This window comes from Erinaceus europaeus, chromosome 8 (genome assembly GCF_950295315.1).
Source record: "Erinaceus europaeus chromosome 8, mEriEur2.1, whole genome shotgun sequence".
Lineage (NCBI taxonomy): Eukaryota > Metazoa > Chordata > Mammalia > Eulipotyphla > Erinaceidae > Erinaceus > Erinaceus europaeus.
This window is the reverse complement of record NC_080169.1, coordinates 44,490,922-44,563,010: the sequence shown is the minus strand read 5'-3', so window position 1 is coordinate 44,563,010 and position 72,089 is coordinate 44,490,922.

Sequence of the window (72,089 nt, the reverse complement as noted above, 5' to 3'; positions counted from 1 at the left end):
AGTAGACTAGACAGGTGACATGGGGACTACAAGTTTTAACTTTTATCAATGAAATGTCTGAATTTATTCTCCCTTGTATGTAAGAAGAGCCTTATACAGAGAATTTGACTCTTATCTCTCAGATCCCTGCAAAAGTCACACATATCAAATAAAATATGTATAACTTCTCTTTCTTTATATGTCAGGAAAACCAAGCTGGACCTCATAGTCATTTCTATTTTATTTTATTTTACTTTATTTTATTTATTTATTTGCCTCATTGGGGTGTGGTGCAGGCACTGTGATTCCACTGATCCTTGCAGCCATTGTTCCCATTTTATTGAATAGGAAAGAGAGAGATTGAGAGAGGAGGGAGAGATTGAGAGGGAGAGAGAAAGACATCTGCAGCCCTGTTTTACCACTTGTGAAGTGACCCTCCTGCAAGAAGGAAGAGGGGTGGTGGGGTGTGCTACCACAGGCCCCCTGGTCAATCCTCTTAACACAAGACAATATATATATGTCCATTGGTCTCTGCCTCCTACAGGACCCAGGGCAACTCAATTGTAAATGAGTTTCACTGATTTCCATTTCTGCAGTAGTATACAAAAGCTGTAGAGTGGCAAATTTTTCCCTCACTATTAACTAAAACAGTTGCTGCCTAGACTCTGATCTATTCCAGCATTATGTGATCTACTGTTGCCAAAATGAATGGATAAAAGAAACATTCATCAATTGTATTCTGCATTTCCACTTAATACAAATCAAGAGTTCTTATTCTCTGTCTGGCTAGAAGAACAGTTTTCAGAAATTAGCATTGCTAAAACTTTCATGCCTGAGGCTCTGAGGCCTGAGGCTCTGAGGTCCCAGGTTCAATTGCTGGTTCTGGCACTACCATAAACCAGAGCTGAGCAGTACTCTGGTAAATAATTAGTTATATATATCCCCTTCTTTATTCAGTCTTATACCACACAACACTGAGCACTAAATGCCCAAGGAAAAAGCTTTTTTAAAAGGTATTCTTGCTCAAGAATTTTACATGAGAAGTGTTAAATTTGATCAATTTCATCTCTCACTGAATTTTGTGTATCTCTGTTTCCCAACAGAAACATAGTATGAATAACATAGTTTACATTCTTAGCCATAATATGTATAAAGCTATTTTCCTAAAATTAGTATTAATAATTTACTTATCCAACTGTACCTAAAATAGTAACATCTCAATATCTCTTTGTTAGCGAGTGAAATCAAACCACCATCCACTGCAAGGAAGCAAAAGATGTTTATTCACGAATTGCAATCCGGGCCGAGATGGTGACTGGTGTTAGTCTACCAAGCTCGACCCTGAACAAAGCTCAAACCATACAATTTATAGGAATTCAGACTACACTCAGGGAGGGGGAACACATCACCTTATCTGCCTATATCCAATCATTTCAAACTTAGCAAAAGCCTGATCCATTCAGAGCAAAGCATGGGCTATTTCTAAACATCACACCAGACCAATAGGTCATTGCCAAAGTGGGGGTCACCACATTCTTTAGTTCTTTGTTGGGACCACCGACCATCTGTTTGCAATCTATCGGGCCATCATTTGTCAGGCCATTTTTAACTGTCTGGTAACAGTATTCTGTTGCAGAGGTCATGAGGAGTCCTGCTTGCTGCAGGGTCTGTCAAAATAATTGATGGCCTCTCAGGTTCTGTCGAGGGGAAAAGGGCAAGGAATTTTCCACCTCACTGGTCAGGAAGGCAAAAAGCAACTATATTTAAACTATTCTTAAAACTCAAACTTAAAAAGCAACTATAACTATTTTAGAGTTACTGCCTCTAACACTCTTCAGTTAAGTCATAGGTTTTTCACACTCTCTCCAGAATTTCGTAGTTATTTTTTACTGACAATGAAGTTCAATTTAGAGTAGTCACATTTCCTATATTCAGCAGTTACTCCCAGATTGGACAGTGTGCCTGTTGGTCTATCTACCTGTCTGTCTACCTATGTGTCTATATTCTATCATCTTAAATCCTCTGAAATATGACAAATGATTTTTTTAGTAAACATTGGCTAATATTTTTTGTGGCAGGTTAATAGTTGGCTAAGTACTTTAACATGAACACTTACATTTGACTTGCAATTTGGTACTTTTTTTAGAGTAATCCCTAAAAACAGACAGTATAATATAAATGTAAGAGAAAAAGTTAAACTTCACATACTAAAAATGACAGTAGCTAGTTCTATATTCAAGAATGAACAATATACACTGCTTCACTGCTTGTGAAACTTTCCCCTTGCAGATGGTGACTGGAGGCATGAGCCCAGAATTTGTTAAGGTAACATGCACCCTCCACTGGGTGCATTACCACTCAACCCCAATTTCAACTTTTCTTATACCTCAGAAATACTCTGTTGTGTATATGCACCACATCTTTATCCATTCAGCTCTCTTTCAGATTGGAGTTGTTTCCCTATCTTGGCTATTTAAACAAAGTTTCAATAAACATAGAAAAAGAGAGAGAGAGAGAGAATAAAGAAAAGAAAATCAATTGCTTAATGTATGAACCACACAAGTAGAAAATCCATAAATCTTTATACTAGGCTTGCCCCTTAGGAAGCCTTATTAGGGAGACATAAAATTGTGCTAAACCAAGGTGATGATTTCTGAAGAACAGCAGTTGATTAACTTACTCTCTGAAAAAGTCCTACAACTAAGAACAAATCTTATAACTTCAGACAAGAAAGAGCAATTCTTGCAGTTTAGAGAATGACACAGACTGCAATGAAATCAAGGAGGAAATTCACACTTCACTGGACAGAAAATGAGTAGACTACATTTCCCTTCTAGCACCCATTTGACTGGTACTGACCTCATGAGTGCACTGACAGTGGATAGATTGATAAGTTTCGTATCAGGGCTTCTAGAGAGAAGGGTTACTATTTGTGTCACAAACACCCCTGGAAGGTACAACTGCTGTATCCCTTAGTGTGCTTCTCCCATTCTGTTCACACATCATCAGCAAATGCAAAACAACGTTTTTAAAAAGTCACCAGAGACCAAAAAATTCAAGTTAAATCAAATCAAATCATAGTAACAGCTTCTGGAGAAGTAAAAAATAGGTATATCAACAGAGGAAAAGAGAATTAATTTATAAATGTTCTCCAGTCAGGTTTTTATCATACTTCTTAGCAGAACATCTACATACCAGAGAATGGACTTATAAATTCAAGATACTCAAAGATAAAAACATCTAGCCAGGACTTGGAAGATGGCGGACTGAGAAACTGTCAACAGCGTGTTCTCTAATCACATCTTCGAGAAACGGTAGGATTTTCTGCCTTTAGCAGGCCTGTCAATAAGGGGTGTCACCAAATAGGTGATTATAATTTAATTTGGGTTAAGAATTAGAGTAAAGGTGACACGGACTAGCGGGGCTCCAGACTTCCCAGGCGGCGCCGGGCAAGGGGAGTGCGCCGGGCATTGTCCTCCGCCTGGGAAGGCGGCTCCTCTGCCGGTTGCAGAGTGCTGCGGGCAGAGGACCCAGAGAGAGCACTTTAGCTCGGGGGCTTTCTCTTGGGAGTCTCCAGGGTCCACCGCGACCATAAGGGCGGATCCAAAGACTTCTTAAGTATAGCTCTCATTGGCTCAAAGGACTTGGAGCTAGTTTTCATTTTCGAGAAATCCTTTAAAAAAGTCTGGAGGGGGGGGGTTTCCCGGAAGATGGCGGACGGAGAAGCTGCTAGCCTCTGAGCTCCGAACGAACTCCCCTAGAGACAATAGGATTTTCTGCCTTTAGCAGGCCAGCCAATAAGGTGTCCTTAGACACCAAGGAGGTGACTATAACTTAATTTGGGTTAAGAATTAGAGTAGGGAAAAAAAATTTTTTTCTTCCTTTTAATTTTCAAGCATACATCCTTCCCATCGCCCCCCCTCCCCCATAAGCAGTCCCTGGGACCAGCTCCTAGCAGGATACCCCATACCACCAAACAGGGTGTTTTTTTTTTTTTTTTTTTGGATTCACTGATACACATTTGGGAAGTTCCTTGCACTGCTCTTTAATTACAACTCTTCTTATCTTCTCCCTTTTCTCTCTCTTATCTCTCTCTCTCTCTCTTTTTTTTTTTTAATCTTGTCATACACTTCTTCATTCTTCTTTGCCTTTCTGAATTTGTGAATTACTTTGGGGAAGAAATCTGACTCAGAGTGGACTCTCTATGTGTGTATCTCTGCTCTAGTTCCCTTTCCCCTCTTGTTACCCCTAGAATATACACTGGATAGTAGACTTGCATAACTGTATATTCTTGCTATCCTCTCTTTTCTCTTTCTTCACTGGGATTTGGTTACTATTTTTTCATGGACAGGAGAAATTGTTTGGCTAACTGGTAATGATTAAACTACTTCAATACTTACTTCAGTTGCTACTGTAATTCCGGAGATTGGTGAGTGCAATTGTCACAAAGGTATTTAGTACAGTGTTACTTGTACTCAAGACACAACAACAGAGGAACAACAGAGCATAGCATAAAAAAAAGAGAAAAACACATAAATTAAAAAAATGGGTAGGTTAAAAACAAATAAAACTGCTACCCCAATGAATGAAGACAAGAGCCCAGAAGAAACTACAAATCAGCCAGAAGTAACCATAGATAAGAAAAGTATGCAAGCAATAATAAACTTATTAATCACAGAAATGAAAACAACATTGGAGGAAAGGAATGGCAGTATTAGGGAAACAAAAGTTGAGACCCCCAAGGAAAATACTGATTATCTTGAGGCAATTAGAGAAGTGAAAGCTGAAATAGCTGTAATGAAGAAAGAAGCTGAGGCAAGGGAAAGCAGACTAACAGAAGCAGAAAACAGAATTAATCAGACAGAGGATGAGTTAGAGAAAACAAAGAAAGAGGTGAAAGAGCTTAAAAAGAGATTGAGAGACACTGAAAACAACAACAGAGACATATGTGATGATCTCAAAAGAAGTAACATTCGTATAATTGGCCTGCCAGAGGAAGAAAGAGAGGAAGGGGAAGCAAACATTCTAGAGGAAATAATACAAGAAAACTTCCCAGACCTGAATAACAGAAAGGATATCAAGGTTCAAGAGGCCCAGAGAGTACCAAACAGAATCAACCCAGACCTGAAGACACCAAGACACATCATAGTAACAGTGAGAAGAAGTAAGGATAAAGAAAGGATCCTAAAGGCTGCAAGAGAGAAACAAAAAGTCACATAGAAGGGAAAACCCATAAGATTATCTGCAGATTTCTCCACTCAAACTCTAAAAGCCAGACGGGAGTGGCAAGATATCTATCGAGCCCTGAATGAGAAAGGGTTTCAACCAAGGATAATATATCGTGCTAGACTTTTATTCAAGCTAGATGGAGGGATCAAAACCATCTTAGACAAACAACAGTTAAAGGAGGCAACTATCACCAAGCCGGCCCTGAAAGAGGTACTAAAAGACCTCTTATAAACAAGAACATCACTATAATACTTGCAATATGTCAGAGTAAACAAATTGTTTTTTAGAACAATGGCACTACAATACATTAAATCCATAATATCAATAAATGTCAATGGCTTAAACTCACCCATCAAAAGGCACAGGGTGGGGGGATGGATCAGAAAACATAACCCAACCATATGCTACTTGCAAGAATCCCATCTGTCACAACAAGATAAACACAGACTTAAAGTGAAAGGATGGAAAACTATCATACAGGCTAACGGTCCACAACAAAGGGCAGGAACAGCCATTCTCATCTCAGACACGATAGATTTTAAATTAAATAAAGTAATAAAAGAAAGGCAAGGACATTACATAATGATTAGAGGATTAATCAGCCAAGAAGACTTAACTATTATTAACATCTATGCACCCAACGAGGGACCATCTAAATACATTAAACATCTACTGAAAGAATTTCAAAAATACATCAATAGTAATACAATAATAGTGGGAGACTTCAATACCCCACTCTCACACTTAGACAGATCAACAAAGCAGAGAACCAATAAAGATACAAGAGAATTGAATGAAGAGATTGACAGACTAGACCTCTTGGACATTTTCAGACTCCTCAACCACAAAAAACTGGAATACACCTTCTTTTCAAATCCACATAACACATACTCAAGGATAGACTACATGTTAGGCAACAAAGACAGCATCAATAAATTCAAGAGCATTGAAATCATCCCAAGTATCTTCTCAGACCACAGTGGAGTAAAACTAACATTTAACAACAAATGGAAAATTATTAAAAGACATAGAATTTGGAAACTAAACAACATGCTCGTTAAAAACCACTGGGTCAGAGACTCACTCAAACAGGAAATTCAAATGTTCCTGGAAACTAATGAAAATGAAGACACAACCTATCAAAATATTTGGGACACAGCTAAAGCAGTATTGAGAGGGAAACTTATAGCCATACAATCACATATTAAACACCAAGAAGAAGCCCAAATGAACAACCTTACTGCATACTTCAAGGACTTAGAGGAAGAGGAACAAAGGAAACCTAAAGCAACCAGAAGGACAGAAATCACTAAAGTTAGAGCAGAAATAAACAACATCGAAAAGAAAAGAACCATACAAAAGATCAATGAAGCCAAATGTTGGTTCTTTGAAAGATTAAACAAAATTGACAAACCCCTAGCCAGACTCACCAAACAAAAAAGAGAGAAGACTCAAATTAATAGAATTGTAAATGATGCAGGAGATATCACAACTGACACCACTGAAATCCAGAGAATCCTGTGACTTCTATAAAGAACAATATGCCACCAAGCTAGAGAATCAGGAAGAAATGGAACAATTCCTAGAAACCTATGCACTTCCAAAACTGAACCAAGAAGAACTACAAAATCTAAATGCACCAATCACAGACAAAGAAATTGAAACCATTATTAAGAATCTCCCCAACAAAAAAAGTCCTGGACCAGATGGCTTCACAAACGAATTCTACAAAACTTTCAGGAAACAGTTAATACCCATACTTCTTAAGCTATTCCATAAGATTGAAGAGAAAGGAATACTCCCTTCCACCTTTTATGAAGCCAACATCACCCTGATACCAAAAGCTGATAGGGACAGAACAAAAAAGGAAAACTACAGACCAATATCTCTGATGAACATAGATGCCAAAATACTAAACAAGATCTTGGCCAAGCAGATAAGGCAACACATCAAAAAGATTGTTCATCATGACCAAGTAGGATTCATCCCAGGAATGCAAGGCTGGTTCAACATCCATAAGTCAATCAATGTCATTCACCACATCAATAAAAGCAAAGCCAAAAACCACATGATTATCTCAATAGATGCAGAGAAAGCCTTTGACAAAATCCAACACCCATTCATGCTCAAAACTCTACAAAAAATGGGAATAGATGGGAAATTCCTCAAGAGAGTGGAGTCTATATATAGCAAACCTACAGCCAACATCATACTCAATGGACAGAAGCTGAAAGCATTCCCCCTCAGAATGGGAACTGGACAGGACTGTCCACTGTCACTGTTACTCTTCAAAATAGTATTGGAAGTTCTTGCCATAGCAATCAGGCAAGAGAAAGAAATCAAAGGCATACAGATTGGAAGGGAAGAAGTCAAGCTCTCACTATTTTCAGATGATATGATAGTATACATAGAAATACCTAAAGAATCCAGCAGAAAACTACTGGAAGTTATTAGGCAATATAGCAAGGTATCAGGCTACAAAATCAATGTACAAAAATCAGTGGCATTTCTTTATGCAAACACTAAATCTGAAGAAGAAGACATCCAGAAATCACTCCCATTTACTGGTTCAGCAAAATCAATCAAATACCTAGGAATAAAGTTGACCAAAGAAGTGAAAGACTTGTATGCTGAAAACTATGAGTCGCTACTCAAGGAAATAGAAACTGATACCAAGAAATGGAAAGATAGCCAATGCTCATGGATTGGAAGAATAAATATCATCAAAATGAATATTCTCCACAGAGCCATATAAAAATTTAATGCAATACCCATCAAAGTTCCACCAAGCTTCTTTAAGAGAATAGAACAAACACTATAATCATTTATCTGGAACCTGAAAACACCTAGAATTGCCAAAACCATCTTAAGGAAAAGAAACAGAAATGGAGGCATCACACTCCCAGACCTTAAACAATATTATAAAGCCATCATCATCAAAACAGCATGGTACTGGAACAAAAATAGGCACACAGACCAGTGGAACAGAATTGAAAGCCCAGAAGTAAATCCCAACACCTATGGGCATCAGTCTTTGATAAGGGGGCCCAAATGATTAAATCGAAAAAGGAGGCTCTCTTCAGTAAATGGTGCTGGGAACACTGGGTTGAAACATGCAGAAGAATGAAATTGAACCACTTTATCTCACCAGAAAAAAAAATCAACTCCAAATGGATCAAAGACCTAGATGTCAGACCAGAAACAATCAAATACTTAGAGGAAAACATTGGTAAAACACTTTCCCACATACACCTCAAGGAGATCTTTGACGAATCAAACCCAATTGCAAGGAAGACTAAAGCAGAAACAAACCAATGGGACTACATCAAATTGAAAAGCTTCTGCATATCCAAAGAAACTATTAAACAAACAGAGAGACCCCTCACAGAATGGAGAAGATCTTCACATGCCAGACATCAGACAAGAAACTAATCACCAAAATATATAAAGAGCTCAGCAAACTTAGCACCAAAAAAGCAAATGACCATATCCAAAAATGGGCAGAGGATATGAACAAAACATTCACCTCAGAGGAGATCCAAAAGGCTAACAAACATATGAAAAACTGCTCTATGTCACTGATTGTCAGAGAAATTCAAATTAAGACAACACTAAGATACCACCTCACTCCTGTAGGAATGGCATACATCAAAAAGGACAGCAGCAACAAATGCTGGAGACGATGTGGGGACAGAGGAACCCTTTTACATTGCTGGTGGGAATGTAAATTGGTACAGCCACTGTGGAGAGCAGTCTGGAAAACTCTCAGAAGGCTAGACATGGACCTTCCATATGACCCAGTAATTCCTCTCCTGGGCTTATACCCCAAGGACTCCATAACACCCAACCAAAAAGAGGTGTGTACTCCTATGTTCATAGCAGCACAATTCATAATAGCTAAAACCTGGAAGCAACCCAGTGCCCAACAACAGATGAGTGGCTGTGAAAGCTGTGGTATATATACACAATGGAATACTATGCAGCTATCAAAAACAATGAACCCACCTTCTCTGACTCATCTTGGACAGAGCTAGAAGGAATTATGTTAAGTGAACTAAGTCAGAAAGATAAAGATAAGTATGGGTGATCCCACTCATCACCAGAAGCTGATTAAGAAGATCTGAAAGGGAAACTAAAAGCAGGACCTGATCAAATTGTAAGTAGGGCACCAAAGTAAAAACCCAGTGGTGAGGGGTAGACATGTAGCTTCCTGGGCCAGTGGGGGGTGGGAGTGGGCAGGAGGGATGGGTCACAGTCCTTTGGTGGTGGGAATGGTGTTTATGTACACTCCTAGCAAAATGTAGACATATAAATCAGTAGTTAATTTATATGAGAGGGGGAAATCAATTGTATGTCTCAAAGTTTCTCCAAAGACAAACTGAATCTTTTTAATATATAGGCTATGTATTTGATATGCAGACTCTCTCAAAAGCCTAGACCAAGTAGATTAGAAGCATCCAATAGCACAGCTATATACAAGATACTGGATACTGTACAGCAAACCATAACAAAGTGACTTTTCAAAGTTAACCCAATTAACAAATAATGTGATGATAATATTAACTATTGATTCTCTTTTTTAACCCTAAGACAGCAGGAACCTCACATCTTCACTATAGAGCCCCTACTTCCCCCAGTCCTGGAACCCTTGGATAGGGCCCACTTTCCCATATGCATCTCCCAATCCATACCAAATAATATTGCATCCGCCGATCAAAACCTAACCAAAGCAACGATTGCCACCTCAACATGCTTCACCTCAGGCTGTATCCAGAGATTTCACGTGTGGAATGACAACCCTTCAGCTTCATTACTCAGGTGAGATCATTCCTTTTATAGTACACTCTAATTTCATCTTAGGTAGTTCACTTTCTAACAAAGTCCCATAACCTAGATATACACCAGTTTCTGTGAGAGAGAGCTTATGTGCACACGTATCCATAAACTACTGCCAAATATATACCTGAAAGCAGAAGTACACTAGAGTTTGCAGTGAGTACCTCCCTAACCCTTCCTCTCCACTATTCCAAGCTTGGGATCCATGATTGCTCAACAAATTGTTTGACTTCATATGTTAAGTCTCTTTTCAATCACCAGGTTCCAGATGCCACCAGGATGCTTGCCAGGCTTCCCTGGATTGAAGACCCCACCAATGTGTCCTGGAGCTCAGCTTCCCCAGAGACACACCTTACTAGGGAAAGAGACAGGCAGACTGGGAGTATGGACCGACCAGTCAACGCCCATGTTCAGTGGGGAAGCAATTACAGAAGCCAGACCTTCTACCTTCTGCAACCCTCAACGACCCTGGGTCCATGCTCCCAGAGGGCTAGAGAATGGGAAAGCTATCATGGGAGGGGGTGGGTTATGGGGATTGGGTGGTGGGAATTGTGTGGAGTTGTACCCCTCCTACCTTATGTTTTTGTTCATTCATCCTTTCTTAAATAAAAAATTAAAAAAAAATCTAGCCAAGAATACTGTATTTTGCAAAACTTGCTTTCAGATAGGATATATATAATTTTCAGTCAAACATATGCTGAAGTCCACCTGTATATTGTGCCTGCTATGTCATACACATGATCCAAATTTAAGCTTGGCCCACACACTACAATAATGTAAGAACCTTCAAACTATCATTCTTTCTCCTTCTGATTACTATTATTGTTTTTATTTTACTTGATAGGACAGAGAGAAATTGAGATGAGATGAGAAATAGAGATGGAGAAAAGAAAGACATCTGCAACACTCCTCCACCATTCATGAAGATGGATATGTAGATGGACAACAGGTACTTGAGCCTGGGTCCTTGTACATAGTAGCATGTATGCTTAATCAGGTGTGTCACCACCTCGCCCTACCTTCTGTCTTTCTTTATCTGAAATATCAGCCTGGTGTGCTTAAAACCTGGGAAAATAATTAATAATAATAATAATAATAATAATAATAAAGATTTCAAATACTGAAGCCATCAAAATATAATTTTCTCTAATTTTATGTTATCCTGTTATAAATATGTTTGTGTAATTGTCATAGTATCATGTTCTTTCTACTTTATAATTTATCAAATATATTAATATATAATATATGACATTATATTAATTCTTCTGATTCTTTAATTCACTAACTAGGGACTTTTTTTTTCTCTGAAGATTATCTTGAGTATTACTGATCTTCCTTGGATACTCATAGGTCTTAATTTTCCTTCATATTCAAGATAAAATATCTGGATTTCCAGTACTGGTGATGAGCCTTATGTTAAGTATATAAGTATTTTCCCAGCTAACTATGGCGAGTTATCATTTGGATTTGTGTATTATTTATCTAGGGTGAATCTCAATTACTAGCAATTTTCATGTTAGTGTTAATAGCCACGAAATTATCTGTTGTCTGCAAGTGTGTGTGTGTGTGTGTGTGTGTGTGTGTGTGTGTCTGTGTGTGTACCTGTGCACATACACAAAAATAGAAGTATGGCACTATTAACTTCTGATATTATCATATATAAATCTATTTACCTTGAGTCTTCACTAAATCAATGATTGTAGATATAGGGATAGTTCAATTATGGCTAAGAGTTAATTAAGCCAGAGTTTTCTTAATAACTTATCATCTGGGCTGGGGAAATAGTATTATGGTTATGCAAATAATTTTCATGCTTGAAATTTGGGGGTGCAAGTTTCAATCCCCAGCACCACCATAAGCCAGAGCTAAACAGTGCTCTGGTTTGTTTCTTTATGTGTTGTCTTTCCTGTCTCTCTTATTAAAATAAGTAAAATATACTTTCAATTACCATCTGTCACCATACAACTGACCAACTTATCTATTAAAAATTTTATGATAAGTAAAATGTACTAGAAAAAGATATGATAAATAAGTCTTTATATCTGAAATCTATGTGTTAATCAATAAACACTACTCCACTTAATTTTTCTTCTTTGTCATAGTAACCCCTAATCTAATATCTGTTATTTTCCAGAAAATTGTAAACATCATTGTTTTATCATTTTCCAATCCTGCAGATTCATTTACTTACTTAATATACATTTCATTATTTAAGCTTTAATTCAATAAAGGTATACACTTCATTCTCAAGTCTCATTTCTCATCACAAACTAGTTAACACAGTGGTTCTGCCATTTTACATACACTTTATCAATAGCTGATTAGCACATGATGGTGCTTGTTTAGAATGTGTACAGGAATGAGAAGTAATGCCATGAGGTATTAACTTACTCAAATAGCAAATAATAAGCATTTTGCCAAAACAGGTTGTGAAAGAGTACAACATAAGAAAGAGAACAGGGAGAAAATTAATGTCAGAGTTGTCAGCCTGAAAGGTATTTTCAGGATGGCTAATGCTACTAATGACTAAATAATTTTATTGCTGTAAAATGTAAGAACAACGTGAGGACTCTAAGGTGATGTTGTCCCGGTATTTTGATCTGAGAGATCCTCTTATGGAAGTTGTGTGGGTTCTTGCTTGTCCATGTAACACCCTCTACCTCTTCTCTGTTAACTCAAGTTCAACATTTCTCAGTATGTCCGATATCTATTTCAAGTCTAAATTGTAAATAAAGACTATTTTAATCAATTATTTGTAATTTTATATTCAAACACTTTACTTCTTCAATATCATTTCTTTCCACTTATTTTGTGATAGTTCCATAAATTTTGCTGATCTTTGTCTTTTAGACCTTTTTTCAGATGAAAATAACAAACTAAGGGAGCTACCCCAATGTTATTTAAAATTCCATTGAACTAGGCATAATAGAATATAATTTTCTTCCAAATCTCAATTATAAATCCTCAGAATATCCTTCAATAATCAGCTCAAACCAAGATAAGAAAATGTTAAAAACATTCATTTCATAAATTTTAGCTTCAAAGGGTTATCTTGAACTCTTTCACTGTCACAGAAATATCTAAGCAAAGGTCAGGCTCTCATTAAAGCTTATCTGAAGCCAGAGTTATATGTTATGGTTTATTGCTTCAAGTACCAATTAACACAGAATTAAAGAAATGAAAAACCAGTGATTCATACCTTTGTAGGCAAGCCCTTATAATTAAGCATAATACTAAAAAATTATCATTTTAATCATGTATTATTTTTATTGGGTACTTAACTCTGTAGGCTTTATCAAAATATATATAGCATTCATTTTTAACAAATACAGAGAAGATTGGGAGAACATTTACTCAAGAGCTAACAAAGTAAAATCTTAGAGGTATTTTCTAACTAGTGACTTAAATGCATACACCAATTATTAATGAGATTGAAATACTTAATAATAAGTACTAGAAAGTGACTGTAAAGAATTACTGAAATATTACTGTGATATCAAGGGTGATTGTCTTCTTAGGAGGCACAGAGAAAACAATAAAAGGTATAGTTATAAACTACAGTACTAAGAATTGTTTCTAGCAAGACTGTTGATGGTGCGAAGGGGTACAAGAGAGGAAGGTTAAAGACCAGGGGAAGGTTCACACAGGTGTTCTTAATTCATTGCATTACTATTTTCTGTAAACATCTACCCACCCTGTTTTCTCCCTCACCTCTGGACAGTCTAATCTAATCCCTTCGGAATAAACTTCTTTTGCTTTACTAATTTGTACCCTCACATTCGCAAATTAATCCTTGTTGTTTACAACATTCTGTTTCTCTACTACAATCTTCGGAGGAAATAACTCTCTTGTCCTTATTCAGCTTTTGTAGACCTTCCTTTGTTAAGGTTAGCTTTGGAGTGATGAAGGGAAGTAGATGAGGAGGGTATCTAGGTATAAGGCAAAGCTATTTCATTAGGTACTTTAAGATGTCTTTTTAGGTCTTTCTACTTGCTTGCTTCATTTATTGAGTCACTGCTAACTATTGTGCACTTTTGCTTTAAGGCATATATATATTTGCCCATATTTATGGATACACATGTACATCTGCCCTGTCTCATGGGACCTGGTCTATATCAAGGTTTTGAGGCTTTGTTAGGAAGTGGACCACCTCAAATGGAATTAAGGAATCCTATGTGAAAGGAAAGGTCTTACCCAAGTAATGATGCTGAAGGGTTGACATTCCTCACCTGACTTCTCTGGACACATTCTGAAGTGAAGCATGCTGAGGTGGTACTCATTACATTGAAAAGGTTGGGGTCAGCAGATGAAGTATCAGTTAGTATGAACTGAGAGAAGCATGCTGGAAATTGAGCCCCAACCTAGAGGTCCAGGACTGGGGAAACTATGGGCTTTATAGAGGAAATGGGAGGTTCCTCCTGACTTAGGGTTTAAGAAGGCAACAGATAGTTATTGCTGTAACAATTTTTTTGGCAATTGGGTTGACTTTGGAAATATCATTGCTAAGATTTGTTGTATCATACATGACCTCACCATAATTTGTCCTTTGAATATATATATATATATCTGTATTTCATAAAATAATGCCACTGGTTGCTTCTGGTCTAAGCTTTTAGGAGAGTCAGCATTAGAAAGACTCAGCCTATAGTTTGTGCATTAAAATTTTTTAGATATTCAGTCAATTTTTCCCCTCTCATATTAATTAAATTGTGATTTATATGACTACAAGTTAATAGTAGTATACAAAAACACCATTGCCACCACCAAAAGACTGTGTCCATCCCATCCACCCTCCCACCGACCCCCACTCCCACCAATTGAAGCTGAGCATCCACCCTTAACTTCCACCCAGAGATTTTGACGTTGGTGCCCTATTCCAAACTCAGTCAGATCTTGCTTTGAGTTTCCCTTTCTGTTATTCTTTCTCAACTTCTGTTTATGAGTGGGATCATCCCATACTCATCTTTGACTTTCTGATATAGCTCACTTAACATAATTCCTTCTAGCTCCATCCAAGATGGGTCAGATAATATAGATTTATATTTATTCAGATTTATATTTACTGACATTTCATCTGTGAGAAAGGGGCTCAGAACATGAAATATTAAGGTGGGCTCATTGTTCTTAATAGCTGCATAGTATTCCATTGTGTATGTATACCACAATTTTCTCAGCCTCTTATCTGTTGTTGGGCTCCTGAGTTCCTTCTAGGTTTTAGCTATTATGAATTATTTACATTCCCACCAGCAGTGCACAAGGGTTCCTTTGTTCCCACAGACTCTCCAGAATTTGTTGCTGCTGACCTTTTTGATGTATGTCATTCTCATGGGGGTGAGGTGGTATCTCAATGTTTTCTTTATTTGCATTTCTCTGACAATCAGCTACCTGCAGCAATTTTTCATGTGTTTGTTAGCCTTTTGGATCTCTTCTGTAGTGAATGTTCTATTTATATCCTCTGGCCATTTTTGGATGGTGTCATTTGCTCTCTTGTTGCTAAGTTTGATGAGCTGTTTGTATATTTTGGTGATTAGACTTTTACCCGAAGTATGGCATATCAAGATCTCCCATTCTGTGAATGGTCTCTTTGTTTGGATGATGGTTTCTTTTGCTGTGTAGAAGCTTTTCAATTTGATGTAGTCTCATTGGTTTGTTGTTGTTTTAGTCTTCCATGCCATTGGGTTTGTTTCATCAAAGATATCCTTGAAGTTTAGGTGAGAAAGTGTTTGACCAATGTTTTCCTCTAAGTATTTGACAGTTTCTGGTCTAACATCCAGGTCTTTGATTTATTTGGACTTGACATTTGCTTCTGGTGAGATAAAGTGGTTCAGTTTCATTCTTTTGCATGTTTCAACCCAGTTTTCCAAGCACCATTTATCGAAGAGAGCCTTCTTCTTCCATTTAGTATTTTGGGCCCCTTTATCAAAAATTAGATATTCATAGGTGTGGGAGTTTAGTTCTGGGCTTTCAATTCTGTTCCATTGGTCTGTGTACCTATTTTTGTTCCAGTACCAGATTGTTTTGATGTTGATGGCCTTATAATATACTTTGAGATCTGGGGGTGTGATGCCTCTGTTTCTGTTTCTTTTCCTCAAAAATGTTTTGGTGATTCTAGGTGTTTTCTGGTTCTAGATAAATGATTGTAATCTTTGTTCTTTTCCCTTAATGTAGCTTGGTGGAACTTTGATGGACCTCTCAATTTCTGGCTGTCTCTATCCAATAAATAAATCAATATAACAAAAAATAGAAGAAGAAAAGAGAAAACAACACCTTACAATGTGTAGGAACTACTACTATAGAGAGCAAGAGTTTAAGAAGTTTAAAAAAAAAAAAAGATCAAGGAAAAGGCCATTTAATGTACCTAGTCTTTCATTCATCTGGTTTCTCATCTTTTTTTAATTTTTTTTTTTTAGTTTCCCTTTCTTGCCCTTTTTAAAAAATTTTTTTATTGTTGTTACAGTTATTATTATTGTTATTGATGTCAGATAGGACAGAGAGAAATGGAGAGAGGAGGGAAAGACAGAGGAGGAAGAGAAAGATAGATACCTGCAGACCTACTTCACCTCCTGTGAAGGGACTCCCCTTCAGGTGGGGAGCCGCGGGCTCCAAAGGGGATCCTTATGCAGGTCCTTGGGTTTTGTGCCACATGTGCTTAATCCACTGCACTACCGCCCGACTAACCTGGTTTCTCATCTTAATCTCTTACAACTCATTTAGTCCTTGGGTACACATTTCAGTCTCCTATCATACAGCAGTTACTACTTTTATAAAATTAGTTGATCCATGTTTTCTATACATCCATGATATTTCTATATTTACACTGCTCATAATCACCTGATATATTTTTTTTTCCTTTACACTACAGTGTCTGTCTCAATGCTGAAGGAAAGCGTATGGGCACACAGTTAAAAAATGTTATGATTATTTGATACCATTCTTTCCTTAGTTTGTTCTCTCTCCAGATGTGTTTTAAACCTTAAAGTGTAAGATGCTTAGATTCCATTGATTTTCATCCACTATACAACCATTACTCAATGATTTTACAGCTATTTTGTTATCATTTCCACATACCATTTAGTTTGGTATTTCTAAATTATAATATGAGCTGTAATAACTTGGGCTCCTATTTCAGTAAATGAAAGTTCAAATCAGCCTCTGGATTCAAATGCTAATTCCACATGTGAATTTTAGAAATTAAGCATTTTGAAATGAATAGTCTTTTCTTTGGATATCCATTGTACAGTATCTAGGCACTGAATATAATTCATTTTACTTTCAATGCACTACTTGTACTATATCTGGAAAATAAACTTTTCTACATTCTTATAAGCTTCTGGCAGATAGTCTTAGATATAATACACATTCAATAAATTCCTAATGAGCAGATGTTTAAAATTACATTTAGATGAAAAATAAAGCCTAGAAAGAGAATTTTTATTATAGGAAAATCTAGTATCTTTTTATTATGTATAAGGATGGAGATATATGAAACCTAAGTGGAAAACTGCCATAATTTTAAATTTCTTTTGAAAGCAGCCACAGTCTCATATTTATCAGTCCAATAAATTGTCATTTCTATTTACATATTTATTCATTTGCATTCAAAGGAGAGCAGTCTGAAAATGTCTCCTTCATCTTTTCCTTTCTATTTAGAGAATTCTAAAGTTTGGTAAATAGTTTTCAATAATGGTAAATTTTACTATTTCAGTTACTGGGAAATGTTTCCAAAGTGCCAGTATTATTCCTAGCACATATTATTTTGAGATACATTTGAATATTCATAAGAGATGTGAAAAAATTTAAAATATTGACTAACAAGACCCAATTTGAGTTCACTATAAATAGCATAAACATTATTTCAAGCCAGTTACAACAATTTGGGAAAGAATAAGTGTGATGTCTTAAAATATCAAAATGTACTAATGCATTAATTAATTTGTTATTAAATACATTTAATATATTATTAATTACATCATTTAACTCATTGAACAGTTAAATAATACATTGCCTATACCAATAGGATTAGTATCTTTTTCTTGTTATTTTTTTCTTTTAAGGTTGTGATAGAAAGTATACATAATTGTGTTATGGATGTTGGAGTCTCATATATTAAAAAAAAAACAAAAAACTAGCATGTCATGTAATGCCATACACCAAAATAAACTCATAAAGGGTTTAAAAAACATGAGTATTTAAACCTTAAACCATAAAATACATAGATAAAAACATAGATGATGTAGTCCAGATCTTTACTTCAGACTTGTACTTGGAGATTCAATCCTATTGGTATGAGAAACTAAAATAAGAATAGCAAATGGTATTGTGGTGGGAATTTTGCGAAGTTATACCCCTCTTATCCTATGGTTTTGACAGTGTTTCCTTTTTATAAATAAAAATTTAAAAAAAAAATGGAACTGCATCAAGTTACAAAGCACTTACACATTGGAGGACAACATGCACACACACGCACACACACAGTCTAGCAAGTGGGATAAAGTTTGCACATCACATGGTCTATTTATCTAATACATATACATATGTATATTATGACACAACAAAAAAAATCCAAGAACCCCCACTAAGGGTTAGTGGGGGGATATCTGAATAGGTACTTCTCCAAAGAAGACATGTAGAAGGCCCATAGACAGAAGAAAATGATTTATGTCACTTATTATTAGGGAAATATAAATTGAAACTACAATAAACTGTCAATTTACATTGTGTGAATGACCTACATCAAATATACTGGAAATAGCAAGTGCTGGGAGGATATGGAGAAAAAGAATGCTAATCTATTCTTAACAGAAATGTAGGCCCTGTGAAAAAGTATATGGAAATTCCATAAAAATGAAAATAGGTATATCTCTGACCTTGCAATATTACTAGGCATTTATCCAAAAGACAGGAAAACACTAATATGAAAGAAAATATGCACTCTGTGTTCATAATAGCAGCACTATTCACAAGGAAAATAATGAATAAATTTAAATGCTCATCAACAAATGACAATACATAATCTGTGGGGTACATATGTACTCGAAGAACTATTACTCTGTCATCAAGAAGACATTGAGGGAGTCAGGCAGTAGCACAGCAGGTTAAGCGCATGTGGTGCAAAACCCAAGGACCGGCATAAGGATCCCAGTTCCAACCCCAGGTTCCCCAGCAGCAGGGGAGTTGTTTCACAGGCGGTAAAGCAGGTCTTCAGGTGTCTCTCTATCTCTCTCCCTCTCTGTCCTCCCCTCTTCTCTCCATTTCTCTCTGTCGTATCCAACAACGTGACATCAATAACAACAATAATAACTACAACAACGATAAAAACAAAGGCAACAAAAAGGAAATACATAAATAAATATTAAAAAAGGAAGACATTGAACATTTTGAGGTGAAGTAAGTAAGTAAAAGACAAATACTTTGACTCCTGTACATACATGGTTATACATAACTATAACAATGAAATGTCACAAATTTAATAATCAAGCAAAGTACTCTGTGGAAGCAGGACAAGTGGCGATGATGGTGGTGGTGGGTGAGATGATGTCTTTCAGGTTTTAGTACATGATGATGGGAAAGGACCTACTTTAGGGGTGAGAGTGTTTTCCAGACACCAATCGTAGCAAGATGAAAAACTGCCCATCTATCAACAAGTGTACTATAAATCATTAACCTACCACCATAAACAACATAATAATCAAACTGACATTTTAGACTCTAAAAACTGATGAACGAAGGAGAAAGTGAGAAAAAGAAGAGCAGGGAATAGGCAGAGAAATCCTTTGGTGTAATGACACTAGAACTTTCAGGGTGGTGTGTGTGTGTGTGTGTGTGTGTGTGTATATAACTGCATTTCTAAAATCTTCTATCATAACTCAGTGTTAAATGATATTTTAAAGTGTACATTAATGCAGTTTCTCCTGATGTTTTAAATTTGATAGTCACAATCACTTATCTTTTCAGCAATACATAGAAGTTATTCCTATATGTAAGTGACTGTTTCTCTGTATGTTGGCAAACACTTTAATGTAAGGGAACTTTTTTTTTCCACAAAGTTTGATTAATGTTTGTTCATTATTTTATTATTTTGTAAAGTAGTCTGAAGACTCTTCCTTTCAACAGGAAGTGAAAGGATTATTTTAAGATTCAGTAATGGTGTGCCACTTTTTTTTTCCACAGAAAGAAAGAAAAAAAAAAAAAAAGACAAATTCTAGGTTCCTGAAAATGCTGTCTTGAAGAGTAGGCAAATCAGAGCTCTCAGAAACAGAAATGCAGCTGCAAGTATTATGTTTATCCAGCCCTTCTTTCTATAGCTCTTTCCTACATTCAGTTTCCTTCTGTGTAGTGCTGGTAAATTAGCATGAGAAGACCAAGTACAGGATTTGGGATTTGTGCCTTAAGGGCTAGAATCCAAAGCCTTCAGGAGTCATGCTGTGTGGACCATTAAACAAATGACAAAAAAAAAAAAAAAAAGAAAAGAAAAGAAAAAGAAGAATCCTCCTTAGCATAAATATCCAGTGATTGTTGATAGTCTTCTGTATTCCTGCCCAGAATGTTTGCAGTTCTTCTTACAGAGTCAAATTCTGGTGATAGTAAAAACTGCCAGAAAAACATTTCCTATTTCACACAATAGATATTTCTCTAAAAATGTTTTCTCTCTTATGCATAAAATAGTTGCAACCCTACCACACCCAACATTGCTTTATTTTGCTTATTCTGACACTTTTGTTGATTTTAGTTATTAAGCTGTATTCTGTCCCCTCACTCACACTGTCTAAATAATTGCATAGGTTTAATATGTACCACAATTTAGTACTATAAAATGAAGGGCATGTCTCTGTTCAATGATAAAGCCTTATTATTGTCTTTTTGTTTTTAGTAAATCATGGGAATTAACTTGATATTGAAGAGATGACAGACCCCTGTGCTGGGAATGTTCCTACAAAAAGGTAGAGTCCCTTTAAAAAACAGTATTTCAACAGAATGTAGAAGTTTCACACCCCCTGCCCGCCTTGCAGAATTTTGCTCCTCTTTCCCTTCTATAATTCCCAGAACATTCGGTGGATTACATATTGTTTATGCATCATGCAACCTCCCTGAGCCCTGTTTCTTTACAGTACTTACTCCTGCTGCTAAAAGGAAAATAGGCTCTAACAATCCTCTTTGACTGTCAAAGCTGCTGCCTCTGAATGAATACATCCTGCTTCCAGGAGTCAAACTGATCCCTATGATCCCTGAATCCAACAGGAGTTTAAAAGAATTCTGAGCACCTCAAAGGGCAAAAACTGTTATTCGTTTTGGATTTAGGGAAGGGCCAGGGCTTTATCACGTAAAAGCCAGTGCTATCCTGCCTCTGGATTCTGCTGCTGCTACTAAAACAGCTCAAACTGCAGATGAACCAGAAGGCCTCAATCTGCCTCGACTATGGATGTCCTCCTGCATGACACAGTTCAGTTCAGACACAATAATAAGGCCATTGAATTTCCCTCTGCAGCTGGGAGCTGACTGTAAATGTTAGAGTTAAGTTGTTGAAATGACTGTGTCAGGGGACTTGCAAATGAATATACTGTCATTCCAAAGTAACCCAATTTACCCTGTGTTCATAGTGAATGGTTTTAGACTCTTAGTTTAAAGCCAACTATGATGTTCAGCAAAAACATCTTTACAACACATTCCCAGAGGAAAATTGACAACTAAGATGACAGCTTAGAAAAGGATAAATGAATCACAATGTTATAGTACATTTTATGGCACTTTTCCTGAAAGTATTTAAAGATAACAAAAGGTAAATGATATCAATGATATCATAGTATCTAGGTGATAGAGATTCTATGTACACTTTAAGTTAGAAAATAATGAAATAATTATAAGGCTTTATTACCCTATAATTCTCATGTTAAATTGAAAGAAAGGAAATAGGTCACTTTGAACAAATGATAAATGAAAATTAGCTTTTATAAAGTAGTTAAATCTGTTTATTTTAGCAAAGCAGCATCATTCTAAAACTGGAGGCCAAAATGAATGGAGCATGCTTTTAGTTTATACAGATACATCCTAAGTTGATTTGAAGGACCTTTTTAAAATAATTTAGCAAGTATTTTGATACATTAAAGCTGCCAAGAACTTATTCCTTGAATACAATATTCAAACAATGGCATGATTAAAATTCTGCTTATTTTTCAAAAAATAAAGAAATATATTCACCTACAGGGTTGTCACTGGGGCCTGGGGCCTGGACTACGAATCCACTGTTCCTGGAGGCAATTTTTCCCATTTTTGTTTCACTTGTTATGCCCTTGTTGTTGTTATTTTTGTTGCTGTTATTGCTGCTGTTGTTGTTGGATAGAACAGAGAGAAGTCAAAAGATGAGGGAAGACAGAGACATTTGCAGATCTGCTGTTCCACTTGTGAAGTGACCCCCCTGTGGGTAGGAGTGGGATGGGGGCTTTATAGGGGTTTTAGAATACATGATATAAATATTTATTGTTGGTTATATTGTGTTCTAGGTAGTACTTGAGGTCTAGGTTGTCAAAGGGTGTGAATTCTGGGTAACTGAAGAAAAAAGATCAATAATTTAAATTTTATCACATAGGTAATTAATTTCAAAATAGTTTTCTTTTTCCTACAACGTGTGGATAAATTTGTATGCATTGTGAGCAATAATACACAAAAGATGACTACTTTTTCCAGTTTCCATTGCCTTCAGTTCTTCCCCTTTACCCTTCCATAATTTGATCTGGATAAGGTAGGGATATATAGTTCATTTCTTCTCCATTCCGACTCAACTGAAGTTTGAGGGTTAGATTCACTGGAAGTCTGTTCATTCACATATATAATGATGTTAGTTAACCACTAAGATCTGTTTTTCTTGCTGGACTACTGACTACTTTTTCATTCTGTGATGGTAGAATTCTAAGGATAAGGGTTTTGAAAACATAGCAACTAGGTAGGAAACATGTTGAATATTCTGATCTCACTTTGAAAATCATGCAGTATCATTCCAACATTTCTGTTTCTCAAGGTAGTCACAAAGGCCCATGCTCAACATGAAGATTGACTCCCCCTCTTGTATGTTGCAAGCTTCTGGAAGAATATGTGGTAACAATAATAAACTTGTAGCCATTGAAAACTCTAGTATCTAATATTCAAAAACATCTTTAATAGTCATATTAAATACTAAGTAAATATAATGGTGAGTCAGGTAGAGCACACATTATTACTATGCACAAGGATCCAGGTCTGAGACCTCAACCTCTCAATAAAATATCTTCAAAGGGGAAGCTCTTTAAGCAGTAGAATTATGCTGCAGTCTCTTTGCCATTCTCTCTGTCACCTTCTGTCTCAAAAAAAAAAAAAAAAAAGAAAAGAAAGAAAGAAAAAGTTGCCTCTAGGGGGCTGGGTGGTGAAGCACCTAGTTAAAGCACACATATTAAGTGCAAGTTTCTGGTTTTGACCCCTGCTCTCCACCAGCAGAGAGGATGCTTTACAAGCAGCGAAGCATGTCTGTAGGTGTCTTTCTCTCTCCCTCTCTATCTTCTTTTCCCCTCTCAGCTTCTCTCTGTTCTGCCCAGTTAAATGTAAAAAATGGCTGCCAGGAGTCATGAATTCTTTGTGCTGACATCAGCCTCAGGGATAACCCTGGAAGCAAAATTATTTTAAAAATGTCCTCCACAAAGGTACAGACATAGAGCCCTAGTGATAAGCCCAGTGACAATAAAGAAGGAATATAATAAGTAAATAAATATACTGTCTATTCTTTCTTTGTATTAAAAATTACTATAACTATACTCACACATGTTCTTCTATGTCTTATGATAGTAAGCCTTCCCTGACCTTTCTTCTCCCTTCAAACAAAATAAAATATAAACACCCAAATTATTTTCACTTACATTTCTGGAAATTTTGTATAATTTCTAGACTGCTAAATGATTTAATTTCTATTTTGTTTTTCTAGGTCTTACCACTATTGCATACCAGTTAAAAACTAGTAAAGTATCAGATAAAAAATTCATAATACAGAAGTTAAAATATGTTTTCAATTTCTGAGACATTTCTGACACTAATCATAAAAAAGAAGTCTGGAATTGAGGAGAAAAAAATTTGAATAACAAATTCTTCATTTGTGGATAGAATTGGTAGTGAAGCAGGCAAGTTAAATTAGGCAAGGAACCACAGGAGATAATAGTATGACTGTCATACATTAAAAGATTACCAGAATTGACTAAAAAGAAACTACAAAGAAAAAAAAATCTTCATTTTAAAATTGCCACTTAAGTGGCTAACTCCTTTACTTCCTTACTCGTCTGTCCCAGCTAAAATGCAGGCTGAAATCCTAAGATGCAAACTGCCTCAGTGACCTTTGACTTGAGTTGATTATAAAACCATTTTTTTTCAGATAACCAGATTCATACAACGGTATGAGGAACCCCAATTTTTAGTCATTCTAGAATTTTTAAAATACTTTTAATGAAATACATGCCATTGACCAAAGGCACACTAAGCACATACTCTGGTATTCTGGAGACACATTAAACGTGATGGCAGTTACTCCCATTCTCAGTAAATCTACAGGTAGTCACCATCTCACATCCCACTGTAATTCTGCTCATACTCAATTAAAATAGATTTTCCTCTCTTCTGTTACAGTTTGGCATACATTCTTGGTCTCTTTAATTTTTTTGGGGGGGGTGTATGTTTACTTATCTCTTACTGAGAAGTGTCCCTCTGGATTCAGGGGTGATAGCTGAATTGCTGCCTAGATCAATTATTATCCACTGTATTCCTCCGCAAGAAAGTCAGCTCGGGGCCAGGTAGTGGCACATCTGGTTGAGCACACATGTTATAGTGCACAAGGACCCAGTTTCAAGCCCTCAGTCCCCACCTGCAGGGGGAAAGCTTCACAAGTAGTGAAGCAGGGCTGCAGGTGTCTCTCTGTCTTCCTATCTCCCTTCCTTTCAGTTTCTGGCTGTCTCTATCCAAAAAATAAATAAATATTTAAAAAAATAAAGTTGCTAATTCAATAAATACTTGATGCCATGGCACTTTTGAAAATACCTCCTGGAAAATGAGAAGGGGCAGGATGTTGTTTGTCCCTTAGTCCTCAGACCCTCGGGAAAATATTCACAAACAAGTTTCATGAAATTGATATCAGTTTAGGGTCAAGCCTCTGTTCACTCTAAAACCAGTTCACACTCTGAAAAATCTTTATTTTTTTCCACTTTTTCCTAATGTGGGAGTGGAAGACTTTTTTCTGCCAAGGGCCACTTGGATATTTATAACTTCATTTGCAAGTCATATGAAATTATCAACTTAAAATTTTCATTTAATGTGCTTTGGCTGTGTTGGATATCCCCCATCCCTGCCCTAATGCAAAAAATCCACATAAAAGTAACAGTAGCATATGGGAAGTGGAAATATACCCTTGATGATATCTATTTTTTAAATTAAGATATTTTATTTTTTACCTGCTGGAAAAAATGCACATACAAATCTAGAATATACCTAGACTGCACTTAATGAATATCGAACACAGATAGACTTTTGTTTTTCTTTTCTTTATTTATTAATCAATATTAATCAATAGTATATAGTCAACAATAAAATACAGTAGTTGGTGCATGCATAACATTTCTCAGTTTTCTGTTTAACCCTCTAACACCACCCTGCCCCCCATTCAGGTCCTTCTCTGCCACCATGTGCCAGAACCTGAATGCTCACCCTTGCCCTAGAGTCCTTTACTTGGTGCAATATCCGAAATTCAGCCTAAGTTCTGCTTTGCAGTTTCCCTTCTCTTCTTATTTTTCCAATTTCTGTCTATGAGTAGGATTCCACATTCAGCCTTCTCTCTGCTTTATCTCATTTAACATGATTTCTTCAAGCTCTATCCGAGATGAGGTGAAAAAGGTGACTTCACCATTTTTAGTAGCTGAGTAGTATTCCAATATGCTTTTATACCACAACTCATTCAGCCACTCATCTGTTGTTGAACACTGAGATTGCTTACAGGTTTTTGATATTACAAATTCTGCTGTTATGAACACAGGTGTGCACAGCTCTTTTTGGATGGGTATGTTTGTTTTTTTAGGATATATTCCCAGGAGATGAACTGCAGAGTCATAGGATAGGTTCATTTCAGCCTTCTGAGAGTTCTCCAGACTGCTCTCCACAGAGGTTGGACAATTTACATTCCCACCAGCAGTAAGGAGAGTTTCTTTGCCTTCAGAACATCTCCAGAATTTGTTGTTACCATATCTGATGCATGACATTTTCAGAGGAGTGAAATGGTATCTCATTGTTTTTATTTGCATTTTTTGGCAGTCAATGACTTGAAGCATTTTTACACATGTTTGTTGGCTTTTCTGAGTATCTTCTTTGTTAAATATTCTTTTAATATTATCTCTCCATTTTTAGATTATTATTTTTTTTTCTGAGTTTGGAGAACTCTTCATATATTAGCCTCTTGACTAATGTATGGTGTCGAGATCCTCTCCAATTCTATATGAGGTCTTCTTGTTTTTTGTTTTGTTTCTTATGCTGAAGCTTTTTAATTTATAATGTAGTACCACTGGTTTATTTTTATTTTAGTCTTCCTTGCAATTGGATTTGTATTATTAAAGATTCCTATAAAATTTTGATGGAAGGAGTGTTGTCAATATTTTCCTCTAAGTATTTGATAGTTTCAGGCCTAACATCAAAGTATTTATTCCATGTGGAGTTTATTTTTTTGTCTGGTGAAATGTAGTGATTATTCTGCATGTTTCAACCATTTTTCCAGCACCATTTGTTGAAGAGACTCTCATTTCCTCATTTAATAATTTGGGCACTTTGGTCCAAGTTTAGATATCCAAAGGTATGGAGGATTATTTCTGGGCTCTAAATTCTATTCCACTGGTCATTGTATCTATTTATGTTCCAATACCAAGCAAATTGATTATAACGGCCCTATAATACAATCTGAGATCAGGAAGTGTGATGCCTCCAGTTCTCTTCTTTTTTTCTCAAGATTGTTTCAGAAATTCTAGATATGTGGGAGTCGGGCTGTAGCGCAGTGGGTTAAGCGCAGGTGGCGCAAAGCACAAGGACCGGCATAAGAATCCCGGTTCGAACCCCGGCTCCCCACCTGCAGGGGAGTCGCTTCACAGGCGGTGAAGCAGGTCTGCAGGTGTCTTTCTCTCCTCCTCTCTGTCTTCCCCTCCTCTCTCCATTTCTCTCTGTCCTATCCAACAATGACAACAACAATAATAACTACAACAATAAAACAACAAGGGCAACAAAAGGGAATAAATAAAATAAAATAAATATTAAAAAAACAACAACAACAAAAATTCTAGATATGTTCTAGTTCCAGATAAACATTTGTAGATTTTGCTCTATTCTCAAAAAAAAAAAAAAAAAAAAAAAAGGTGAGTACTTGGTGTGAACTACATTAAATTTGTATATTGCTCTGGGTAAAATATTCTTTTTAAAAATTTTTTATCTTTATTTATTGGATAGAAACAGCCAGAAATTGAGAGGGAATAGGGTGATGGAGACAGACAGAGAGATACCTGCAACACTGCTTCATCACTTGCAAAGCTTTCCTCCTGCAGGTGAAGACCAGGGGATCAAACCCAAGTCCTTGAGCATTGTAACATGTGTGCCACCACCAGCCCCAGGATATACTTTTTTATGTTAATTCTCCCAACCCATGAATATGAAATATTTTTCCACTTCTTTGTGTCTTTTACTATTTCCTTGAAAATGTCCCATAATTTTCAGTTTACAAGTCTTTCATTTCTTTTGTTAGGTATATACCTAGACATTTCATTGTTTTTATTACTATAGTAAAAGGGAATGATTTCTGGAGTTTTTCTTCTGACTTAGTGTTTGCATAAAGAAACACCACTAACTTGAGTATGTTAATTTTGTAGTCTGACACCTTACTATATTGCCTGATAATTTCCAGGCAATATAAACTTCCCTCTTAGTGCTGTCTTAGCTGTGTCCCTAATATTCTGATAGCTCACACTTTCAATTTAATTTGATTCTGGGAACATTTTATTTTCTTCATTAGTTTCCTCTTTGACCCTGTAGTTGTTGATTAGTGTACTATTGAGTATCATCCATATTTGGGACTTTTGTAAATTTTCTGTTTGCTTTAAGTGTTGGTTTAATTCTTCTGTGGTCTGAGAAGATGCTTGGAATGATTTCAGTATTCTTGAATTTTTGACACTGTCTCTGTGGCCTAACATATGATCTATCCTTGAGAATATCCCATGAGGACTTGAAAAGAATGTCTATTTCAATTTATTGGGGTAAAGGTCTTTAAAAATGTCCAATAATTATAGTCTGTTTATCTCTTCATTTAATTCTCTGGAACCTTTATTGATTCCTTACCTACATGATCTTTTGGAGTAAGGTGTTGAAGTCTCCTACTATGACTGTGTTGCTGTATTTTTGTAGCTCCTTCAGTAAATGTTTGACATATATAGATGGTCCCTCATTGGTTTGATAAGAGTTAGTAATTATTAACTTGGATGACTTATCTCTGAGCATTTTATAATGCCCATCTGTCTTTTTTATTACTTTATGCTGGAGCTCACGTGGGTTGACTCTCAGCTAGGAAGTTAAACTTACCGAGTTCTCATCACTAGTTCAAGAGACTACATGAAAAGAAAGAAACTCGGGGAGGATTCTGCTACTAATACACTTGTTTATTGGGGGGTGGGTTTGGGTTAATATAGAAAGCTAGACAAAAAACAGTTTTCACATACGTCAAAATTCACAGGTTTCTTAAAGGTAAGCATGTCCCTATGGCAGGGGCTGGTGTGACAAGAGTTGATACATAAAGATCAAAACAATTAGTCTCCTGATGAAGGCATTTAATTATCCAAAGGAATTTGAGAGAAGAATAGGGGTTGAACCAGTAATGTGAGATAGAGAAGGAAGAACAAGGCTTTTAAGGACTTCAAAAGGGCTACAGAAAATAAGGTTTTGGGGGGCTTTTCACTTGTCCGGTGTTAGGAGTGTGTGACAGGACGTGCTCTTCCTTTGTGATCAAAAGGTGAAGTGGAATGTGTGAATTTTGAGTGAGTGAATTCTAAAGCAGGCAACCATTTGGCTGACAGCAGGGGAACTAAGTGAGAGAGGGTGTAGGCTCTTTGTGAATTTTGGGAGTCTTACAAAGGGCAAGCTGAGTCTGATAGACTTTTGTCTCTTGGCTCTTCTCTATGGAGAGTGGCTAACAAGAGAGGTGTCTTTTCAGACCTCCATCCGTTAAGATGGGGGAGCTTCCCTAAGCTCTACTAAACTTCCACATAGTCCCACAACTTTATCTATTTTAAAGTCTATTGTGTCAAATATGAGAATATCTGTTCCTGCCATTTTGTGTTGTCCATTAGTCTGTATGGTAGTTTTCCATCTTTTCACTTCATAAGTACTCCATAGATAACATGCATTAATGAAAATGAAATATTTGTTTTATTTAGCTGACTTGCTACTAACAGGTTATAACATTAGCAAATAGTCTTTTAAAGACAACCTCATAAGAGAGATAATGATAGAATACAGATTAATAATCAGATAGACTAGATAGATGATAGATAGATAGATAGATACTAGACTGGTTTTCAATTCTGGCAGAGGGTGGTGTCTGTGATTAAATTTGAGCATTTTGGGTGTTAGGCAAGAAAGTTTGGTGTGCTACTTCTGTACTATCTTCTTGGTCTTCTGCATAGTCTTGAGAGCTTGTTTGGAGGTTCTAGCAGGGAAGCACAGCTACTCATATACCCTTGACCAAAGGCCCCTCAGTCTCTGTTTCGGGGAAGGCCTTCCTCTTCCACCGTGATGCTTTAGGAGGGACACATATGGAGTGGTGAGGGAGGAAGTGGACAGCCAGCCAGATCACCCTCACGTCCTTTTTCATAGTCTTAATTAGACTAAAACATACATACACACAAAGGGGAATATGGGTGTTTTGTTTGGCTTATTTTTTTTCCAGGAATAAACAATGGTGAACACCATGGTAAACACATGGTAAACACCATACCATCCATGTAGAAAAACTATATGGATGACTGCAATGTGCATTATTTTGCCACTAGGGGCTTGATGCCTATGTAGTTGGCCTATGTAGTTCAGTAAATCTCTTCTGATTTGTAAATTTGACATTATGTCTTCTATAAAAGAATGACCAAGAATTAATTTTTACTGTCCTTTAACTCCTTTTAATTAGCACTGAGGGTAGCATATATTTTCTTATTTACATGTATAGGTGGGTTAAATTAAGTCTTATTTCACTTTTAGAAAATGGATAATGCAGAACATTTGTGACAAGAAAAGGCGGTGGTTGCAATTAAGGTTCAAAATCTTCACTCTCAGTAACCTACCCCAAGACAGTCTAGTAATAGTTTTCAGTTCTATTTAGACTTCAGAGTAGCCCAACATTCCCAGTAGAATACAGTTTTAAATCAGGTTTTGATACAGCCAGACCTTTTCTGCAAGGTATTAAAATTCAATGCCTAGAGGGCCAGATAGTTAATATAAATGAATAAAGGCAATCAACTATAAAACAGTAAGGAATGGAGGGGACAGTGTAAATCTAGTAAAATCTCAAGAATGTAAGAATTATATAGTACCAGTCCCAACTTTGCTTTAGAGAAAGGAGAATTCATTGTTGCCATTAGCTCTTTTTTTAAGCAGCTCCGATCATCCAGAGAAGCAGGTAAATTTTTCTAACTTCTAATGCATTATGCATTATAAACAGCTATACACTTGCCTAAAAACTCTCCAAAAGGGTGCCAAGTGCAACCTCTCTTATATGATATTAATGGAAAGACATAACATCTGGTTATGAAACCCCAAAGCATGAAATTTTGTCACTTATTTCCACTTTCATTGTATCAAATATTTTCCATAGAATTAAAAAGCAAAAATGCTCACTGCACAGTGAATGAAGAGACACTATTTCTGCAACATCTGTTAAATAATATTTTTTTACAGACTTGTTGACCTACACTATTGAAAGATCATGGCAGGGCCTGGTACACCCTGTAGAGCACACATGTTGTCATGTTTAAGTCTCTGTCCCTACCTACATGGTGACTACCTACATCATGACTAGTGAAACAGCGCTGAAGGTATCTCTACCACTTACCTTCTCTTTTCCTCTTTTTTTCTATCTTTTTCATTAAAAAAAAAAATACTAGGAGAAGTGGAATTGTGCAAGTATCAAGCCTTGGAAACATGCTTGATGAGAGAAAAACTATTGCAAAATGGTGTGTGTTTTACAGGTTTTAATACATCATAATCTTAAGACTCTTTTGGATTCATGTCAATACATTTTACCTCTTTTTGTGAATGAACTGGCACACATATTTTGTACATAATGAATTACGTAGTGAACTATCTCGAGTAGTTTTTTTGTCTTATCATTCAAAAAAGTTATTCTATGAGATGTCCTTCTAGTAATTTGAGTGTGTACATTGAATATATTTGGAACACTAAACTAGAAGCATATTTGCAACAATGCACAGGAGCTATTGTGCAAGAAAAGAGGATATGTGCTTTCAGCTCCTTTGTTCATTTTTTCCACTTTCCTTTTAGAAATTGTTTCTGTCAATTTTAATTTTCATTGAGTGGAGTGGGAAAGGAATGTAAAGAGACAGCTACCTCCAACTGCAAATAGCAAAAGGAGATTAATAAATGTTTTCAGCAGTTCCAAGTTTCACTGAACTTGTCTTGAATGATATGGGGAAAAATGAAATGTGTATTTCTGGGAATGGGAGAGACAACATGTTATTTTAATTTTAAGAACTTCATACTAATTCTCAAAATACTACAAAGTTACAGTACAAAAGGACTTTCTACAAATAAGAGGTATTAATAACTTTACCTACTAAAATATTGAATCAAGGTGAAATTTTATAATTTTATAAGAAAAATTCATTTAATATAGGCCAATAATCTCACTGCATTTCATGGCTACCTTTATAAAGAAGAACATTAACATGAGTATTGCAGTTATTTTCCTCAAAGTTCCTATAGTGTCAGCAGTTCCAAGAAAAGTGTTAATACCTTCAAAGTTTCTGTTTTACTTTAAAAATCATTTCTATTCTAATGCTAGAAATAAATCAGAAGAAGAAAATTACTAAATAATTTTTTAAAAGCTTAAAATGTAAATGTATATATATTATAAAGTAACTCAAGAAAGCCTTTTCAAATAAACCAATGTCATATGTTTAGTCAAATATAATTTCAGCTCCCCTTAAGATTCATATACCTTAGTATATGTTGACTTGATATTTGTTAAAGAAACTTTCAGGCAGCTGTACACCTACTCTCTCTAGAGTGATAGTTCAAATATTTTATAAGTATTTTGGAAACTATAGTGTGAGCCATTCAAATATGACAATAGTTCGTCATGTTCAATTTGAATAGTCAGTTGAAGAATTCTTAAATATATGTTGAGACGAAAATACATTAGTTTTAATGCCAGGGATGACTCTGAGAGAAAATAAATATAATGGCTACCAAAGAATAATTTTATACTATAAATAGATTAATCAATAACATTTTAATGGATTCTTCACATTTAGGTTCACCAAATATAAAAATACATTTTTTATATAAAATACAATATTTTATTCTGAATAAACTATAGAACTAGATAAACTACAGAGAATTCGTGGGAAATCAAATAAAGTTGCATATCTTCTTTCCCTCTTTGTTTCCTTATTTCTTCTGGATACAAAACAAATTGAGAGGAAAAGGGGAGATAGAGATAGAGAAAGAGAGACCTGAAAAACTGCTTGATTGCTTCTGAAACTCCTTCCATGCAAGTGGAGACCCAATCTTAAACCTGTGTCCTTACATACTGTAATGCTTAAGCTTAACAAAGTCTACCAGCACCCAGTTCCTATAAAGTCACATTTTTTCTCTATGAACGGGTACAAACCCTTGATGTTTGGTTTTAAAAAATAAAATCATAAATGTGTAATAAATATATTTTCTAGAAAACTGTACAGTAATATTTCCAGTGGGTAGCCATAGGAACAGAAAATAAAACAAGGTGTGAGATTGTAGTACACCCCATAGAGAGAATATGATAGCTTTTTCAAAGCCCCAGGTTTAATCCCTGGGCCCCAGGTAAATGGTTGGGAAGCTTCACAAATGACAAAGCAGTGCTGCAGGTGTGTCTTCCTTTCCTAATTGATCTCCTCATTCCTTCTGAAGTTATCTCTGTCTTTATAAAAATTTTGAAAAGTAAAATTAAATTATCTTCAAGAGTAGCACATTAGCTGTAGTAACCAAGACCCAGTGATAATCATGGCAGCATATAGATAAGCAAAATGAATATATGTGCATGAGATAGTGAATGTGCGTGTGTGCATTATGAATATATATGGAATATATATGTGTATTTATTGTGCCAGTATATAGTCATCTCAATAAAGTCATGATTTTATAGGCATACAATATGTACAAAAATTGTATTCTTTCTAAAATATTTAAAAGTTAGATAAATGTGGATAAAATTATGTTTCCTAATGATATGCAAATGAAATTATTATTTTTAGGAGACTAAAATAACTTGAAATATGGAATCTAATAGTGTAGAAAGTTAGATAGTAAACAGTGGCAGTCTGCATTTTATTAATTTTTTAAAATTTCTTTATTGGGAATTAATGTTTTATATTCAACACTAAATACAATGGTTTCAACATGCATAACATTTCTCAGTTTTCCATTTAATAATATAACCCCCACTAAGTCCTCTGGCATCCTTTTTGGACCTATATTCTCCCCCCTACTCACCCCAGAGTCTTTTAATTTGTTGTAATACGCCAATTCCAGTTCAGGTTCTACTTGTGTTTGCTCTTCTGATCTTGTCTTTCAACTTCTGCCTGAGAGTGAGATCACCCCATATTCATCCTTCTGTTTCTGACTTATTGAACTTAACATGAATTTTTCAAGGTCCATCCAAGATCAGCTGAAAACAGTGAAGTTTTCAACTGAAGTCAATAACTGAGTAGTATTCCATTGTATAAATATACCACAACTTGTGCAGCCACTCATCTGTTGTTGGACACCTGGGTTGCTTCCAGGTTTTGACTATTACAAATTGTGCTGCTAAGAACATATGTGTACACAGATCTTTTTGGATGGGTGTGTTGGGTTCCTTAGGATATATCCCCAGGAGAGGAATTGCAGGATCAAAGGGCAGGTCCATTTCTAGCCTTCTGAGAGATATCATACTGTTCTCCACAGAAGCTGGAACAACTTACATTCCCACCAGCAGTGCAGGAGGGTTCCTTTGACCCCACAACCTCTCCAGCAGTTGCTGCTGTTATCTTTTCTGATTATGACATTCTCGCAGGAGTGAAGTGCTATCTCATTGTTGTCTTTATTTGCATTTCTCTGACAAAGACTTGGAACATTTTTTCATGTGTTTCTTGGACTTTTGGATCTCTTCTGTGGTGAATATTCTGTCCATGTCCTCTCCCCATTTTTGGATGGGGTTATTTGTTTTCTTGTTGTTGAGTTTGACAAGTTCTTTATATATTCTGGTTATTAGCCCCTTGTCTGATGTATGGCATGTAAAAATCTCCCATTCCAAGAGGGGTCTCTTTGTTTGGGTGGTGGTTTATTTTGCTATGCAGAAGCTTTTGAATTTTATGTAGTCCCATAGGTTTATGGTTGCCTTAGTCTTCTTTGTAATTGGATTCGTTTCATTGAAGATGTCTTTAAAATTTAAGTGGAAAAGAGTTCTGCCAATATTTTCCTCTAAGTATTTGATAGTATCTGATAGTATCTGGGCTCACATCCAAATCCTTGATACACTTGGAATTTACTTTTGTATTTCGTGAATTATAGTGGTTCAGTTTTATTTTTTTGCATGTTTCAACCCATGTTATTTCCAACACCATTTGTTGAAGAGACTCTGCTTTCCCCATTGAATAGTCTGGGTACCTTTGTCAAATATTAGATATCCATAGGTGTGGTGGTTTATTTCTGGGCTCTCAATTCTATTCCACTGGTCAGTGTGTCTATTCATGTTCCAGTACCAAGCAGTTTTGATGACAGTGGCCCTATTATACGATTTGAGATCTGGGAGTGTTCTGTTCTTTCTTGTCAAGACTGCTTTGGCAATTCTAGGTCTTCTCTGGTTTCAGATAAACATTTGTAGCATTTGTTCTATTCTCCTAAAAAATGTGGTTGGGATATTGATGGGGATAGTATTCAATTTGTAAATGGCTCTTGGTAGTATATTCATTTAGATGACATAAGTTCTTCCAACCCATGGGCATGTAATATCTTTCCACTTCTTTGTGTCTTTTTCAATTTCCTTGAGTAGTAACTCATAATTTTTAGTATATAATTCTTTCATTTCTTTGGTTAGGTTTATTCCTAGATATTTTATTGTTTTGTTGCTATAGTAAAATAAATTGATTTCTGGATTTCAACTTCTTCTAACTTAGTATTTGCATAGAGAAATGCCACTGACTTTTGAATGTTAATTTTGTAGCCTGACACCTTACTGTATTGCCTGATGGTTTCCAAAAGCTTCTTGCTTGAATCTTTAGGTTTTCTATGTATACTATCATGTCATCTGCAAATAGGGAGAGTTTGACTTCTTCTTTTCCAATCTGTATGCCTTTAATTCCTTGCTCTGATTGCTATGGTAAGAACTTCCAACACTATGTTGAATAGTAATGGTGATAGTGGGCAGCCCTGTCTAGTACCTGGTCTGAGGGGAAATGCTTCCAGCTTTTCACCATTGATTATGATGTTGTAGGTTTGCTATATATAGACTCCACTATCTTGAGGAATTTTCCATATATTCTCATTTTTTGCAGTGTTTTGATCATAGAGGGGTTTTGTATTCTGTCAAAGGCTTTCTCTGCCTCTATTGATATGACCATGTGGTTTTTGATGTGGTGGATCACATCGGATCACATCGATTGATTTATGTATACTTAAACCAACCTTGCATGCCTGGGATAAACCCCACTTGATCATGATGAACAATCTTTAATATACTGCTGTATCTGGTGGGATAAAATTTTGTTCAATATTTTAGCATCTATATTCATGAGAGATATAGGTCTGTAGTGTTCTTTTCTGTTTGTGTCCCTGCTTGATTTTGGTATAAAAATTATGTCGGCTTCATAGAAGCTGGAAGGGAGTATTCCAGTGTCTTCAATCTTCTGGAAGACTTTTAAAAGAGGAGGTACAAGTTCTTCTTAGAAGGTTTTTCTAGAATTCATTCGTAAAACCATCTGGTCCAGGACTTTTATTTTATTTTATTTTATTTTATTTTATTTATATTGTGTCTCTGCATTTGGTATCAGAGTGATGTTGGCTTCATAGAAGCTGGGAGTATTCCGGTGTCTTCAATCTTCTGGAAGACTTTTAAAAGTAGAGGTATTAGTTCTTCTTTGAAGATTTTGTGGAATTCATTTGTAAAACCATCTGGCCCAAGACTTTTAATTTTGGGAAGGTATTTATAATTGTTTCAATTTCGTTAGCTACAATGGGCCTGTTCATGTTATCTAGTTCCTCTTTATTTAGTTTTGGAAGTTCACAGGTATCTAGGAAATCATCTGTTTCTTCCAGGTTCTCTAGCTTGGTGGCATATAGTTGTTCATAGAAGTCTTGCATGATATGTTGAATTTCTAAGATGTCTGTTGTAATATCTCCTCTTTAATTTATGATCCAAATTATTTTTTGTTTTGTGAGTCTGGCTAAAGGTTTGTAGATTTTGTTCACTATTTCGATGAACCAACATTTACTTTCATTGATCTTTTATATGGTTTTCTTATTTTCAGTGGTATTTATTTCTGCCCTAACTTTAGTGATTTCTGTCATTCTGCTTGCTTTAGGGTTCCTTTGTTCTTCTTCTCCTGGGTCTTTAAGACCTGCAATCAGGCTGTTTGTGATTTTTTTTTTAATTTCCTAATGAGTGCTTGTATGTCTGTGAACTTCCCTCTCAATACTCCCTTAGCTTATACTCCCAAATATTTTGATAGCTTGTGTCTTCATTTTCATTGATTTCATGAAACACTTTGATTTCTTCCTTTATTTCCTTGTTGACCCAGTAATTGTTAAGTAGTGTACTGTTGAGCTTCTACATTTTGGGACTATTACTAATCTTTTGATTGTTAAGTGTTAGTATAATTCCACTGGGGTCTGAGAAGATGCTTGTGATGATTTCAATGCTCTCGACTTTGCTGATGTTGTTGCAAGGCCTAACATATGGTCCATGCTTGAGAATGTCCCATGTGGACTTGAGGAAAATGTGTATTTAAGTTTCTTGAGATGAATTTCTCTGAAAATGTTCAATAGCTCCAGTTTATTGATCTCCTCATTTAGCTACATCATGTCTTTGTTGATTTTCTGCCTGGATAATCTGTGAAGCTGAGAGAGAGGGGTGTTGAATTCCCCTGCTATTACTGTGTTACTTTTAATATATTTCTGTAGCAATTCAAGAGCATTGAACTCATCCCAAGTATCTTCTGAGACCACAGTGGAGTAAAACTAACATTTAACAACAAACAGAAAATTACTAAAAGTCACATAATTTGGAAACTAAACAAAATACTGCTTAAGAACCACTGGGTCGGAAAGACACTCAAGCAAGAAATTTGAATGTTCCTGGAAACAAATGAAAATGAAGACACACCTATAAAAATATTTGGGACACAGCAAAAGCAATATTGAGAGGGAAACTCATAGCCATACAACCACATATTAAAGAAAACTCTCAAATGAATTACCTTATTGCACACCTTAAGGATTTAGAAGAAGGAACAAAGGAACCCTAAAACAAACAGAAGAACAGAAATCACTAAAATTAGAGCAGAAATAAATGCCATCATAAATAAGAGAACCATACGAAAGATCAATGAAGCCAAATGTTGGTTCTTTGAAAAATTAAGCAAGATTGACAAACCCCTAACAAGACTCACTAAAAAGAAAAGGGAGAACACTCAGAGTAATAGAATCATAAACAATAGAGGATATATCCCAACTGAAACCACAGAAATCCAAAAAATCAAGCGAAACTTCTATGAAGAGCTATACGCCACCAAGCTAGAAAATCTGGAATGGAAGAATTCCTAGAAACATATGCCCTTCCAAAACTGAACCAAGAAGAACTACAAAACCTAAATGCACCAATCACATACAAAGAAATCAAAACAGTTATTAAGAATCTCCCCAACAACAAAAGTCCTGGATCAGATGGCTTCAAAATGAATTCTACAAAACCTTCAGGAAACAGTTAATACCCATACTTCTAAAGATTTTCCACAAGATCGAAGAAACAGGAATACTCCCTTCCACCTTCTAAGAAGCCAACATCATCCTGATACCAAAAGCTGATAGGGACAGAACAAAAAAGTAAAACTACAGACCAATATCTCTGATGAGCATAGATGCCAAAATATTAAACAGGATCTTGGCCAAACAGATACAGTAGCACATCAAAAAAATTGTTCATCACGAACAAGTGGGATTCATCCCAGGAATGCAAGGCTGGTTCAACATCCGTAAGTCAATCAATGTCATTCACCACATCAATAAAAGCAAAGCCAAAAACCACATGATTATCTCAGTAGATGCATATAAAGCCTTTGATAAAATCCAACACTGATTCATGCTCCAAACTCTACAAAAAATGGGAATAGATGGGAAATTCCTCAAGATAATGGAATCCATATATAGCAAACCTACAGCCAACATCATACTCAGTGGACAGAAGCTGAAAGAATTCCCCCTCATATTGAGACTAGATAGGGTTGTCCACTATCACCGTTACTCTTCAACATAGTATTGGAAGTTCTTGCCATAGCAACAGGCAAGAGAAAGAATTCAAATGAATACAGATTGGAAGGGAAGAAGTCAAGCTTTCAGTATTTGCAGATGATATGATAGTATACATAGAAAAATCTAAAGAATCCAGAATAAAACTACTGGAAGTTATTAGGTAACATAGCTAGGTGTCAGGCTATAAAATCAATGTACAAAAATCAGTAGAAATTCTTCATGCAAATACTAAATTTGAAGAAGAAATCACTCTCATTGCAGCAAAATCAATTAAATATCTAGGAATAAAGCTGACCAAAGAAGTGAAAGACTTACATACTGAAAACTATGATCTACTATTCAAGGAAATAGAAATTGATACCAAGAAATGGAAAAACATCCCATGCTCATGGATTGGAAAAATAAATATCATGAAAATGAATATTCTCCTCAGAGCCATATACAAATTTAATGTGATACCCTTCAAAGTTCCACCAAGCTTCTTTAAGAGAATAGAACAAACACTACAATCATTTATCTGGAACCAGAAAACACCTAGAATTGCCAAAACCATCTTTAGGAAAAGAAACAGAAATGGAGGCATAACACTCTCAGATATCAAACTATATTATAAGGCCATCAACTTCAAAACACCCTGTCCTAGAACAAAAATAGTGACACAAACCAGTGGAAGAGAATTGAAAGCCCAGAACTAAATCTCCACACCCATTGACATCTAGTCTTCGATAAGGGGTCCAACATATTAAATGGAGGAAGGAGGATATCTTCAATAAGTGCTGCTTGGAAAACTGGGTTGAAACATGCATAAGAATGAAATTGAACTACACTATCTCTCCAAAAAAAAAAAAAATCAATCCAAATGGATCAAGGACCTGGATGTGAGACCAGAAACTATCAAATACTTAGGGGGAAACATTGGTGAAACATTGGTGAAACACTTTCCCACCTAAACCTCAAGGACATCTTTGATAAAACAAACCCAATTGCAAGGAAGACTAAAGCAGAAACAAACTAATGGTACTACATTAGATTGAAAAGCTTCTGCAGAGCCAACAAAATTATCACACAAACAAAGAGACACCTCACAGAATGGAAGATCTTCACATGGCATACATCAGACAGGAAACTAATAACCAAAACATACAAAGAGTTTAGCAATCTTAGCACCAAAAAAGCAAATGACCTCATCCAAAAATGGGCAGAGGATATGAACAAAACATTTACTTCAGAGGAGATCCAAAAGGCTAAGAAATACATGAAAAATTGCTCTAGGTAACTGATTGTCAGAGAAATTCACATAAAGGCAACATTGAGATACCACCTCACTCCTGTGAGAATGGCATAAATCAAAAAGGACAGCAGCAACAAATGCTGAAGAGGCTGTGGGGACAGAGGAACCCTTTTGCACTGCTGGTGGGAATGTAAATTGGTCCAGCCTCTCTGGAGAGCAGTCTGGAGAACTCTCACAAGGCTAGGCATGGGCCTTCCATATGATCCAGTAATTCCTCCCCTATTGATATGACCCAAGGATTTCATAATACCCAGTAAAAGATATGTGTATACCTATGTTCATAGCAGCCCAATTTGTAATAACTGAAATCTGGAAGCAGCCCAGGTGTCCAACAACAGATGAGTGGCTGAGAAAGCTTTGGTATATATTCATAATGGAATACTATGCAGCTATTAAGAACAATGAACCCACCTTATCTTACCCATCTGGATGGAGCTAGAAGGAATTTTGTTAAGTGAGCTAAGTCAGATAGATTGCCAGGTTGTGTCACGAGGGAGAGAGAAGAGACCATGAAGTCATGGATGAGTGGGAACGCAATGGTTTATTCACACAGATGCCTCAGAGTTGGGTGTGATCACAGCTGTTTAGGCCACGTGGAGCTAGCAAAATGGCTGCCTCCTGCTATACTTGCCAGACCTTCTCCAGGTCATGATGTGGAAGAGAACGAGAGCAAAACTGGAACAGCAGCAGGATTTATAGGGTAAAAACTGGAAGTGGAAAGGAAATGGCTATGAAAGTGGGTGAAGAGAGGTAAAAGGCATGCTGGGAAGTTGGAAGTGTTCTTAGCAACTGTTGTGATGGTTTTAACTGAATTAGCAATACCCTGAGGAGATAACTTGGTGGGAAATCTATCAGGCAAAACAATGACTATATAAATAGACCATATTGTCAGCAATGGAGCCCGGGGGTGGGGGGGTGCTGGCTTTAAGGCCTGACACAGATAAATATGAGTATGGGATGATCCCACTCATAAAAAAAAGCAGGATTTTGCTACCTTCGTGGGTAGGAGACAGACGACCAGGGACTCATGGTTGGGCTGTACAGCAGTATTTCTTTATTCATGTAGAACGCAGCACAATCTAAGTCAAGCTAAACTAAACTAAAACTAAACTATAATCACAATCCTGTCATTATATATATACTTGCCAAGAAGGGTGTAAACAGGATGTAGAGAGGGTGGACCAAAAAGTGACTGGTGCAAATCAGGGTGTACTATGAGAGGGGGTGGAGCAAAAAGACATCATGAACCAGTGGGGATTAAATCAATGTGCCTCAAATCAAATTAAATCAAATTGCTTCATTAACAGTGATTATGTAAATAGAATACAGTGTTAAGCAGGGGGGATTAAACCAATGAAACAGAAGGGGTTTTTAGAAGCAGAATTAGAAGCATACCAACAGTTTTTGACTAAATCTACAGTAGGGCACCAAAGTAAAAACCATGTGGTGAGGGGGAGGGTAGACATTCAGCTTCCTGGGGTGGCAGGGCAGGGGTGGGTGGGTGGGATGGGACCCAGTCTTTTGGTGTTAGAAATGGCATTTATTAATTTGTATTAATTTGGTGTTAGAAATGGCATTTATTAATTTGTATTAATTTGTATTAATTCTATTAATTTGTAGTCCTATAAATCACTATTTAATTAATATGAGAGGGGAAAAACTGATTGTATGTCTCGAACTTCTTAAACCACAGACTGAGTCTTCTTAATACATAGGCTGAGTATTTGATATGGTGACTCTCTCAGAAGCCTACCCAGGGAGAAAAGAAGCAACCAGTGACACAGCTATATACAAGATGTTGGGTATTATACAGCAAATCCTACCAAAGGGACTTTTCAAAGTTAACCCAACTACCAAATAATGTGATTACTATTTATATTCGTATTATTGAAGTCCTTACACATCCCAATATCAACCCTTAGAAAATAACTTTATTGTGATAATCTCCCTAGGCTCCTCTCTGTCCACAAGCCACATATGTTTGCACTCACTGGCGATCTGGTGGGTTCTGAAGCCATTCTAGTCCTGTCTTGCTGTGGTCCCAGGTGGTTGCTTTTGGTATTCCTAGGTGGCCCAGTAGAGAAAGGAGGAGAGAAACACAGCCTTCAGGATCCTTTCTTATCCTAATTCCTTTCCATTCTAAATGTGATGTGTCTTGGTGTCTTTAAATTTGGATAATTCTCTTGGGACCCTCTGGGCTTCTTGAACCTTTATGTTTTTGATATTGTCTAGACTAGAGAAGTTCTCAGCTATGATGTCCTGAAGAATGCTTTCTTCCTCTCCCTCTTTTTCTTCCTCTGATAAGTCAATAATGCATAGTCCTGCTGCGAAATTATTTTTTATCTGAAAATTTTACTTCATAAACCTTCGTAATCTCAACTGACATTTGTAGAGAACATACTGTACACATAGTCAAACCAAAAGCTTCAAGTGATAATTGGTATGGCTGTGTGTAATACGTATTCTTAAAATTTCCTTCACAAAATAAATAAAAAATGTAGTCTTCATATAAGAAATGCAATATCTATGTCAAGAAAATGAATGTTGTTTTACTACATATAATTTTTCTTGAAGAATTAAAGACTGATTTGAAATTAAGCTTCAACATTTACAAAAAAAATCACAAAGCTAAATATTATCTTAGTGGAAAACCAACTTACAATGTTCTGTTTGAGTTTTATATGAATTTACTGTAAATTACACAAAAAGAATATAAAAGAGGGAGGCTTTTTAAAAAATTTCTTTTCACTTGGAAAAACATTTGAGAAACTCAATAAACTAAAAATATCGCCAAGCTCATCCATCCCTAAAATTAATTAAGAGATAGGTTTAATCCCTTTATTTAAATTAATATCCTCTTGAGCTTGAGTTATTTTTCTCCTTTTAAAGAAAATAAAAGTCTTCATGACACAAATGAAATATATATACATATATATTTATTTATTTTTTCTTTCTTATTTACCTCTCATTATTAGCAGAAAAAGATTTGAATTCCAATTCTGAGTACATCATTTTGTCAGTCTGGCAAGTGTTAATGCTACTGTCAGTTTGCTTAGTCTAGCAGAACACTGGTGTTTTGCACAAGGTACCTTGAAGAAGATGTATTCTTTAGAAAGCAAATACTGCCAATCATATGGGTTGTATGGAATCATTCACTCTATTTTAATGTATTTTCCTAAAGAAAAAGTTTTTATCTTTCTACTTTTGTTTTTTTCTGTTATGTTTAGCTGTGGACATATTTGAGGTGAATCATAGAAGTGATCTTGTATAGAGACATAAAGAGAAAGAAGTAGAAAAAATTAAAAAGGATAAATAGCAAAAATTATTAGTTGGCATTGATGCACTGTTATTTTTAACTTTAAAGTCTTAGTTGACTCAGGGAGCATCTAGTAACAGTATATCTAATTATGTCTAAAGCTTATCAGAAGACCATGAACACTGGCTCTGTATTGACTATCCAAAAAAGCACAAAAGAAAATAATTTCTGTGAGTGGGGTGGTAGTGTAGCAGATTAAGCACATGTGGCACAAAGCGCAAGGACTGGCATAAGGATCCCGGTTCGAGCCCCCACTCCCCATCTTCAGGGGAGTCACTTCACAGATGGTGAAACAGGTCTGCAGGTGTCTATCTTTCTTTCCTCCTCTGTCTTCCCCTCCTCTCTCCATTTCTCTGTCCTATCCAACAGCGACGACACCAACAATAATAACTACAACAACAATAAGAACAGCAAGAGCAACAAAAAGGAAATAAATAAATAAATATTTTTTAAATGGTGACTTCATCGTTTAAAAGAAAATATTTTTCTACCACATGTATAGGTGTACTTTAATAATTGTTTTTACAAAGCTAGGGTTAGATAACTAAAGTACATAAACTTTCAGGAAAAAAAAAGAATAATCAATCAAACTATTTCTAAGACTTTGTGAGAACTATGGAGGCTATGTGGGGGGAAGGGATGCAACTTTCCTGTTTGGTTCTTTATTATTAAATAAATGACATTAAGTAATATTAAACCATTTTTAAGTCACCAATAAAAACTGGATTAAAAAATGAACAAGAGGGAGTTGGGCGGTAGTGCAGCGGGTTAAGTGGCGCAAAGCTCAAGGACTGGTGTCCTCCTCTCTATCTTCCCCTCCTCTCTCCATTTCTGTCTGTCCTATATAATAACGATGACATCAACAGCAACAACAACAATAATAACTACAAAAACAATAAAAAAAACAAGGGCAACTAAAGGGAAAATAAATAATTATGAAAAAACAAGAAAAATCCTTATCAATAAGGAATAATGGTAAGCTTCATCACATTATTTCAACTATATTTCATTTATATTCATCACATATAGAATCTTCACATTATTTCAACTCAGACCCAGGAAAATATATTAAGTAATATATTAATTAAGTATATTAAGTAATAATGTGGCTGAAATTTATAGAATAAATGAACTACGTTTTTAAGTTTAAAATAAGAAGGCTATTTTGCAAGTGTAGATGGCAAGCCATGATGATAAGCAAGGAATGAAATAAGGCTAATCTATGTAAAGAATCTGTCTGTTTATTTTACTCCAGGGTTATCACTGGTGCTCAAGTGACTGCACTTAGAATTTACAGCTCCTGAAGGCCATTTTTTAATTTTTTTCCCTATTTTGTTGCTGTTATTACTCTTCTTATTGTTTCATAGGACAGAGAGAAATCTAAAGAGGAGAAGTTAGAGAGAGGGAGAAAAGATACCCGCAAACCTGCTTCACCGCTTGGTTTGTGAAGCAATCCCCCTGCAGGTGGGGAGCCAGGGGCTCAAATTGGGGTCCTTGGGAGAGTCCTTGTGATTCACACCATGTGCACTTAACCCTCTGTGCTAACACCCTACTCCCCAAATCTGTAATTTTAAAAGCCAAGCTACTTAGTGACAAATATATACAGCATTTATAAAACCCATAAGTTAAAAAAAAGGAAAGATACTTGAAAAGACCCGAGGAATGGGTCAGTAATGAGATTACTTTCCAGTTACTTATTGGTCTTTTTTTTTTCCAGTTACTTGCGGGTTTGGGGGTAATTGATTGCAGTGCAGTTGTTGGCACATAGGTACAATTTCTCATCTCCCTGTGCATTATGCAACAGGAACTTGTTTCCCTCCAGCAACTTCCTGCCTTCCCTTCCCTGTAGTGCTTTATTTTGATAAAATACAACACATTCAGTCCAAAATTCACTTTGTGATTTCCCTCTCTGGCTTTATTTATTAAATTCTATCTATAATTGAAATCATTCAGTACTTGCCCTTCTCTTTTTGACTTACTAGCATGTCTTCAAGTAGCCATCCAAGATGAGTCAATGATGACTTGATTATTTTTAACAGCTGAGTAGTATATATACCACATTATGTTATATATTATATACCACAATTTTCTTAGCCACTCATATGTCATTGGATATCTATTTTGTTTCCAACTATTGACTATTACAAATCATACTGCTGTGAACATAGGTATACATAGATCTCTTCTGATATATATGTATTTTGTTTCCTATGGGTAAATCCCCAGGAAAGGAATTGCGGTTTCATAGGGTAGGGTCATTTCTAGTTTTCTGAGAAATCTCCAGACGGATTTCCATAGAGTTGGACTAAACTAAGCCACCCTTAACTGTTATCCTTCCTTTTATTTTTTTTTTGACTTGAAAAGAGTGAGAAGTGCAAATTTATTCACAATACACTCTTCTGATATATTTAAAAAAATATTTTAGTAAGTGTTTACCTGTGGAAAAAAGTCTGCAAAAGAAAAAGTTATTTCTTTTTTTTAATATTTATTCGTTTTTGTTGCCCTTGTTATTTTATTGTCGTAATTATTATTGTTGTTGTTGTTATTGATGTCGTTGTTGTTGGATAGGGCAGAGAGAAATGGAAAGATGAGGGGAAGACAGAGAGGGGGAAATAAAGATAGACACCTGCAGACCTGATTCACCACCTGTGAAGCAACTCCGGCTGAGCTGGGGATTCAAACCGGGATCCTTACTCCGGTCCTTGAGCTTTGTGCCACCTGCGCTTAACCTGCTGCGCTACTGTCCAACTCCCAGTTATTTCTATTATATTTATAAACTGATTTATCTTTAATGTTTGAGATGTTTAGTATCTATAAGTAATCTTCCACATCCAGACATACTATCATCACTCAATGTTTCAATAAGTTCAGCCAAGCATCTTGAATTAGTTTGTAATGTGGTGGAATTAAACTGTTATGCATGAAAAAATATCATTTCATTATTTTAGACTTTAGTTTCCTATTAGTAAAATGAGAATATTCTATTACAAACCCTGAGGTCATTACTAGATTTATTAGGCTATATAGTTATCATATACTCATCCAGTCCAATACACTATGTCCAATACACTTATAAACTATAAAATAATATTTTATTTGAAACTAGAAAATATTATTTTGTTCCTTAAAGTTCCAGTTATTCAGCAATATAGTTGAAGAAATAATGGTATCTGTCATTAGTGCTGATGCTTAGATAACATCCACATTCTTAATCCTCTCAGTAGTTAATGGCCAAAGTAATTTCTGACTGATAGTGCCAAACTTTACCTTTCCTGTTGTTAAGCTGATCACCAACTCCTGTAGTAATTTTGGCATTTCCTGATAAATTGTTGTTCTCAAAAACCTGTGGTGAGAGTTACAGAATGCTCACACTGATTTTTGTTATTTCAGAAATCAGGAGTCAATGTTTTTTTTGCACAGATTTTTTTTTCTCCATCTTCAATTCAGAATATAATTCTACTAGTCTTCATAGTGAACAAGTAACAAAATATGGAGAAAGACAATATAAGAAGTTAGTTTGGTATTATTTAAGAGAGTTTTAAGATTTGTATACTGGATTACTGCTCAAAGAATAATGATTAGAGTACAAATCCTAACTCAGGATTTGCTTAAATTTTGCTTTTTCCCATGTTAAAAATTGTTGAAGTATAGACATATCTTTCCTCATCTCAGAAATAATAGAAAACATAAAAGAATGACATTAGAAACAACACATAAATGAAGGTTTATACAAGTATGCAATAAATTCAATTAAAACTAAAGTTAATATTATTCTGTTTTAAACTAATGCTTTAAGTCTTGTTAAATTGTAATAAACTTAAATTCTAGTAGCAAGAAATAGGGTGAAACAAATATTATCTTAATAAATCTTTAGAATCTAACTTCAGATTACACTAAGAGTTTCCTGTTCAAACAAGGGTGGGAGTAGGTTAATATAGTATACTGATACAAACAATATTTGTACACCTTTCCAATATTTGGGAGCTACTTTCTTCCCTGATACAGCTTTCTAGCCCTTTTTTCAGTCATGACATCATCTCCCCAGACAATAATTTGGGTCCGCCTGCATATCACAAGTCAGGCTCAGGAAAAAAAAGCTAGTATAGTCATGGGCCCTTTGGAATACAACTAAAATAGGCCTACTAGCTATCTTCTAAATGGAGACCCCAATTCTCTACCTGCAATATTCCAGCCTTTGGGTTCATGATTAGTCAACAATGTGTTTGGCTTCATTTGTTAATTCTTTTCAGCCACCAGGTTCCAGATGCTACCATGATGCCAACCAGACCTCCATGGGTAGACAACCCCACCAATGTGTCCTAGAGCCCAGCTTCCCCAGAGCCCTGCCCCAGTAGGGAAAGAGAGAGGCAGGCTGGGAGTATGGATCAACCTGTCAATACCCATGTTCAGCAGGGAAACAATTATGGAAGCCAGACCTCCCACCTTCTGCATCCCATAATGATCCTAGGCCCATACTCACAGAGGGTTAAATAATAGTAAAGCTATCAGGGAAGGGGATGGGATATGGAGTTATGGTGGTGGGGATTGCATAGAGTTCTACCCCTCTTATCCTATGGTTTTGTCAGTGCTCCCTTTTTATAAATAAAAATTTAAAAAAATTCTGACAGTGCAGGTTTTGATTGACACGGTAAAACTGCAGAAGTAATATCAATAAACTAAATTGTGTGAATACCTTAAATTATACAGATTTTAACCTATGATTACACATGCATCAATGATTAGATATTATTTCAAAATTACTTTGCAACCTACCATGTTTTTCTTATTCCAGATATCTTGGAATTTGCTAACAGGTAACTTACAAATACTGTTTTCCACCAGGTGCATGTTCTTATCACAAAATGAACTCATTTGCACCTGCTTAGGGCTCTGCATAGAGTATTATGTCAATAGTAGTTTTGCTTATCAAATTTACATTTCAAAAGTGGCTAAATTGTTTTGAAATCATTTCCCAGTATGGAAGCATTCACTGATGTTTAAAATGACTAGCATCTAAAGGAAAGGGGAAAAAAAACTTTTATGTTTCTAAAAGTTAATAAAGCACAAAGAAAAAATTCAGTTGTTTCTCAAAAAATCCCAAAAGATGATATTTAAGTAATTTTAATGGAGGGTTAATCTTTTACAGTACAACTGTTGACACACGGGTACAATTTCTTATTTCCTTGTGATAGGTGTCTGAAAAACGTTTTCATCTCCAACTTGGGTACTTTTCCACGATCATGAACTAGGAGTAAATATCCTCTCCAACACTTGCCTCCCCCTTTTCCCAGAGACATTTGTTGCATACACCACTTTGTTCAGGTTTGACCCTGTGTTTTTCTTTTTCTTTCTCCTTTCTTTCTTTCTTTCTTTCTTTCTTTCTTTCTTTCTTTCTTTCTTTCTTTCTTTCTTTCTTTCTTTCTTCTTTACATTCCTCCTTACAGTGAAACTGTCTGGAACTCATCTCCTTTTTTTTTTTTTTTTTTAATATTTTATTTTTTTTTTCTTTTTTTTTTATTTAAGAAAGGATTAATTAACAAAACCATAGGGTAGGAGGGGTACAACTCCACACAATTCCCATCGCCCAATCTCCATATCCCACCCCCTCCCCTGATAGCTTTCCCATTCTCTAGCCCTCTGGGAGCATGGACCCAGGGTCACTGTGGGTTGCAGAAGGTAGAAGGTCTGGCTTCTGTAATTGCTTCCCCACTGAACATGGGCGTTGACTGGTCGGTCCATACTCCCAGTCTGCCTCTCTCTTTCCCTAGTAGGGTGGGTCTCTAGGGAAGCTGAGCTCCAGGACATATTGGTGGGGTCTTCAATCCAGGGAAGTCTGGCCGGCATCCTGATGACACCTGGAACCTGCGGAACTCATCTCCTTTTAACCTCTCACTTAATATTGTACTTAAAGGACAATTTTGTAAGTCTTTTTTTTTTACATATATAGATACTAATATTTAGTACATAATTGCAGTAATGACAAATCTGAAAGAATTTTGTATGGCTTCAATGACTGTACATCTTTCTCAAGTCACATAAGAAGAAACTGAATTTCATAAAGCTCATGATATAAGTATTTTAATAAAATAAGGGAAAAATCTATAAATAAATAAGGAAAACAATCTATAAATAAACTAATTCAGTAGGAATTACTGCTAACCCTTAACAGCTCATGAAACTGATTCAGCTTTTTCACCATTTAGGTGACACAGATCAAACTGAGACCTATACAACTTCAGACTATATTATTTTACTAATGCCATGAGCTGAGATCACTGAGATAATAAGAAAGGACAGAATGGTTATAGGCTTTCACAAGTAAAAAATGAAATATGGGAAATATTACAATATGTATTACCAGTCTGTCACTCAAACTCCTACAGATGCATGTGTTTTTGTTCGATCTTTCAACATGTACTTTTCCCTTTTCACACTTCTCTGTGTTCAAAAATACTGGTTGTCTAGTATGGAGCATATTAGCATATTCCTATATTTTCTAGCTACCTTTGAGCTTCTATATATACCCTTGTCATAGACAGCCAGGACTGATAACAAATAGGCTATACCAGTTGTTGTGGCCCCCACATACTCATATTCATACCATAGTGAATAGTCTCTAAGTGAATAAAATATAATAAATTATTTAATTTCAAGAGTCTGTATATTTCTGACTTTGATGCTGACAATATATACTTTCTATTGACAGAATCCACTTGAAATTTACTGATATGAAGTACATGGTGGTATGAAATAACTCAAAAGATATGACTCCAGGTAATTCATATGTTTCTTATTCTGACTAATCAATATATAGTTATTGCGGTTAAACTTTTGAACTTTATTTTTTTCCCTCCAGGATTATGTCTAGAATTTAGTGCCTACAAGACTCCACCACCATTTCCCTAGTAGCCATTTTATAGAGGGTGAATGACTGTCTATCTTTCTATTTTCTCTCCCTCTCTATTTTTCTAATAGAAAAGGGAGAAGGAAAAAGAGACACTTGTGACATTTTTGCATTGCTTTTAAAGTTTCTCCCTTGTAGGCAGGGAACAGGAACTTGAATCTATGTACTTGCTTATGATAACGATTATGTTCTGCCATCCTGAGTCTGAACCAGTCTCTTAAAATAGCCTTTTAACCATGAATAGACTCAGAGCTGACTGGATGTTGGTGCATCTGGCTGAGGGTACACATTATAATGTGCAAGGGCCTACGTTCAAGCTTCCAGTTCCCACTTGAAAGGAGGAAGCCTCAAAAGCAGTGACAACAGATGTCTATCTCTCTTTCTCCATCAATTCCCCTGTCTATCATCTATTTATCTATCTATCTATCTATCTATCTATCTATCTATCTATCATCTATCTAACCTCTATCTCTTTCAACCTCTCCATCTATATGTGTGTGTTTGTGTGTGTGTGTGTCCTGGAGACATAAATAGCATGACTTCTCAATTCCTGATGGTGGATATACAGTGCTAGTTTTGGCAGAGAGTTGAGAGTTGTTGAAAAATCATTTTAGGTATGAATAGAATCAATGGAATATTTATTTGCCATTAAAGTGAACTTCTCAAAGATGTTTTATGAAAAATCTTATATTCTATATGATGATAAATCATGCAAGAAAACACATAATCTTGGATTCAATAAAGCATTTGACATTTTAATTATACATTTAAAAGAAAGGCAAAAATGTGTATAGATAACAGACTTAGTAGCTATAATGCCAAAATATAAATATACTATTCTTTATGTTCAATCCAATATTTCTTACAGTAATGAAGATATAGAAACAGCTAAGCACCCATCAATAGGTGAATGTACATAAGAGATGTGATATATAATATGCTGAAATATTACTGAGATTTAAAAATTAAATTTGTTATTTGCAAGAACAGGGATAGACTGTGAAGAAATTATTAAGTGAAATTAATAAGAAGAAAGAGAAATAGCTATAATTTCACTTATATGTGGGATATAAAGAAACAAACCAGGGGTCCAGGCAGTATATAGTACTAAGTACAAGGACCTGTTCAATTTTCTGGGTTCAGAATCCTTCTCCCCACCTTCAGAGGAGAAGCTTCATTAGTGTTGAAGCAGTACTACAGGTGTTTACCTTTCTCTCTCCCTTTTTATTTCCCCCTCCTCTCTCTATTTTTTTCCTATCCAATGAGAAAAATAAGGAGAAGGAGGAGGAGGAATAGAGGGAAGAGGAAGGAGAGGAAGAGGAGGAGACTAAGACAAAGAAGGAGGATAAAGAAGAAGAACAAGATAATAAGGAAGAAGAGGAGGAAGAAGAGAAGAGGAATAAGAAGAAGGAGAAGAGGAAGAAGAAAAGAAAAAGAAAAGGAAGAGGAAGAAGAGGAAGGAGAAGAAGAAGGAAAAAGTAACCACCTGGAGCAATGGATTCACAGTGCCAGCACTGAACCCCAGCTATAATCCTGGAGGAAAATAAATAAATATAATTTTAAAAAGTAAATAGATAAGTAAAACAGAACAGATGATGCATAGAAACAACCTGGGAGTATAGATCAACCTACTAACACCATTCCAAAAGGAGAAGCCATTACAGAAGCTAAACCTTCCACACCTTCTGTACCCATAATGATCCTGAGTCCATACTCCCTGAGGGATAAAGAATAGGAAATCTTCAAATGAAGAAGATGGGATATGGAACTATGGTGATGGAAATTGTGTGTAGTTGTATGCCTCTTATCCAACAGGCTTGGTGATCATAATTAAATAAACATACATTTTTCAAAATCTAAGTATAGGACTAGTGAAATAACTCACATGGACAGTGTGAAGCTTTGCTATGTACACAATTCTGGTTCAAATCCTGCCACCACTGCATTGAAAGAAGCTTCAATGCTGTGTCTTTTCACGTTTTCCATGTCTCTCTTCATCTATCTCAAACAAGAAGGAACTTGACTATGATATCGAATTTATAAAAAACAAATGAAGGTGGAGAGAATGTGGAATTGAATAGACAAGAGTCAACTGGACCATGGTGAACGGAAACTTGCCCTGTGATGCAAGTGTGACATTGTATCTGCATATGTCAAGATGTGAAGCTGTTTACCTGAAACTTGTACTGCTCTGTAAATTTGGGGAAAAGATGAAACTATCAGATTACCTATATACCTAATGATATTATCTAGGTGCTAACATTTTGGTTATCTAACAAAATTGGAATAATGCAAAGAGGTTACTAAAATAAGGGTGTAACAATGTGTGTTTGCCTCTTTCTATGAATTATAAATATCTAGCTCAGAAAGTTTTTAGTTCCTAGGAGTCTAATTCTGAATCATAAGATCAGCCATATGTATAAGAAAATAGACTATCGTGGGGCGGAGCCAAGATGGCAGACTGAGAAGTAGCTTCTGGTCTGAGTTCCGACAACAACTGCTAGAACCTGTAGGATTTTTTGCCTTCAGCAGACAGTGAGTTCGTGGTCCTAGCTGTGACACCAAGGGGGTGAATATAGCCCAGTTTGGGTTAGAGTATAGGGGAAAAAAGAAAGGAAAATATTTTTATTATTCCCGAAGTGCACAACCGCACCCCCCCATAACCAGACCCTGGGTGCCAGAGCTGCTCCTAGCAGGCTTCCCTGCTGAGCTTCTTTCTTCACCAAGATTCCTAGCTCAACAGGGGTTCCATTCCAAGTCAATTCCTTTCTGAAAGCCTCAGCACTCTTTCTATCTAAATAGTCAATTGGATCTACAAAAGGGAAAGACTGCCCTGAGGTGTTTTTTTTTTCTTTTTTGGTTTTTGGTTTGTTTGTTTGCTTGCTTTACTTTCTTAACAGTCAGCTGCCTCTGCTTAGGCTGCTTGAGGCAATCTGGGACAGGGTTGTTTACGCTGATCTATTTTATTATTAATATTAAATAAAGGTGTATCTCCCCCCCCCTTAGGTTGACCAGAATTAACTCTTAGTGTATTTTCCATTGCTAGGGGACTCGGTGTATTATCTATTGTGATAGGAAATTGTTTCACTACTCCTACCTCCTCTACCCACTCTCCCCTTTTCCCTCCTCCTAGCTAATTAAAAGATAAAATAAAATATAATTAATTAATTAATTAAAAAACTTTCCTTTCACTGCTCCTCTATTACAGTTCTTTTTCTTATCTTTTTTATTCTTTTCTCTCTCTTGTTTTTTTCCTTTTTTTTTTCTTGTCTTCTTTTCTTCCTTCCTCCTTTGGCTTTCTGACTTCACTGATAATCCTTTGTGAATTATTTTGGGGAAGAAATCTGACTCACAGTGGACTCTCTATGTGTGTATCTCTGGTCTACAACCCTTTCTCCTCTTGCTACCCCTAGAATATACAGTGGATAGTAGATTTGCATAATTATCTACTCTTCCTATCCCTACTTTCCTTTCTCTTTCTTCTTCACTTGGACTTGGTTGATTATATCCATAGATGCAGAGAAAGCCTTTTTCACAAAATCCAACACCCATTCACGCACAAAACTCTACAAAAATGGGAATAGACACGAATTTCCTCAAGATAATGGATTCTATTTATAGCAAACCTACAGCCAAAATCATATTGAATGGAAAGAAACTGAAAGTGTTTCCCCTCAGATCAGGGACTAGACAGGGTTGTCCACTATCACCATTACTATGTTTGCAGCTTTTGGGATATATATAAGGCACCCTGCCAAAAAAGTTAAGAGACCTTGAGGCTGAGATACAAGAGTTAAGAGAGATGATCACGTGCTTATCTGCCCTAAGCCCTCTTCATTTTGCCCCAACAGCTCCATTTTGGCAGACACGCATTAGGTTTCTCTGGCCACTTATTCCTCCTGTGGCTTCCACTTCCAAGACTCCTCCCCCCACTGCTACCTCATTATCAAAGCAAGTCCACACCTTCCCAGTAAATGTGGCCCCCAATAGACAAAACCCACAGGTGTGGCATCCATATTCCTCCAAAGAAAATAGGGACTCAGGCAGTTAAAGATGAGGGAATTCTAGAGGCGGAGCCAAGATGGTGACTGGAAAGTAGCAGCACCTGTGGGCTCAGACATCAAATGCTAGGAGCCTTGAGATCCTGGCCTTCAGCAGGACAAGAAAGGAGACATCCTAAAGGTGGACCAAGGAGGTGATTCTAATTCAATTTGGGTTAAAAATTAGAGCAAAAAGAAAGGAAATTTCTTGAGATTTCTCTCAACCCCCCTCTCCCCATATCCAGACCCCAGAGGTAGGGAACTGCTGCTAGCAGGCTCCCCATTGAGCTCCTTTCTTTAACAAGATTCCTGGGCCACCGGGGTGACATTAAACCCTGCTTCCAAATTTCTAGGCTATTTTTGCTTTTCCCCTGAGTAGGGGACTTAGACCCATTCAAGTGACAATTAGCTTATCAAGCAAGCCTCACCCAGCCTGGGAAAGACTGCTTGAAAGTTTTTTTTTCTTTTTTCCTGTTTGTTTTGTATTGTGTTTTCTTTCTCAGTCAGTTGTCTAGAATCAATGTGCATAGGCTAACAGAAGCTGTCTAAGCTACAGACCCATTGCTTGGGCTTTTTACTCTGTTCTATTTTACAAATACTATTATATATACATGCATATCCCTTCCCCCCCCCTCAGGTTGACCAAAATTAACTCTTAGTATATTTCCATTGCTAGGCGACAAGAATTATCACCCACTGTGAGAGAAATTTGTCTCACTTTTCATACCTCCTCTATACACTATCGCCCTTCTCCCACCTCCAAGCCAATTAAAAAAAAAAAATACAACTGTCCTTTCACTGCTTTTTTTTAATGTTTCCTTCATTTTTTTCTTTTCTCTCTTTTCCCCCCTATCTTCCTTTCTCCCTTCCTTCTCCTTCTGCCTTCTGAATTTCGAGAAGTACAAGCGTTGAGGTTACTCTCGGGAGATTAGTGGCTCAAAGTGTTCTCATACCAGAGTGATAAGGAAGTGATGTATGGGCCTAGGGTGTGTTCCCACACTTCCCTCTTTTTTGTTTTCTTTGTCAAAGCTGTCTTTTTTGGGGGCCTGTTGGTAGCCAGGAAGCCTCAGGGTCTGTGCCTGTTAGGTTGCCTCATCCGGGAAGAGAGCATACCTGTCTTTGGTCATCAGACCAGCTCGAGTGAGGTCGTTCTCAGGGTGCATGCCTGTCTTAGGTTGCCCCTGCCGGGAAGGGCCTTACCCTTCATTGACTACTGCACCAGCTCGCAGAACTCATCAGACACTTTCACTTTGTATTTTGCTCAAGGCCCACTATGGTTTGTGAGGTCTTCGACCACATGGGACAGCATAACTACCGACTTAAACCTTTGATGGATAAGGCCAGTCACTCAGTTTAAAATACAGGGGCCAAGAGTAAGGAGCCAAAGCAAGATCACTAAGAGCCCAGCAAGAGAGGATAGCAGGGTGGTCAGCCAAGGATATTGGTTAAACCAGCTTTCAAATCATTCGGTTTGTATTTCTCTCTTTCCCATCTTCTTTTAGCAAGCCCCTCCCGCAACTTGGTCATGGACTCGCGGACCACCCCCGAGTGGTCAGCATAGAAGCAGCACTCTTCTCCCAATGCAGCACAGACTCCTCCCTGTTGAAGGAAAATCAGGTCAGGTCCTCTCCTGTTCTGTAATACTACCTCAGACAGTGAGGTAAGGGATTTTTCTAAATGACTTATGGAGGTCTCTATCCACTCTAGATCTTCGTCAATGGCTGCTCTGAGTGAGTGTTCCTTCTGTTGTGTGGTAATGAGGGAGGTTGTGCCCACTCCCACTCTGGCAGCCCCCAGCAGGGAGGCCACAGTAATCAGGATGCCACCTATCACTCACTTTTGTCTATGGGCTTGGTGGATTCCCTCTATGGTGTCTAAGAGACTCTCATAAGCGTGATAGATCACAGGAGGGTACAAAAGGACTAAGATGCACCACTCAAGTTTTTTTTCTAAGATTTCTCCCGAGACACAGGGGGTCACTCCTGAGGCCTTGCAAGCCCACCAGGCTTCATCAGGGGCTGGGTAAAAAGTTGTCTTCTTGGGTTGAATGGTGTGATTGCATAACCCGGGTTCTATTGAGGTACCAATACAAGTCCCGTTTCCCTGTACTTCCTGAGGGGTCATTTCTGTCTCAATATCTCTTGTCCACCTGCACCAATGGGAAGCCTCTCCCTGTATGGTATTGTTGATAATTGCTATCGCCTCATAGTACGGGGTTGCAGTGTGGAAACATAACCAACAGGCAGTGGTTAGATTTGGGGTGGTGTTGTTGAGGACAGAAAAGGTTCCCTGGATAAGGGGCCACATGGGATCTGTGGGAGGAGTGGTCCATAGAGGGATAACTAGCCTTGACCTATTAGAGGTCGTTAGTGTGGTGAGGGAGGAGGGGTCAGCAGGAGTAATGGTAGTAGAGAGGGTAGGGGGTTTCTTTGGCTTATTTCTGCCGTTTGGGATCCTTGTATTACAGGATTGGATCCAACTGGGCAGGATGGTGGTGTCTGTGGCTGCCACCTGATTGTAAAGAAATTCCCTGGGTCTTTTCCTGACACGTATAACCTAAGCACCCAGGTCTTTCCAGTCCTCAACTGGCTATCTGACTGCACTCTTTGCCATGTTTTAACCTTGATGGTTAAGGGATTTCGCTGATGAGATGGTTGGTATCCAGGGCATTCCCTTTAGGGGGGGGTCCCTGAATGATCATTCTTTTATTTTTCTGTTGGAGGTCTTGTAGCATTCTCCATTTTCCAGAGTTTTTTTTTTAGTGACTAAAACTGGGGTGTTCCAAGGACTCTTAGAAGTTCTAATATGCATGAGTTGTAGTTGTTCCTGCAATAACTCAGAGAGTGCCTCTAGCTTCTCCCGGGGGAGGGGCCACTGTTTGACCCATACAGCAGGTCCTTCTTTCCACTGTATGGGCGGCACCTGGGGAACAGTGGCCTTCAGAGTTGGGGGTGTCTACCATCAGGTCGGTTAATGCTACACTGTCTCCTGAAGTCATTAACACTGGCTCCCATGGTGATGAAGGCGAGGGCCTCCCCCAGAATGTCTTGTCTAACAGGTTGGGTGAGACACCTTTAGCGATGAGGGGGCGGATCCGGCCTCGGTCATTCTCCTCATCTTCCCAATCGAGGTTGATCTTGGGCTCCCATGATGGTGTGTCCCCCCCTACTCCATGAATGGCAATCCCCTGTCTAATAGTCCAGGAGGAGGGAATCACTTTGGTCTTTAAGAGCATCCTGTCTGCTCCTGTATCTACCAGGCAATTACACCATTTTCCTCCTATCTTAATAGCCATTTTGGGCCTGATCCCAGGAACTATGGGGATAGTCCAGTGAGCCTGGGGCTGTCGGGGTCCCTCTTGGTTTAATGGGGCTGAGGGCAGAATCCCATGAAGTTTAAAGCCTTTCCATCTTTATCATATTTGGATTGGTACTGTCTTCCAGTGAAACCCTTTCCTGCACCTTGGGCATGGTGTGAAGGGGGGCCTGGAACATGGCAGCTGAGCCTTGCCTTTAGGGCACTCACTCTCTTGCCTTTAGTGGCCCTCTTCTCCACATTGAAAGCACCTTCCCCTATTCATATGGGGCGGGGCTTGAGAGGCAGCTGGAAAAGCTCGGGTGAGAGCACCTTTGAGGGCCTCTGTCTGTCCTCTCAGGGCAGTGGAAAGAAATTCTGACTGTTTCCTGTGGCTCCCTATATCCCTGGTAGCCACTGTCCATTTTTCCATGGACTTATTTTTAAGCCCTGAACAGGCCATTTTATGATCAGTATTCATTCCTTCCCACACCAACATTTTGACAAACTGGTCTCGGAGAGCCCCAGGGGGGAATTTTCTCGGCATACTTTTTTCTAACCTGTCAATAAAAGTAGCTAAATCTTCTCCACTTTTCTGATTGATTCCTGAGATAGGAAGGTCCGTGGGACCTTCAGCCAATTGTTTCCAGGCTGATACGGCTAGGTGACGAATCTGATCATGATAGGGGTCAGGGAGGGCTGCCTGCTGGGGTCTTGTACTCCACTGGTCTGCCGTTCCAAGAGCTGGCCAAAGGTTAAGGGAATTGCTGGTTGGGCTGCTAGGTTTCTCTCAGCCTGCATGTGGCACTCCTCTTTAAAGAGGGTGCACCATTTAATGTATTGTGTGCCTGAAAAGACCACCTTGCAGATGGTACACCAGTCCTGAGCAGTACAGGGCTGATGGGCTAGACCCTGAAGGACCGTTTCTGCCCAAGGCGAGTTAGGACCGTCTTCTAAGACAGCCTCTTTTAAATCCTTAAGATTTTTCGGCTCTCACCAATACCAAGTTGATCCATATTTGGGTTAAGGTTGACAGGATAAGCCTGATATGATGGGGGCAGATGGTAAAGGTGGGGTAGATTGGATCAGGGATGACAGATATTGATGTGGAAGGTTTTTTCCTCAAAAAATATCTTGGGCTATCTGATCCTTGATATCAACCCGATAGAGATTGTCCCAGAGCAGGCTGAGGGATGGGTCCCTAAGGGGAGGATCTGCGCATGAGTCTGGACTATGAGAGTCAGGGTTGGGGGGGTCCCATTGCTGCTACTTTCTCCAAGGGTGGAAAGCAAGCCTTAAGGGCAGACAAAGTGGCAGGGACTCCCAAGGGAGGCTTTTCTCCATATTCTACTTTCCTCTTTTTAACAAGAGCTTCAACACGGTCCCAAGTGTCCCAAGAAATGAGATTGGCCCCCATGATCCATGGGGCAGCCCTTAAAATGGTCTCCCAGGATTGAAGGACATGGCGATCTGAACGCTCAATGCCACGGCTCTTGAGCATGTACCTGAGATCCTTGAGGGAAGGATCCTGTCCTTTAGATGAAATTATGCCCATAGCAGAATCAGAAGAAAAAGAAGAGGAAATATATGAGAAAGGATATTAAGACAAGGCAACGAAGTAAAACAAAAAGGAAGAAAAGGGGAGACCTGAGGGGGGAAGGTATCTGTTCTAACCTATCATCAGATAGGAGGCCATAGGGGGTCCACAATCTCCCTAGGGGGCTATAGGAATCTGGCATAGGGAATGAAAAATAACTGGCACCCAGAGGGTGACAGACAATCAACTGTGCTTGCCCTTGCGGGACCTTAAGGAGTCTTAGCTTAGGAGTGGCCATATAAACCCAGGCCTCGGTGACAACAGTGTCGAGAATCTCCACTGAGCTTAGATGACTTCTCGGACATGCAGGTTGAGAGCCCAATCACACCCCATAGTCTAATGACTGTGAGACACACAACATGCACATGGGCATTCGTAAAGAGGCATTCATTCAGTCAAGAAGGGGCAATTGCCTGTCTGGCTGCAACTACTGGAATGTCGCAAGTCAGGTATTCAGGTTTCACTGGAGAGTAGCTCTGGCCGGAACCCGTCAGTTGCACTGACAAGGTCAATTCTTTCACGAATTGCCAAAGTGGAGAGAGAAAGTGCAAGAATATAGACTTATTGGGAGTGGCCAGTGCCATGATCTGCAACCTCCTGTTACCTGGCCAATTGACTTACCCCCAGTGAAGTCTGTCTCTTGCCCCATGTTTGGGAGCCACCTGTCGGGACCCTAAGATCTCTGTCCCTAACCCCTGGGGGAAGAAGGTCGCTGCCACTGCCCCCCCAGCCCAAAAGGACACTCAGACACAGCGGGGAAGTCTGTCAAGCAGTTCTTCATTTATTATGTGCAGAGCATTGATATTTAAAGGAATTTTGGTGAGCAGAATTTTGGCAGGCAGGGTTATCTTATTTTGCAGAGGGGAAGCAGGTATGCTTTTGCTGAAGCAGTTTCCGAGAAGCACAATAGTTGAGGTTATTCTCAGGAAATTAGTCGTGCGAAGCGTTCTTATATCAGAGTGATGAGGAAGTGACTTATGGGCCTAGGGTGTGTTCCCATACTTCTAACCCCTAGGGTCTACAGTGGACAGTAGATTTGCATATTTGTCTATTCCTGCTGTCTTTTTTCCTTTATCTTTCTTTTTCATTTAGATTTGGTTATTTTTTCTTGAATTAGAGACATTGTGGGACTAACTGGTATTGGTCAAATTGCTTCAGTCATTGCTTTCATTACTTTTGTAATTACTGAGGGTGGTGATTGCATTTGTCATAAAGGTATTTAGTATAGTGTGTCTTGTGCGAAAAACAAAACAACTGAGGAACAACAGAACATAAAAATAAAAAACACATTAAAATGGGTAGATAAAGAGCAAATAAAACTGCTGATAAAATGAATGAAGACAAGAGCCTAGAAGAAACTACAAATCAGTCAGAAGTAATCATAGATAATAAAAGCATACAAGCAATAATAAATTTATTAATCACAGAAATGAAAACAAATTTGGAAAAAAGGAATAGCAGTATTAGAGAAACAACAGATGAGACCCTCAAATAAAATACTAACTCCCTTGAGGCAATTAGAGAACTCAAAGCTGAAATAGCTGTAATGAAGAAAGCAGCAAAGGGAAGGGAAAGAAGACTAGCAGAAGCAGAAAACAGAATTAGCAAGACAGAGGATGAGCTACAGAAAACTAAGAAAGAGGTGAAAGAGCTCAAAAAGAAATTGAGAGACACTGAAAACAACAGCAGAGACATATGGGATGATCTCAAAAGAAGTAATATTCATATAATTGGCCTGCCAGAGGAAGAAAGAGAGGAAGGGGAAGCAAGCATTCTAGAGGAAATTATAGAAGAAAACTTCCCAAACCTGAACAACAGAAAGGACATTAAGATCCAAGAGGCCCAGAGAGTCCCAAACAGAGTCAAACCAGACCTGAAGACTCCAAGACACATCATAGTCACAATGAAAAGAAGTAACGATAAAGAAAGGATCCTAAAGACTGCAAGAGAAAAACAAAAAATCACATACAGGGGAAAACCTATCAGCAGACTTCTCCCCCCCAAACTCTAAAAATCAGAAGAGAATGGCAAGATATCTATCGAGCCCTGAATGAAAAAGGGTTTCAACCAAGGATAGTATATCCTGCTAGACCTTCATTCAAACTTGATGGAGTCATCAAAACATTCTCAGACAAACAACAGTTAAAGGAAGCAACTATCACCAAACCAGCCCTGAAAGTGGTTCTAAAATATCTCTTATAAACAAGGACATCACTATAATACTTGCAACATATCAAATAAAAACTTATTGAACAATGGCACTACAACACATTAAATCCATAATATCAGTAAATGTCAATGGCTTAAACTCACCCATCAAAAGGCACAGAGTGGGAGGATGGATCAGAAAACATAACCCAACCATATGCTGCTTGCAAGAATCCCACTTGACCCAACAAGATAAACACAGACTTAAAGTGAAAGGATGGAACACTCTCCTGCAGGCTAATGGACCACAAAAAAGGGCAAGAACAGCTATTCTCGTCTCTGACACAATAGATTTTAAATTAAATAAAGTAACAAATGATAGGCAACGACATTACATAATTATTAGAGGATCAATCAGCCAAGAAGATATAACAATTATTAACATCTATGCACCCAATGAGGGACCACCTAAATACATCAAGCACCTTCTCTACGAACTTCAAAAATACATCGATAATAATACAATAATAGTGGGAGACTTTAAGACCCCACTCTCACACTTAGACAGATCAACAAAACACAGAATTAACAAAGAAACAAGAGAATTAAATGGACAGACTAGACCTCTCGGACATTTTTAGAGCTCTTCACCCAAAAAAATTGGAATACACATTCTATTCAAATGTGGATTTGAAACACATACTCAAGGATAGACCACATGTTAGGACACAAAGACAGCATCAATAAATTCAAGAGCATTGAAACCATCCCAACTATCTTCTCAGACCACAGTGGAGTAAAACTAACATTTAACAACAGACAGAAAATTATTAAAAGTCACAGAATTTGGAAACTAAAAACATACTGCTTAAGAACCACTGGGTCAAAGAGACACTCAAGCAGGAAATACAAATGTTCCTGGAAACAAATGAAAATGAAGACACAAGCCATCAAAATATTTGGGACACATACAATCACATATTAAACAACAAGAAAAAACCCAAATAAACAACCTTACTGCACACCTTAAGGACTTAGAGGAAGAGGAACAAAGGAACTCTAAAGCAACCAGAAGGACAGAAATCACTAAAATTAGAGCAGAAATAAACAACATCGAAAATAAAAGAACCATACAAAAGATCAATGAAGCCAAATGTTCGTTCTTTGAAAAATTAAACAAGATTGACAAACCCCTAGCCAGACTCACTAAACAAAAAAGGGAGAAGACTCAAAGTCATAGAATTGTAAATGATAGAGGAGATATCACAACTGACACCACAGAAATATAGAAAATCATGTGAAACTTCTATGAAGAACTATATGCCACCAAGCTAGAAAATCTGGAAAAAATAAATTTAAAAAAAATATATATATATATATAATTAGAGAAATCATGGTTTATAGGACAGTTGTTGGCATAAAGATACATTTTCTTACCTACCTAGGACTGGTATTTCTGGATCATGTGACAGTTTCATTTTTCATTTGTAAAAGAACCCCCATACTATTTCCATGAAAGTATCATAAATAATTTAAAAGAATATTTGTACCCTATGTTTATATCAACATTAATAATAATAATGGCACAAACCTATAATAATAAAAAAAAGTCCACCAGCTAGTGACTAACTCAGGATAAGTATCTATATACAACTCCCACAGCCAATTTATGCCTCTTCCCCACCAATGTTCACTGCCAGTGCTTTAATCTTATGGAATGATCTAAGTATTTTTTATTATTTAAAAATATTTATGCTGTCTTAATTGGAAATATATCTTATCTCAGGAAGATATAATCTGGAACCATTCTTCTTCTTCTAGCATTTTCCATTCTTCCGTAGCCAGTCAACAGCGTCAGGTTGAGCTTGATATAAAGTTTTGAAACCTCCTTTGAATCTGGAGAGGTGGCAGTCGTTGACTATGTGGGTCATAGTCTGTCTGTAGCCACAGGGGCAGTTCGGGTCGTCTCTGGCTCCATAATGATAGTTTACTAGGTAGGGTACATGCTACAATTAAGTCTTATTTTAGTCTCCTGATTCTAGTTTTCTTCTAATATTTCTTGTTTTTTCCTTTATATTGAGGAGGTTAATGGTTTATGATATAGTTGTTGAAACATGGATATAATTTCTTATCTCACCATGATAAGTGTCTGCAAAACACTCTCACTCCTTTTCCACAATCATGCACAAGGATTCCAAAGTGGCTCTCACTTTTTCCTCCCAAGGGTCCTTTGCTTTGGTGTGAAACACCAAACCCAGTCTAAATTTGACCTTGTGTTTCCCTCTTTCTATTCTTGTTTCTCAAGTTTGACCTACAATTACAGCTACTTTCTCTACTGAAGTTTTTTTTTTTTAATTTTTAATTTATTTTTTATTTAAGAAAGGATAAATTAACAAAACCGTAGGGTAGGAGGGGTAGAACTCCACACAATTCCCACCACCCAATCTCCATAACCCACCCCCTCCCATGATAGCTTTCCCATTCTCTATCCTTCTGGGAGCATGGACCCAGGGTCGTTGTGGGTTGCAGAAGGTGGAAGGTCTGGCTTCTATAATTGCTTCCCCGCTGAACATGGACATTGACTGGTCTGTCCATACTCCCCATCTGCCTCTCTCTTTCCCTAGTAGAGTGAGTGTCTGGGGCAGTGGAGCTCCAGGACACATTGGTGGGGTCTTCAGTCCAGGGAAGCCTGACTGGCATCCTGATGGCATCTGGAACCTGGTGGCTGAAAAGAGAGTTAATATACAAAGCCAAACAAATTGTTGAGCAATCATGGACCCAAAGGTTGGAATAGTGGAGAGGAAGTGTTGGGGGGGGTACTCACTGCAAAATCTAGTGTACTTCTGCTTTCAGGTATATATTTTGCACTAGTTTATGGATACGTGTGAACATATGCTCTCTCTCACAGAACCTGGCCTATATCTAGGTTTTGGGACTTTGTTAGAAAGTGAACCACCTGGGATGGAATTAGAGAACGCTATGAAAGGAAAGGTCTCACCTGAGTAATGAAGCTGAAGGGTTGTCATTCCATGCCTGAAGTCTCTGGACACAGTCTGAGGTGAATCATGTTGAGGTGGCAATCATTGTGTTGATTGGGTTGTGATCGGCAGATGCAATATTATTTTATATGGATTGGGAGAGGCACGTGGGAAAGTGGGCCCTATCTTAAGGTTCCAGGACTGGGGGAAATATAAGAAGTCTTTACCCTCTCACTGTGACCTATGGGGATGAAAATCAACTTCCAAAGATCTGTTAATAAGTCTGGATCCTTTCATAAATTACAGATGTGATTAGGTCCTTCCAGTGGAGATAGCTACCATGTTAAAACTACAAATGTTCTTGATATCTAAACTAGTGGATAATTTATAGAACTTTTTCATTTATATTTTATTGTATTTATTTATTTATTCTCTTTTGCTGCACTTTTTTATTGTAGTAGTTATTATTGTTGTTACTGATATCCTCATTGTTGGATAGGACAGAGAAATGAAAAGAGGAGGCGAAGATAGAGAGGGGGAGAGGAAGATTGACATCTGCAGACATGCTTCACCACTTGTTAAGTGACTCCCTCCTGCAGGTGGGGAGCCAGGGTTAGAAGCAGGATCCTTGAGCGGGTCCTTGCGCATTGGGCCACATGTGCTTAAACGGCTGTCCTACCACCCAACTCCCCAGAACTTTTTCAATTTACTTTGTCAAATTCAGTAGTTGTAACCCTATGAAAACTACAGCCTTATGAAATACTGTTTATAAGCATTAATACATGAAAATTTGTTAGATAATTGTGAAAGCATGGTAGAGCATAGGGGAACTGCCATCATAAAGATGGAGGTCTGAAAATACACCCCACCTGTCAGCCTCACCCTTTCATGGATTGAACATGAAGGGAAAAGCTTTCCTGACTCAATTTCCTCTTGTCAGTCTCCCAAGCTTCACAAAGGCCTACACCCCCTAACACTTAACTCATTCCCTTGTTACAAACCAAATGGTTGCCTGCTTAAAGATCACTATACATTCCCCATCTTTGATCACATACAAATTATACTCCATCATCCTGCTTTGCCAGTGATATAATAGTAAGGCCTACACTCTAGTTCTTCGTTCTTTTATCATTACTGTTTGTTCAATATTCTACCTTTCTCCATTTATAATTAACATGTTTTTCTAAATACCTTTAGTTGCCTCACAGCAACTAATCATCATAAACTCTCCTCTACCCCTATCAATTCTTGTCATTCCTTATATCCTCAACCATGAGGGTTATAAACTTTTAGAAACCCATCATCATTGCCACATGTGAAAAAATTTTCTTTGTTCCATTCTGCTATTTAAACCCTGCCTCCTGTTCAATAAAGTGAATTTGTTCATAGCTGAATTATCCCCTGGGTTCATTCTGTTTGTGTAGTCTCTTGCACTAGCACAGGAAAGCAGTTCTCTTACTCTGTCGCAAGGCCAACCACATGAGTACCAGCAAAAATCATAATGACCTGTTTATTTGAAATTGATTTATTTTTATTTTTTTTATTTTTTACTTTTACTTTTTAATTATTTATTTATAAAAAAGGAAACATTCACAAAACTATAGAATAAGAGTGGTACAACTTCGTGAAATTCCCACTACCAAAAATTCGTATTTCATCCCTTCTCCTGATAGCTTTCCTATTCTTTAGCTTTCTGGGAGTATGGGCACAAGGCCATTGTGGGATGCAGAAGGTTGAAGGTCTGGTTTCTGTAATTGCTTTCCCGCTGAACATGGGCATTGATAGGTCGATCCATACTCCCAGCCTGTTACCCTTTTCCTAGTGAGGAAGGGCTCCGGGGAAGTGGAGCTCCAGGACTCATTGTTGGGATTGTCTGTCCAGGGGAGTCTGGTTGGCATCATGCTAACATCTGGAACCTGGTGGTTGACGAAAGAGTTAACATACAAAGTCAAACAAATTGTTAAACAATCATGGACCAAAGGGCTGGAATAGTGCAGATGAAGAGTTGGTGGTACTCCATTTTGTAGATAGCTAGTAGGCATATTTTAGTTATATTCCAAAGGGCCTGTTGGCTATTCTGGTTTTTTTTTTTTTTTTTTCTTTTTCCCCTGAACCTGATATCTGATATGCAGGTGGATTCTAGTTATTTTCTGGGGAGATTATGTCATGGCTGGGAAAAGGACCAGAAAGCTGGATCAGGGAAGAGAGTAGTTTCCTTATATGGGAAAGGTGTATAAATATTGTTGTTATTAAACTCACTTAACATAATTCCTTCTAACTCCATCCAACATGGGTCAGAGAAGGTGGGTTCATTGTTCTTAATAGCTTCATAGTATTCCATTGTGTTTATATACCACAGCTTTCTCAGCCGTTCCTCTGTTGTTGGGTACCTGGGTTCCTTCCAGGTTTTAGCTATTACAAATTGGGATGCTATGAACGTAGGTGTACACATGTCTTTTTGGTTGGGTATTATGGAGTCCTTAGGGTATATCCCTAAGGAGAGGAATTACTGGGTCATATGAAAGGTCCATGTCTAGCTCTGTGAGAGTTCTCTAGACTTTTGTGCACACAGGCTGGACCAATTTACATTCCCACCAGCAGTGCAAAATGATTCCTCTGTCCTCTCAGTCTCTGCAGCATTTGTTACTGCTGTCCTTTTTGTTGTATGCCATTCTCACAGTGGTGATTTGGTATCTTATTGTTGTCTTTATTTGCATTTCTCTGACTGTTGGTTGCCGCCAGGTGTTTGGCTGCACCGCGGAGAAGAGAGAGGAGGTCCGGAGCAAGTGGGATACACAAATCTTTATTATTGGATCCGTGGGGGGATGGCTCAGGCCATGTGGAGTCAGCCGACAATGGCCATCCCCACTACCTCACCACTGGGCAAGAGCAAGAGAGAGAGAGAGGGGGCACTGAGAGAGAGAGAGAGAGCCCAAAGAGAGAACAGGGGGGGAAGTGAGAGAGCTTTTATTGGGCAACAACCAGGGGTGACGTGTGGGGGCAGGATTGGTTGAAGGGGGCACTGCTAGGATTTTGCGGGGCATGGTAAAACCTGGGGCAGAGACAGCATCAGAATAATTCCTCAGTACCATCTCCTCCTTTCCCTTTATATCTCAATGGACACAGTAAAGAAATATGGAATAGAGCAGGCTTAAATGTTTTTAAGGAATGCTGTGCTCATGTGGAAAGATGTAGGACTTTCTGTGGAGGAGGGAAGGCTTAAATGGCTGCCAACCTTGTGATATTTATGTGTTCCCCTGTGCTCAACCCCTCTTTTGAGAGAGAGACTTACCTGGAGGGACTCATCTCATAGGTTAAACGCAGCCTGCTCAACCATCTCCTCACAATATCTCTACATCTTTTTCAATCTTTCTATCTAGTCATCGCATAAGATGGTTCAAAGTCTGTAAAAGACTATCTATGACAGAGGAACAGTGGTGTAGGGGTGAGCAGAAACCTTTTTGGCATAAGCCTAAATGATATAACAAAACAGGAAGGGACAAGTAGGGGAGTAGTAAAAGCCAGTATGATGTCAAGGGAAGGACTGGTGTGTAAAGGAACGTTCCCTATTTGGGGTGGGGGAGGGGCAAGGGTATATAATGAGGGGGAGGTGAGAGGGAATGACCCACCAAACAGAGGGGCTATTTGGCATTGTATAGTCCTCAAGGCAACAGTCTGTAAAGTCTATGAACTACTCAGGATCAGTCTATGAAAAACCAGCAGAGTGAAGGGAAATAAGCTGCTTTAAAATTGTGTAAAGTGTCTGTAGGGTATGCCAGCAAGTCCGATAGAAGTCTCAGTCCAAAGTAGATGGCTAGGGGAAGAAATGGCAGGGGATGAAATGCTGCATGAGGAAGGTCAGCTGCTGGAATTCTGCTTTTCTGTAAATAGCTAGCTGGAACCGCCAACACGTGACAGGCAAATCAGAAGCAGGAATGGCAAGTAGGCATTAAGAAAGTTCTGTCCTTGGAGTCTGTGTATTAGGTTCTTCAGATAGCGTTAAGTGACATCTAGGGTTTCGGCGGGTGTGCCACTGTAGTTGGGCCGTCTAGTGGGTGACGTCAGGGTGTGCAGGGGTTCAGATGGTTTTTTCCGAGATTCCTGTGAAAGAAACACAAACAATATGCTTCTTGTGGTTAATTTGAACTTGTAACAAGTTAGAGGTTTACTATAGTTGATACCTCGATGATTATAATTGGTTTAAATATCTTTATGATTTTATTTAAAGGTCATCTAATGTGACCTCCTGTAGCAGTCTCTACAGCAGGATCTTGAGACCAATTTTAGTTAAAATATGTATTTTGAATTTTAACTATTTTTACTTTGGACTATAAACAGACTTAAATTACTTAGAGAGTTAACGCATTTTTGTGACAATGATTTTAACATTTACAGTGCCAGATTGATGCCAGATCTGTTGTGGATTGATTTCCACAAGATAGTTTACAGGGCACTTTTGGGGGCTCTCCAAAAGAGTCCTGTATAGAGAATTTATATTTTAGTTTTGGGAATGTATTGTCATGTTAAACATTTAGACTTTTACCTTAAATAGTTAGTTACCTTTAGCAAATTAATTTTCACCTTGCCTGGTAATAATGTAGCTGTAAGGTTACACTTTTGACTGTTAAGTTAGTGTTACCAAACTTGAGACATACCCATAAACATTTAGTTATAACACACTGGAGGAAAAAACTTTTGTTATAAAGGAGGAAAAAACGTTTGTTATAAAAACATATCATTTTAAAAACAAATTTATATCCGTCATTAGTTACACAGTTTAAGACTAAATACTTACATATATACCAAAACTATATATAAAAATCAAAAGAGGGAGAAAAACAAAAATTTTGGAATGTTTCTGGATGTCTCCAGAAACTTTAGCTGCGTCCAGAATTTTTATATAAAGTCAATTACCTTTTAGAGTACTCTGAGCAGATGGGTCATGCAAAAAAAAAGTTTGGTCACTCAACACACTCACTCACATAACACAACTGGCCAGTTATAACATAAGACATTCAGGGAAAGGGTAGGAGAGAGGTCTCTGTGAGCCAGATTTTGTAGGTTCTGCCATGTTGTACTATGGGTCCTAGGATGTAGCCTGCATCTAGTCCTCTTATAGCATTTCCTGTTCTTCAGGGATAACAGCACCATCCTGTGGGTATTGTCGGACATGATGGGCAGAAATCCAGACAGGTTTAGAGTAATTTTGAGGGAAAACACATGTGAAACCCCTTCCCATGGTCAATAGGGGGTCAGGCCCTTTCCAAATTTTATCGAGTGGGTCTTTCCATTTGACCTTAATAGATGGGAGGGTAGATGGTGTTTGCCAGTGAAGAATAATAGGAGGTAGGTCCAAATTATTGTAAATATTAAAGAGATTTAATGTAGTTAAGGCTTTTGCTAGCTGGATATTGGGGGATATGTTCCTCCTTTATCTCTATTTAATTGAGCCTTAAGAGTTTGATGGGCCCTCTCCACAATGCCTTGTCCCTGTGGATTGTAGTGGTATGAGTAATATTCCAGAAGGAACAAAAATCTTTAAATTGTTTGCTGGTAAACATATACCAGTTGTCTGTTTTCAGAAAAAATGGCAAACCCATCACGGCAAAACAAGAGAGCATATGGCTTAAAAGCTTTTTAGAGCTTTCTCCTGTCTGAGCTGTTGCCCACATAAATTTAGAAAAGGTATCAATTGAGACAAACACATATTTTTGTTTGCCAAAGTTTGGTATGTGGGTGACATTGATTTGCCAAATAGCATTAGCTTTTAAGCCTTGGGGGCTAACCCCAAGAGTCTGAATAGCAGGTGTTTTTATGAGACTTGCACAGGAAGAGCATGTAGCAAGGATATGTTTTAACTGTGGTAAAGGAACATCAGGAAGTCGAGCTCGAAGGCCTTTAAGATTAACATGGGTTAGGAAATGAAAATTAGCAAAATCAGAGACAGACTGGGAAAGTTCCTGTGGAGGCAAGGCAGTCAGCTGCAGCATTCCCTTCAAACAGGGAACCAGGAAGAGGGCTGTGGGAACTAAGGTGTTAAATATACAGTGGTTGGGTTTGAGAACAGAGCATAGAGGCGATTTGAAGCAAGAGAGGGGAAAGTGGGTTGCCATCAATTTTCTCATAAGAGCGAGCAAGCCATGGAAGTAAGTTAACAGTATACACACTGTTAGAAAAAAAGTTGAAGGATTCTGGTACAGCTTTTAATGCAAGGAAAACAGCATAAAGTTCTTTGTACTGAGGGGAATTCTCAGGAATCTCAGTAAAGAGAGGTTTAGGAGATTGGGTAATATATAAGGGCAGCAACACCCCCTTTTCCCCCAGTAGTGTAGACTGTAGGAGCAGAGGGAATGGGATCCCTAGAGAAAAAGTTTAGGTGCTAGTAGAGGCAAAAGAGGTAAAGAAGCTATCAATTTATTAGAAGGAAAATGGTTATCTATTTGTCCTGGAAACCCCACGAAGCTTATAGCAAAACGGAAATGATGGCATATGAGCCACTCTATATCTGTGAGAGAAAAAGGCAGAATGATTAAATCCGGTTCTTTACCTAAGACCTGCACAGACCTATTTCTTCCTTGGCGAACCATGAATGCTAACACATCTATCTCAGTGAGTAGTCTTGGAGCTCCACCTACTGGAGTGTGAAGCCACTCGAGAACCCCATGGTTCTGCCACAATGCCCCTACTACTGTGGGGGTGGAGTTAAAGATTAGAAGTTTTACTGAAGAGGAGGGGGAGAATCAAACAAGCTGCATGTCCTGGAGGGCCTGGTTAACCCTTTCCAGTGCAAAGGAGGCCTCGGGAGTTAACTTACATTTTGAGGAGGGCTGTTTGTTTCCTTTTAAAAGGTCAAACAGTGGTTGGAGGCAGCTTGTAGGCAGATAGAGATACTGCCTAAGCCAATTTAAATTTCCAAGAAAACTTTGTAAAGAAGCAAGAGTAAGGTTAGAAGGAAAGGTGACATTAGGTTTTAAGGGACGAATTTGTGTTAGAGAAATCTCTGAACCTAAAAAATATATTGGAGGAATTAGCTGTATCTTTTAAGGAGCTACATTAAGGCCACTTTTCTTTAATGCAGGAATGAGAAAATCATGTAAGGCATAGAGATTTGTATCCGATTTTCCCCATATTAATATATCATCTATGTAATGAAAAACATTAAGGTCCTTATGAATATATGGGAAAAGGGCAGATTTAACAGCCTCCTGAAAAATTGTAGGACTATTGGCCATACTCTGGGGCAGCACCACCCATTCAAATCTATCAGCAGGGCTGGCTCTATTAATAGAAGGAACAGAGAAGGCAAAACGTTTACAATATTGCGGATGCAAGGGAATAGAGAAAAAAACAATCTTGTTTATCAATAGCTATGACTGGAATTCCCGTGGGAATTGCAGAAGCAAGAGGCAAACCCCTTTGGGGGGAGCCCCAGACCTGCATGGTTTTATTTACCACACAGAGATCTTGGAGGAGGCACTATATTCCTGAGTGATTTTTAATCACAAAGACAGGAGTATTCCATGGGCTTCGAGAATGAATATGTCCCAAGGATAACTGCTCTCAGACAAGCTCCTTTAAAACTTCTAGTTTATCCCTAGGTAAAGGCCACTGTTCCACCCAGACAGGCTCATTAGAAAGTTACTCTAAGCAGGGAGTTTGCTTACGAACAGTGGCAGTTAT